At 35.9% G+C, this 72,089-nt stretch overlaps 3 protein-coding genes across 3 annotated transcripts; 1 reads left to right on the top strand and 2 right to left on the bottom strand.

Moving 5' to 3' along the window:
* Positions 1-27,728: 27,728 nt before the first annotated feature.
* LOC145579115 (uncharacterized) lies at positions 27,729-31,967 on the top strand. Its single transcript, XM_081636388.1, has 2 exons — positions 27,729-30,910; positions 31,267-31,967. The coding sequence occupies exons 1-2, from the start codon at positions 27,928-27,930 to the stop codon at positions 31,614-31,616; spliced, it is 3,333 nt and encodes a 1,110-aa protein (XP_081492514.1). The 5' UTR covers positions 27,729-27,927; the 3' UTR covers positions 31,617-31,967.
* Positions 31,968-32,431: 464 nt separating this feature from the next.
* On the bottom strand, positions 32,432-41,826 carry LOC145580184 (D-3-phosphoglycerate dehydrogenase 1, chloroplastic-like). Its single transcript, XM_081637576.1, has 5 exons — positions 41,038-41,826; positions 33,945-34,321; positions 33,730-33,840; positions 33,546-33,641; positions 32,432-33,444 (listed from the first exon to the last, which is right to left on the bottom strand). The coding sequence occupies exons 1-5, from the start codon at positions 41,699-41,701 to the stop codon at positions 32,773-32,775; spliced, it is 1,920 nt and encodes a 639-aa protein (XP_081493702.1). The 5' UTR covers positions 41,702-41,826; the 3' UTR covers positions 32,432-32,772.
* A 3,894-nt stretch (positions 41,827-45,720) lies between these two features.
* On the bottom strand, positions 45,721-49,985 carry LOC145579114 ((R)-mandelonitrile lyase-like). Its single transcript, XM_081636387.1, has 3 exons — positions 48,905-49,985; positions 46,193-47,705; positions 45,721-46,097 (listed from the first exon to the last, which is right to left on the bottom strand). Exons 1-3 carry the CDS (start codon positions 49,014-49,016, stop codon positions 46,058-46,060), a joined length of 1,665 nt encoding a protein of 554 aa, XP_081492513.1. The 5' UTR covers positions 49,017-49,985; the 3' UTR covers positions 45,721-46,057.
* Positions 49,986-72,089: the final 22,104 nt, after the last annotated feature.

Here is a 72,089-nt window from a genome sequence, read left to right as displayed (position 1 = left end):
AGAAAAAGCAAGAGCCGAAAGAGTAGAGGCCTTGGAGAAACTTGTCCTTCGAGCTAGCTCAGGGAAGGGTACTTCAATTATGAGCTTGCACCACAACCTAGTGGCAAGACTCTCCCAGAAAAGTTCTTGATACGGATTTACCAACCTTTGAGGTTACAGACAATCCTAGAACTCACTTAATGAGCTTTATTGGAATTATGGCATTGAAAGGGGTTGAGCATAGCTTATATACATGTACTTTTCCTCTTTCATTGGACCCAACTGCTAGATCATGGTTTTATAACTTTGATGCAAAACAAACTTCAACTTGGAGTGACGTTGTAAAAGCGTTTTTAGTCCAATATGGAGACAACATCGAGCTCACAACTACCTTGCGCGATCTTGAATTGCTTAAGCAAGGGGAAGAAGAAGGCTTTATTGACGTCTTTTCTAGGTGGCGATCAAAGGTTGCTCTTCTTTCATAAAGACTTTCTGATCATGAACTTGTCCCAAAGTTCATAGACAATATGTCTCCACCATACAAGTGCCATTTACAATACCTTGGTTTAGACACATTTCAAAAAGTCTATACTATGGGAACATTAATTGAAAGGGACTGATAAATGAAACCATGAATCATATAGATGAACTAGATTTTTAGAGAGGATTTCACCTACGTTGCAAACGGACAAAGCTCGAAGACGCAATCTCAAGAAGTTGTCAACAATTCAAGATGTAGCACCCTAGGTCTTGTTTTGTTTCTTTTTCTTTTGTTTTCTTTATGATAGACTATGAGATTGATGTTGTCAAATCTACTTATTATGTACTCTCATTGATTAATAAATAAAAATTATATTTTCAAGTATGTCTATCTTGTTCTCTTTTCGATCTCTTTGTTGTTATTAGCTGGAATTAAATGAAATACACCTAGAAACAGGCAATATCAAAAAAGGCATACATACTCAACACTTTAAGAATCTTGATGAATTTTGGCTTACAAGATGTATTGAATGAAAAGAGGCCCCTCTTTTGTCCCACTAAAAAGAGATATGATGATTACACTAACACATGAGGCAACTTGAAACTCGACGTAGATAATCCCATGTTAATAACCTTAGAACAATCCATCTATTTGTTAGCCCTTTTGAGCTTCGTCAATTGAGCCTTACTTATTCAACCTACATTATTCCAAACTTTGGGATGGGAATGGTGCAAAGAGATATGAATGAAACATTAGGGGAACAAAACGTAAGAAGGGGACACAAAGTTAGTCTAAACCCAAAAAAAAAGGAAAGATCCAATGAAAAATCGTTCTAAACCCAAAAACAAACTTGGCAAAAAGAAAAAAAAAGGAAAGAGAGAGAGAGAGAGAGAGAAGACAAGGAAAAGGCACCTAATGTAGGAGTTGTCATACAAAGCAAAAGGATTTAATTTGAGAAGCACCAAAAGTAAGGGATTAAGGGAGTATACTTGAGCCTGTTCATTTTTTCATAATTGAGCCTAGCCACGTTACAACCCTGGAAAGGCCCTCCTTGAGGTAGACCATAATCATTTATCACAAAAATATCATTCTACGAAAATATTTCCCACCTTAGGCCTTTGCACATATGGACCTACTATTGCATAGTTATGCCCATACATACAAGGCATGAAGTGTTGAGTAATGATTAAAATATCATATTTAAAAAAATCAAATAATTTAGATGATTTGATAGCCATTAGCTCGATTACATCATCTTAGTGAAGCAATCGAATCAAACTAAATTCGATGTTTTTCATATCTTTTGCCAAGAAAAATAAGATGTTTATCACTTAAAAAAAATAATCATCTTATTTTCTTTTAATAATAGGGCTATTTATTACCAAGGTGATTTCAAGTTCTATATACATTGCCTAGAAAGAAAACGAGTTAATACAATAAATTGATTTGATATATCGAGAGCCTCGACGTCAACTTTAGATGTCTTTTACGATAACTCTTGAGCATTGGTCTTCTCACTTATCATGAGCAACTAATATGTCCGCATGCATGGGATATCTTCATCCTTTCTAAGAGAGAAACATTGATTGAACATGATCGCTACATGAAAAAATGATCGCTATCGTTATCACACGTATACCTCATTGCCAAATCATCAAGATGATTCAAATATTAAGTCAATAATCCTTGGTTTTTGAAAACATGTCTAATTCTCTTTTTTTATTCTTCTTTGGGAAAGTTGGATCCCCTTCTTTTTTATGAAAATCCGTCTTTTTTGTTCATTTCTTTATTAGGGGGTAAGTCGGGATGATCCCTCCCATTTGGCAACTAAAATACTTGAAAAATAGTACTACCTTTGTTACATATTATTTGCAACGATTTGACATAAAGTAGAGAGGAAAAATGTCTAATAGTTGCAAATAATATGTAACGGAGGTAGTATAATTTTTTCGCTCTTTGCCTCAAATTGGGGGCTAAAAAAGCCAAGACATCCCCACTTCTCTCTATTTACAAATTTGAATACGTTATTTATGCTACGAAATCAATGTCATGCAAAGCTTATTACGAATCATCTTAATAACTTTAAATGACAAAGCGAAGAATACCACTTCCTATTATTTGAACAAGATGATTAATTATGTTACTTGATCAAACAGTTTGTGATAAACATATGCAATATTCCACAAATTGAAAATAAAAATTCTGGGGATTCAAATAGACATGAGAAACATCCCCTAGCATCTGTATACATGAATTTCAAAAGTTACCTAAGTCTACACTTAGGGGCAAATATAGGTCTCACCTTAACTTTCGTTTTGAAATAAAACCCTATTTTGGAAAGTGATTGAATGATTTTACAAATTATTTTAACACTCCATCAAACCTAAGTTTGATAAATATTCATTTTCAAACTACGACGCCTGCTTAATTGGAAGAACTTCAGTTTCAATTAACAAAATATGACAATGATGACAAACACTAAGAGGGAAAGATAACAAGATTATATATACAAAAGTTTGCTCATATTTTCATATCTTTGTTGAAATAAGTTGCAAATTACAACTTACCTTCATCAATCTCGGACGAAAAAAGTCACATTCAATTACAAGCTAGGCTTTTCTATCCATTTTGGGTCTAATTTCGAAAATAACATATTTATGAAATAATAGCTTTACTTTATTTTCAAAAAAAAACTTTCATTAAATTTATTGGACCCTTTCCAAATTTTGAATTCTAATTTGAAATAACATGTTTCTAAAAAAATAGTCTTTAAAATTCCCTTTCTTAAATTTTGTTTCATTTTCTCAAAATAAATGAATTTTCAGATTTTCTATAACCTTTTGGACAATACATGCATATTTCCAAAAGAGTGAACTAAGATTCGACTTCTTTACACTAGTAGAAAAATCTAATTGGGAAGCCCTAAATTGAAAGCGGTTATTCAATTCCGCTTCCAAAAACCCTCCCACAAAAAAACAACCTAAGATTTGAAAAGGGAAGCGGTTTGAACCGAACCGCTTCCATAAATTAAATGGGAAAAGGTTCAAACCGTTTCCTTTTTTAAAAAACAAATGGCGCCATGTCCTAAAACACAAAAACCCTTGAATTTTTTCGGTTCCCTCCTCTCATTTCATTCCAATTTCACTGAACTTGTCCTTCTCAAGCAAAGAACTAATTTGCTTCCTTTAACATGACTTTAGCTAAAAACGCGTAAGCCATGCCATTATCTTACATGTCTCAAAACACAAAACATGGGGTATAAACATAGGCCCATTTCAACATCATGATTATATGAAGAGCCTAAACAATAGCAAGTCATTAGAACTACCCCAAATTAGGGGCTCCAAGACTTGTGAAATAGCAAGAATACACATAACCCGACTCATGGGGGCTCTAATATCCACCATAAACAAAATGAGATATTCATGCCATTCGAGCTACTTTCGAGAATCTCCTAAACTATAAATGGTTTACATAGATCTCGAGTCTTACAAATTTCAATTGTATCACAGTGATTTGACAATCGTTTCGTTCCTTTGAAAATTATGTTTGCAATTGAACTTGACCATTGAACAAGCTACATATTCGAGCCATTTTCAAGTTCAAAAACTAATCTTAGTGCATAATTATATCAATACCTCAAAAATTAGAGAGTACGGCTAGTATAGAGCAAAAGAAACAAAATCATGAGTATCAAAATAAAATTCAAATGCATACAACACACTTGCTCATATGAAAGTTTAATACTCCATCGTTCATCATAAAAATTGTATCAAGACGCTTCAATTTCATGAGTAAAAGACTCCTAAGTTAAAAATTAAGGGGTCTTCATCCTCTATTATTGCACATTGGAATTTCAAAAAGAGGATAATATCTAATTTCTCGAGCTTCAATCAGTAACAAAATTTGAATTCAAGAGAAAAAATTCGAGAGTAGCGAGAATAGAGGAAAAAAATTTGAGGAACATTTCATTTTTCCTTATACTTGTTCCAACGAATGACCAACATTACTAGACTTAGCAAATTTCAATGGTTGAAAACGATTTTGACACACTCATTTAAACGTTTCAAAGATTCTAAACAAAACACAGGATTTCTAGACCCATTTCGAGTAACATGAAAGGGTCTAATTCTTAAAAGCAAACAAGTCATCGAAGCTACCCAATATTGGGGGCTACGACATTTGAAAAAAATAAAATGGGGGCTTAAAAGCTCGAGATATAGCCAAATAACACCAGTTCGATGATGTCTTCAAGAATTTCCTAAATTTACTAGTTTATGCAAATCTTGAAATCATAGTTTTATAAGTGAATAATAATAACTTTCAGTTATTGTTATCATTATTAAAACCAATTTTGCAACTTAGGCATGACAAAAGTAAATGAGTCGCAAGAACAATTTCATGCCATTATCAAACTTCAAAATTTTGATCATAATTTTAGTGCATAATTGTCGTTCTAATAACACTTCAAAAATTTACAAGTATAATCCATGTGAGCGAAAAATAAAAAAGTTTAAACAAAAAAATTCAAAAATTAAATACGTATATACTTGTATATGCTCATACAGGATCAATACTTTACCATTGCACATGAAATTTGTTGTCATATACTCTTTAAAACATGTCCCAGTGACATAGAACAAACAAATTCATAAGAACAAGTCGAATCGAAAACCCCCAACTTCTAAAGTTAGAGTTTTTCATTCGACTTTCTCCATTTTATTGACCAAGTTCGAAGTTTGGTACAATAAAAGGAGCAAGATTTACTTTCCTTCGAACGACAACAAAAAAGGGAAAGAGATCGAAAATGGCGAAAGAGGAGAAGAAGAGAGTGAGTTGCAGATGGCGCTTCTCCACCTCTTTTTACTGATTCAAATGTCGCGCGCAACTCATCAAGTTACTTACGGCACCCCAGCCCAACCCAGTTTCTTACGCGCGCCTAGCCAGCACGACCCACTAAGTTGCGCGCGGATATTGGTCACTTAAAAGATCGGCACTCTGATTTTAATCCATTTTGAATTTTTTCTGACGGTTTTGTGCATTGTTAGACATAATAACGCGCAAATCATCAAAATCCTCTAAATTGCTTTGCATCTAGTAGTTTTTTTTCTTCTTTGATAGTTTTTTGCATCATCTTGCACGCACACCGTGCTTTGTGCCTGCCCTAAGCATACGTTTTGGACGTTTTTCGTGAGCGTGTCTTAAAATGTTCCGTAGTGGTGCTTTAAGTAAAAGCTCCCATAGACTCGTTTGTCATTTTACTGTACTGACTTTAGAAATGTCACGTTCTTTACGTATTTTTTTTGCGTCCACAGGGCGTAGGTGCTGCGTAAAATTACACCCTCTTCCCAGCAACATGATGTATCTCTTGTAACGAAAACTGTAGAATTTCTTTCTTTTTTAGGCGTTCGCTTTACGAGTTGACAGGTGTGCCGAACCATCGAGGATAAGGAGCATTCTCGATTGGAAGCAAATGCGGTAGTTAGTGAGCTTACTGGCTTACCAAACAGTTAGGGTGTTCGTCCACCCCTGTATAAAGAGCGACATGCCAAAGTCGCACCTATTTAGACACGTGCCCCCAGTCCTAAGACGCGTGTGTTTCATCTTGTGGACAAAACTGCTAAGAGAGTTGCTGATTTTATCCTCTCTAACTAGATTAGGATATGTGCCTCCAGTTCTGAGACATGTATTTCTATTTTATGGACCCTGAATACATCGTTTTGGCAAGCGAGTGTCAAAACCTCTATTCACGTGTTAGGCTCCGAACGCCGAAACACCTCTCATTTTATCATCTTTTACTTTGTTAAAATCATGGACTAAAGTTTCAATGACACATTGAGGGACTTTAGATCAACAATGGCATATTAAGAGAGTATCATCCTCTTTAATCTTTTTAAACTGATATCTTCTCACAACATGACATCACCCAGGTCAGCCATTATTTGTAAAAGCATTCTACACTTGCAAACGTAGACACCTAAAAATGTCTCCCCAAAACTAAACCCGATGATGAACAACCTTTCACCGCCATTATTGGTAGGGTTGAGTATTTAAACTTTGGAGTGCTTAATCCATATTTTTATTCAATACATTTTATAAACCAATCCAATTCCTAGCACATTTCCCTAAACCGTAACATACTTTTCACTTTTCGTGTCCACATTACAAAACCGAGAGAAACTGGTTTTGTGGCCCTATAATTTTGATCCAATTATTATTTTTTTGGATAGGCCTTGAAATAAGATTTTCAACAATATATCATAAGCCCAATTCCGATTTAAAACGAAGAAGATATGAGCAAAATACTAAACTCGGCCCAAAACCGACACCCTTTCACTAAAATGGTCATATCTTGAAATATACAAATAATTTTGACCTGATTCTAATTAGGTTGGAAAGTATACTTGATAAGCTTTCCAATGATATATATATGCCTTATTCCAAGTTATGAATATAAAGGAAAATTTGCCAGGAATAATACCACCTTTCACTTGTCTTCCAATAATGGAACAACCTTTAATTTATTTCTAAATGGAACCACCTTTGACCCCTATTTTCTATAAATGGAACAGGTTACGGGTAACCGGCTAATAAATGAGGTTCTAGGTGGAAGTCAAGCCTTGACTTCCATTCCCTCCCTAAGAAGCCAACGTGGCATTAATGACTCCCAACAACCTTTTTTTTCCCTCTTCAATTTCATTTCCCTCCCTTTCACACTCTCTCTCCTCTGTTTACTCCATTAAAGAAGACACTCTCTCTTCAATTTCATTTTTACCACAATTGAACAGCGGAATTGAATGCGGTGAGCCGTCCCTATCAACTGGAGAAGGAAGCTACAATCTATGGAAGTACGAAAGTGACGATTTTTCCCCTAATTGCGTGTTTAAAGGTAAGATTTTTTGCCCAACTTATTGACAAAATGTGAAATTGCAATGACATGTATTGAATTATGAATTGTGGCCTAGTCACGTATGATTTTGAGTGTATTTTGATGCAATTGAAGTGTTGTTTGGTGTTAATTATGAATTTAGAAAGAATTTCATGTGAGTAATTAGTACACATTTTCGAATGATGCTAATTCCTATGAATGTTGTGATAATCTTTTTAGTTGGGTTACTGATGGAGTGTTCTGGTTAATTGATGTATTTAGCTAATGCTGCTGATGTTGTTGCTTGTGATAGTATGCTTGTGATGGTATTAATAGTAGACTTTGATGTTGACTTTGTAATTGTAATTCTAGGTTTGCAATGAGCAGTTTCTTTGATAGTGTTACAATAAGGTTTTGGCATGGTGGTGAGTTCAAACATCAACATAATGGTGAATTGGTGTATGTGGGTGGTAAGGGTAGGAATTTCAAGGTGGACACTGATTTGTTGTGTTATTGGGAATTACTTGAATATGCAAATAAATGTGGGTACATTGCTGTGGCTGGGATATATTACCTAGTTCCTGGGATGAGTTTGGATGATGGCTTGAGGAAAATAGATGGAGATGAAGAAGTGTTGGAGTTGATTAAAATTGCAAATACACATAAGCGTGCTGATGTGTATTTCCTGCACCATGAGGAGCCATCTGAGCGTAGACATGCTGTACAAAGTGAGGAGGGAGCTGTTAGCAATCCTGCTGTACAAAGTGAGGAGGGAGTTATTGTTGGCAATAGGGCAGAATCTTCACCTAAATCTCAAACAACAGTCAAAGATGTTGAGAATCCCACAAGCAAAGTAAACAACAGAAAAAAAATGACCCCAAAGAAGGGACCACAAACAAAGCTGGCCACACCTATTAGGATAAGCCCTAGGAGACAAAAAGATGCTGCCACATCATCACAAAAAGAATCTATTAGAGCACCCTATTCTCTATCTTACCAACAGTTGACTGCCCCAACAACCTCAGTTCCACCCTTGAAACCAAATGTGAAAGAAAAACAAGCAGCTTCCCTCAGCAAACCTCCTTCTGTAGTTCCAGATTTAGATAAAGAAACTGAAAACCCCTTTCCAAACCTTTCTCAATTTCCAAGTTGTGAATTTGTATCCACTGCTGAGCTGCCTAGTGTTAACACAACCTTTCTTGATTATGATTGGGTGGACAACACACCTGTTGGTATTGGTGTGTTGTTTGGTGCTGATGGAAACCCACAAGTATGTTGTCTGACATTGTTTTGTTTTTTAATCTGATTTTTTTTATTAATTTTTCCTGACATCATTTTTTTGGCATGTACACACAATAGGTTTCAAGTTCAAGGGCAAGGACTAGGTCAGCAACTCAGTCAAGCCAGACCTCCACCATTGACCACCAGCCACAATGATGTTGTAACAACTTGAACTACATATGTTTTCAGACTAGGGATATCTTTTGAACTTTGTTAAAGTTGTGTAATTTTGGCAAGCTAAATTGTGATCAAGGTTTTGTAATCTTTTGCAACTTAAAAAACTATATTTACTTCATGGTGGTGCTTAAATATGGGCACCATTTGGATGATAATTAATTAAGTAATGTAAGGTTTTTTAGCTCATTATAGCTTTTTGGTGAAGTTATGCTGCCAAATTTAGAGGTGTTTTTTTTTTTCCAATTGCAATCACATATAGAACTTGTAAAACACTTTGTACAAAATAGACCTTAGTCATTCTCATTCCATTGAAACCATCCCATTACAAACTCAATCATGTCAAGCCAACAGTACATACCTAAGATAAATACACAACAACAAACAAAAGCCATGAAATAAACAAAGCCATGTACAGATTTTTCTCATTCCTTGAACAATCCATTATCTCAGATTTCATTTGAAACACCTCATTCTTCATGTCTTTAAGTTCCTCCTCCAAAATACCTTTCTTTAATTGCAGCTTCTTAATCTTCTCATCTCTGATCTTTTGTTCAACCTCCATCTCTAATATTATAGTATCCTTCTCTAACAATTTCATCTGCTGCTCCTCCAAATCAGTGTGCGCATTCACCCATTTAAAAAATTCACATTGTGTATCCTACACAAAACGCAACACAACACAACAAATCAAATCCAATTAGCCTATCAAATTGTTCAATTAGCCTATCAAATAACTAATTAACCTTAAATTAAGTAAATTACAAAACTTACTGGCCACAGAGGACAACCATAGAACTTCATCCCCATATTAGGCCCATTTCTCACAGTCTTGATAAGGGCTTCCCTTCCACAGTCACATCGAATTTTTGCATTCACAACCCTTTTGTTGGTAGAAGAAGAACCAGAAGTGTATGAATTTCCCTTTCTTGAAGCCATTGTCAAAGGATTTCCTTCGCAAAATGAAAAATGAAGTATGGAAAGAACAGGGGAAGGAGAAGGAGAAGAATAGAGAGAACAGAGATCAAGGGGCCTAATTTATAAGAAAAGGCAACATAACTTAACGGTAATATGCCAACTCACCAATTTAACCTTCAAATTTAAGGCCACGTCACCGGTTTACCTTCACAAACCGGTTAACAATTAACCTGTTCCATTTATAGAAAATAGGGGTCAAAGGTGGTTCCATTTAGAAATAAATTAAAGGTTGTTCCATTATTGGAAGACAAGTGAAAGGTGGTATTATTCCCGGCAAATTTTCCAAAAAGTTATCATAGTTTTAAAAATGCATAAAAAACTAGAATTACCGCACACAGTGTAAAAACGCCGCGTCACGGAAAAATCCAACGTGGCACGGTGCCTGGTGCTAGGTCACGGTAATTTTCAATGTGTTAGGGGGTGCTTTTTCCGTGTTTTTTCTGCGTTTTCTCACGTGCTTATGAATTTGGACGTGATTTGGGCAGATTTCACACCACGACACGACATTGTGTAACATGCCACGGTGGACTAGCACTTGACCATGTCACGGTGCCCAACTTAGGGTTTTTCTGCGGCTCTATCTCTTCTAGGGTTCCGTGCATCCCCCTATTCGTCTCTTCTATAAATACAGACTTAAATTTCTGCAGTTTAGGGGACCAAAAAATCATTCTCTCTCTCTCTCTCTCTCTACACCAAATCATTCTCTCTTCCTCTCTTCTACACCAAAAATCATTCTCTCTCTCTCTACACCAAATTATTCTCTCTTCCTCTCTTCTACACCAAAAATCATTCTCTTCTCTCTCTCTCATATTCTAAGCCTTAAACCTATATTCCTAACTACATATATTAATCCTTCATTAAGCACTCCAAGGAGTCCATATAATACCCGAAGTTCTATACTTAAACCAAGGCATGAAAGGTATAATTAACTGAGGGTTTGAACCAAATCAAATCTACTTTTAATTTAATTTAATTTTCATTTGACTTATATTTTTTATTGAAGTTACTAAAAATTTATTCATGATGTAGCAATTTAAAGGAGCGCGCGAAATGTGAGTAATTAATTGATTTAATTACTTATTTTATTTTAATATTGTTAGTATTATGCTTAGGTTTATTATTATTATTTGATTTGACTAACAATTTATTGTTAAATTGATTCCAATATTAATGTTTATTCTATTATATTTTTTATTGATCACCATATTGCATGTTTAAAGGGAATATGTAATTGAAAATCACGACTAATAAGATAATTTGGACGATCGGTTTAGGTTCCTTTTTAATCTTGTTATTTAATCAAAGTGATCACAAATATTTTAGAATTATGTGTTGCATTAATATTCAACCAATTTAGCATAATAATAGTTTGGAGTGAATTGAATCTTTGTTTGCATGTCTTTGAGATTGCAGGAATCACTTTTCACAATAAGAATCGAGTAGAGGCCAATACAGGCGAATGTGACTCCATGACTCACTTCATACCATCATCCCCGATCCTCCTTTCGTGGTTCCGAACCATATGGAGTTAGTAATCTCATGGATTATGAATGGGTGTAACCTTCACGGGTCAATCGTTGTTGCCTTTCATTGTCCCTTTATCATAGTTGCCTTTTATGATCCGTGAACGATTTACAAGTTCCTTAAAAACTTGTTGGCGGCTCCCTACTTTCCTTGTCCCTAATCTTACTATGTCAATTCTCACTTCCTATGAGTGCCAAGCATATTCACACATGCTTAACGTGGGCGCACTTCAAACGACGCCTACAATTTGGCGACTCCACTGGGGAGGATTCTTGGTTATTTATTGATTTAAGTGATCGGTATTTAATTGAGATGAGTGGATGAGACTTGAAAGATTCTTTAATTGTATTCCCACAATTTAATTGGCATTGTCACATATGCATATGCATTTTAGTTTTCCTATTTTGCCACAATAGTACGTGTTCTACGTATGTGGCTAGCCCGGGGAATTTAAGCTCTATCAACTAACCCGAAAACGCTCATGGCAATAAGGGTTCATCCGAGTTTTTAAATCCACCCAAACCATGGAGTCGAGTTCGATTTCATCACAAACTCGCAAAGTCGCCCATTGGCATACACCCTCAAGGGAGGCTTCCTTGCTAACGCGTCCAAACTCTTAACCATGTGTAGGGAATATTTCAAGCCATTAACCCCAAGCTTTAACCCCACTGTGATCATACACTTAAGTATGGTGGCGTCCAAAGGGAAGGAAGCTAGAGCAAAAGAGTCACCAACAAGTTTTAGGAACTTGTAAACCGTTCACAAGGTGAAGGTTACACCCCTTAACGATCCAGGAGATCGTCAACTCCAAAAGGTCTTGAACCAAATAGGGTTCGGGGATGAGGGTACAAATCCAATCTAAAAGAGATTGAACCTGCCCTAATAATAGGCCTCTACTTCATTCTTCTCGTATTCATGTGCGCTTTCTGACTAACATGCAATCAACAGATTAACCCTAAACCTGTTTATCTATGTTGGTTGAATTTAATGCACAAATAAAACTATTATTGGCGATCACTTGAATTATAATCATATTAGCCTAAACAAGATTATTAATTATCTTATTAAGCGTGGTTACAAGTACAAATTCCCTTTAAACCTGCATAAAAGGCGTGATCAAGCAATAACAATAATATATATATCAACCAACATAATAATCATCATAATCATCATTATAACAATCATAATCATGTTAAAGCACAATATTAATAGCAAGATCCTAAGCATGATACTAACAAGATTAATAACAAACCCTAGCATGTCACTAAGCAATAAAGATCAAAGCTTTAGCCCTAACATGATACTAACATGCTATTAGGAAAGAGAATAGGAAGCATCATAGAAATCATAATTGATATAAGAAACTTATTCATTACCCTAAACATCATACTAAGGAAAGCATCCTAACATGATACTAGGAACCAAAATAACAATCTTAACATGATTTCTATATCATGATATCAATTAAACAATTAAAGTACTTACTTGGATGTCTCGTATCTCTTTCTAATGACAAAATACACGCGTTAGTAACTTCAAGGAAAATATAAAATCAAACAATCAAATTAAATAATTGAAATAGAGATTAGGGACCAAACCCTCAGAAATTATAACTTTTCACGTCTAGGGCGAAGGCAACTTCGAACTTGGCTAGGTGTGTCTAGATCTTGTGAATGCGGAATTTTGTAAGAGGGAAGGTTTAGAAAAAGAATAGAGAGAGAAAGCTTCTAGCTTTAGAGAGAGAGATGATTGATTGTTGTAGATGATGAGAATTGATTGATTGTTGACGAATAAAAACGGAGGTTTAGGACCCTATTTATAAGAAAACAGTCCGGAAATAAGCAGAATTTGATAAGGAATAAAACTCCACTCTGTCGCTGCAAAACCGACCTTGTCGCTTGGCGACAGGGTCTGTCGCGTGGCGACAATCCTGTCGTTTGGCGACAAGCTCTGCAGCGTGGCGACGGGCCTGTCGTTTGGCGACAGCCTGGATTCCTACGCGCTTTCAAACACGGAGTCCACTTATCAATCAAAATCGATTTGTAAAGTCCGTATGAAAACTGAAATCGTATTTTTCATAAAATAATATTTTATTCCAAATAAAACTTTATCAAAATCTAATTATTAATTCTAATCTTATTAGGACTAAAGAGAACCTTCTAGAAAATTCTAGAAGACTATAATTAATTCCAATAACTTTAGGAATAATAATTAATCATTGGGCCCTCCCCTAGATCATTGGGCCGCATGTAAAGATCAAATCAGACCCAGTTTAGTATTTTGGCCATAACTTCCTCATTATTCATCGGAATTGGGCTTATAATATATCGTTGGAAAGATCTTTGCAAGCCCCATCCAACTACAATATTATTGGACCCTTGACGTGGACCAAACTAAACTGGATTGGCTGTTTTCATAAAATAGAGGTGTTTTTCGAAAACAGAAAGAAAGAATTTCAATAAAAATTAACCGCAACACTTGACCTTTCACACTTTCACCTCGTTCGATAATCATTCAAAACAAAAGGTATTCATCACTGGGTTTGGTTTTGGGGAGACACATTTGGGTGTCTACACCATGGTACCCTTTGACACCCAAATAAGCTTGACCATAGTCGAACATAGAACTTGACTTTAGGTTGCAAACTTCATTGCATCATGCGTAACAATGTGCTTATATGTGCTTTTTTTATTGACTTTTTATTTTTTATTTTTATTATTTTCTTATCAAACCTTTTTTTTAGAGTCAAGTCATAGTTTTTTTTTTTTTTTTAGTCAACCCGGTTTTTTTATTCTCGTATACTGCACAAGTGTCAACTTGTTTTGGTCATATCCGGAGTTCTAGAAAGAGTTACGTGTCGTGGCACTTATGGATCTGTAGAACCAAGTTTTATCTTCCATTTGGCGTTGGTTTCGTCACAATCAGAGTCACAGATCAAAAGTTATAACCGATATACTACAGCCTGTCCAGTTTATGTGTCTTTTTAGCGTCAACTTTCTTTTTTAATTTTTTTTTAATATCTTTTCGTGTTAAGTTAGTCTTAGCCAAGTCCTTTAATCCATGTCAACTCGTATAACATAGGATTATAGATTTTTATTTTTATGTATTTATTTATTTATACCCATGAGTCCTAACTCTTCTAGAATTCTAGTCCTCTTCCTAGTTTCTTGTGATTTTTGTGCTACCCTTAACATGTGTTCTTTGTCTTTGATTGTGGTTGATCTTATTTATGACTAACGATTGCCAATTGACCGTTTTCACCTAGTAAATAGCATAAATATTAAAATTGGACAAAATTAATCAAGTTAGTTTGTCTTTTTATTCTTCCGTGCTATTTTTTATCCTTGCGTCAGTCGTTTACATGTCTAGCCATACGATCATACCACGAGTCTTAATAAACTCACCTAATCACACATGTTGAGTCATTGCACACTCTTTGTCTTCGAGTAATTCACTATATTGTTTATGATCGTATAATAGGACCATGCATCGTTTTCCGTCGTAATAGGAATGAGTGGAGTATTTCCCATCGGTTTTCAAAATTGATTCATACACTATTCCTTTCCAATCCGAGTATTGAGTGAATGGATTAAGTGAGTTCATCCTTACACAGTACTTGAGTCTAAAATCACTAGGAAGTAGTTGGAAGAATAAGGGGAACGTCACTCCTTCCTTCTTTCCTTCCAATCAAAGCATTAACAACAAACTTTTTTTAGCCATGAAGACAAAGCACGATGCAAGCTTCTCACCAAGATTTCATGTTTTTTTATTCTTTTGTTTCAAACCCTCCCCCCTAAAAAGTCTAGCATAGTTTCTCCTTATCCATGTGTCTATGTGTCACATTTCTTACCTTCTTCATAAATGAGCATCTTTTTCTTACATTCGATCAAGTGATTAGCCAAAAAAAAAAGGAAAAAATTAATTGCCGAACCGAACACAAGGTATACAAATGATTTGAGGTACCTTTGCAACCCATTCATTCCCCATTAACCATTCAATCACATACCACTTTGAGCCTCGTCGAATGATTGGTCTTATTTATTCAACCCACATTCACCAAGCCCTGGGATGGGAAAGTGTGAAATTTGTGTAACATTCAAAAAGCAAGTAAAAAGAAAAGCAGCAAAGCAACAATAAAAACAATGTATAAAGGCAAGTGTTCCAATGTCTTTGATATGAACGCGTCTCGAATTGCGTCTCTCATCGAGTGCTTGGTACCGTGCCTGAGAAACATGAATGGTAAGTGAGTGATGGAGCGCATGATCCGAGATTGCCTACATTGATTCAACAGAGAAAAAAAAATGAAATTCAAAGCAAAAAAAAAAAAAATGTTGAAAATAAACTTACAAAATTCAAATTTTCAAATTCACAATTACACATCTTGGGGATTTTCTCGGGTCTTGAGCTTTGTACCCTTTTCTTCTTTAAACCATCAACTTAGCCATATTACAACCCTTGAAAGACCTCGTTGAGGTGTACATACACTTGTGCAAAGTTCGGTTAGAGCTACGTTCGGCCTGATTCCTAACGGACACGTAGGCAACCTCACATTGAGGTGTAGCCACATTCATATGCATGATCGAGTCGAAGTATTCCAATGCTTATCCCTATGACCCTATCCATTTAGAGCTAGACTTGGGGGCTTGAACCCACATCATTTAGCCTACCTAGCCTTAAGGGTCACCATTTTGACTTTTCTCATATCTCTTCCCATCACCATAGCCTTTGCAACCTCACCTTAGTATCACTTTCATACACTTCTTTCACACATACATAGGCATATCATCTTTCCCTTAGGAACCCTTTATCATGAAATCTTGTTTCCCTACCGCGCATGCTTCATCATCTTTCAAGACAACATTCATTAAAAGAAACATTGTATACTTGCTTAGCTTCCTGACCTGAGCAATATTCATTGTTTCACGCATCGCATAATGTGCTTAGCAACATTTATATATCAATGATTTGTGATCATACAAAGCACATCGTGCTTAGCTCCTTGACCTAAGCAACGTTCATTATGCAATAATCACTTCATCTATATACGTGCTTAGCTTCCAGACCTAAGTGACATTCAAGATCGTTTCTTTACACCATATATGATGCTTAGCTCCTTGACTTAAGTTCATTCATCTATCGTGTCACATGATGTAATTGTCCTTAGCCTCCTAGCCTAAGAACATGCATCATGCATACATTATTTTCAAGACAAGCAATTCAATCCATGCGATTCATTTGGTCTTGCTCAACGAGGAAGTTCAAAACTTCTTCCCTTTTTTATGTCTTTTCTTTTGAGGAAGTTCAAAAACTTTTTCAAAATTTTTCATCGAGGGAAAGTCAAAAACAAAACTTTTTTTCACGTTTTTCTTTTTCGGGAGAAAATCGGTATCCTCCACTCATGACAAAAATGACGGAAAATTTTTTGCATCTTCGTTTGCTTGTGTCTGCACACACACTCAAATCATACATATACACACTCTCACAAGTCATACACATGTCAAGTCAAACTTGGTCATCAAGTCAGTTGGTCAAGTCAATCACAATATATACGAGTCCCTTGGCAAATTTATTTTTGCAGGTCTCATTTACAGCCCACGTTCGGGGACAAGCGAACCATTTACAGCCCACGTTCGGGGACAATCGAACCAACTACAGCCCACGTTCAGGGACAAGGGAACCATTTACTGCCCACGTTTGGGGACAAGCGAACCATCTACAGCCCCCGTTCGGGGACAAGCGAACCATCTACAGCCCACGTTCGGGGACAAGCGAACCATTTACAGCCCACGTTCGGGGACAAGCGAACCAACTACTTCCCACGTTTGGGGACAAGCGAACCAACTACAGCCCACGTTCGGGGACAATCAAACCAACTACAGCCCACGTTCGGGGACAATCGAACCATCATCTAGTGATCATATCCCAAGCGAAGACTATTCACGGCGCAAGGTTCTCGATACATAGAGACTTGCAATCTCATCATCAGACAAGTTTTTCCTCAAGCAAGGAAAATTGTCGGCCGTTGCCACCTCTCAAGGCGAAGAAGTCAACGATTATATCATCTATCGAATTTCCTCAAGCATGGAAAGTATCACAACAAACATCATCCGGTGGATTTCTTCAAGCATAGAAAACTGCCAAATTCATCTGTCGACTTTCCTCAAGCATGGAAAGTATCTCAACAAACATCATCCGGTGGATTTCTTCAAGCGTAGAAAACTACCAAGCTCGTTTGCCACCGATACACTGGTGACAGATAAGCATTCTATCTTTATTCTTTTATCTGTGGAACTAACATTTTTCTGCAGGTATCGGAGTATACAGAGTGATTTAGTATCGCAGAACATCTTAAATCATTCTCCGTCCCTATCGACTACTTTGACTATCGTTTTCAAAACTGACGTTTCTACAAACTCAGTCAAAGTCGGGGCTTCTGTAGACACCTAAAAATGTCTCCCCAAAACCAAACCCGATGATGAACAACCTTTCACCGCCATTATTGGTCGGGTTGAGTATTTAACCTTTGGAGTGCTTAATCCATATTTCCATTCAATACATTTCATAAACCAATCCAATTTCTAGCTCATTCACAAGTTCTAGACACACCTATCCAAGTTCGAAGTTGCCTTCGCCCTAGACGTGAAAGGTTGATAATTTCTGAGGATTTGGTCCCAAATATTATTTCAATTCTTTGATTAGATTTACTGTTTAATATTTTCATTGAAGTTACTAACATGTGTATTCTTTTGATAGAAAGAGATACGAGGCAACAAAGTAAGTAGTTTCATTATTATATTTCTTTAGAAAGCATGCTTAAATTATTTTAATTCCTAGTATCATGTTAGGATGCTTTTATTGCTTTCTAGTATCATGTTTAGGTTGCTTCCTAATTTCTTATATCTTGTTAGTATCATGTTAGGGTTAAAGATTTGATCTTTATTGTTTAGTGACATGCTAGAATTTGTTATATTTCTTATTAGTATCATGCCTAGGATCTTGCTAATATTATTATGCTTTATTGAGATTATTATGATGATGAATGTTGTTATTATGTTGCTTGATATATTATTATGTTATTGCTTGATCACGCCCTCTCTTGCATGTTTAAAGGGAATTTGTACTTGTAATCACTCTTAATAAGATAATTAATAATCTTGTTTAGGTTAATATGATTATAATTCAAGTGATCACCAATAATATATTTGTTTGTGCATTAATATTCAACCAACATAGATTAAATAGGTTTAGGGTTAACCTATTGATTGTATGTTAGTCAAAAAGCACACATGAATATGAGAAGAATAAAGTAGATGCCTATTTTTAGGGCAGATTCAATCTCTTTTAGGTTGGATTTGTACCTTCATCCCACAATATCAAGTCATGGTTCCAGACCACTATGGAGTTAGCGATCTCATGGATCAAGAAGGGGTGTAACCTTCACCCTGTGAACGGTTTACAAGTTCCTAAAACTTGTTGGCGACTCTTTTGCTCTAGCTTGCTTCCCTTTGGACGCCACCATACTTAAGTATATGATCATAATGGGGCTCAACTTTGGGATGCTTGAAATATTCCCTACAATATCTAACTTCAATCTGCACTACTAGGGGTATATATCTTCACAAGATCGATCTTTGATATCGAATCAACAATCCTCGAGCAAATTTCAACCCAAAAACCAGCGGATATTGTCGCAAAGTATACTCAGAATTTTAAACAAACTTGCCTAAAATTACTTTGAACAATTGTAATTGAAATTGAAAAATACCCAGTGAAGGATTTATGTCTTTTTCATGTACAATTACTAGATATATAAATGGATCAAATTATGGAGATAATTAAGTTCGGACATTTGGGTCGTCGTTTTATCATAGCTAGAGGTACTAATGATCTTTGGACTAGTAAAATAGGCCAAAGCCCACTTGGACGGATCCTATAAGGTCACACAAAGGGCCTAGATCGAGCATTAGAGGATGAGGCCCATCATGGGCCTCATCACTCTAGGTGGTCGGCCATAGGGAGGAATAAGGAGGGTTTTGGGCTTCGTGCCCTAGTCTAATTATAATAAGATTATAAATAGACTAGGTGCCTAGGGTTTGTGGTAAGTAATTCAGTGATCAGTTTGATCAAACCCTAATTAGAAAACACAAACCTAACCCTCTCAAACTCCTCTCTCTCTCACGGCTCTCTCCTTCTCCTCGGCGCCGGTGGTGCTTCGTGGTGGTGGTGGTTCGTGCGGTGGTCAGTTGTCCATAAAGGTGGTGATCGCGATTTTCCTCAATACTCAACCAATCTAGTATTAGTGGACGGCTCGTTCGAATCTCGCGGACTAAGTAGAGGAGCAACGCTTGGGGCTCTATTCTCTCCTTGATTTTTTAATCAATTGCTACGTAGAATTCACGCTTCAAATGTATGATTATGTGTCTTGTGTCTTATGCATGCGATCTTGGGATTAGGTGCTATATAAATATGATTCATGTTTTTCCGCATTATAGTACCTATAAACTCCTACACCCAGACCCAAGAATTTCGTAGCCCCAAATAACCTAGCCCTAATTTTTTCACACACAAATTCAAAAACCCTTTAAACCCTTCATCAAATGCTCTCAATTTCTCTTTGAAATACAAAGGTAGAAGATGTAGAAGGTGAATGGTTTTTAAACCCTTCATCAATTTATTGTGAATAGACATAGTTGGTTGAGGAAATTATTATATAAGTGAGGGCAATTTTGTAATTCTGCAAGTTTTCATTTTGTTTTTTTATGAAAAATTCGTTAACCATGGTTAACCATTAACTCTGATCCATCATTAATGTTACCATTGAGCATAAGTGAATAATTGTAGTTCACCATTGATTATAAGTATTTTTGTATTTTACAACTTAGAAAAATAGAAAGTTTAGTGTTACCATTGAGAATTTCCAAAAATAAAATAGCAAATGACATTGTGACACGTGTCACTGGTAACTTGTTACCAATAGGTCACGTTCCATTTATAGAAGAACCATGTGAAAGGTGGTAGTATTTTGAAATAAACGAAAGGTTGTTCTATTTATGAGATGGCTGAAAGTTTGTATTATGTAGGACAAATTTCCTTTTTCAAATGAACACTATATTTTGGGACATTAAAAAAGAAAGACAAGCACTTAATTTCGTGACAGAGGGAGTAAATCTTGATGTCAGGATTATGAAGTGAAAATAACAAGTGTATTTAATCCACAAAAATCAGCACGAGATTCATAGTTTTGAGCGCAAACTTCATTACTCCCCCCGTTTTATAATAGTCGCAAAATTTTGACATTTATACTATTTATATGTTTTTTTTTTCTTAAACACTATTCTTATGCTTACTATAATTATACTTTTTTTTAGCAAAATTGGCCGCAACATCCTAAAGTATGGCTTAGGTGCATTGAGCACCCTGAACTTTGCGTAGTAGCCAAAACACCACCAACTATGGTGTTAGGGAGCAACGTATGCCATAAATGAAAATTTTCGACAACTTTTTTCACCGGAATGAGGTGAATATTCAATCTCTAGAATAGTTATGTAGTCTTCCATCCACTTAGCACGCATGGGTTCATCTCCTCCGATGAAATAAGTGACCAAAAATTTTCATTTAAGGCACTCGTTGCACCTAACATCATAGTTGGTGGTGTTTTGGCTACTATGCAATTTCAGGGTGCTTAGTGCACCTAAGCCATACTTCAAAGTGTTGCGGCCAATTTTGCCTTTTATTATTTTATCAATATACAAAAAAAACATATATTTCCATGTAAAATATTTTAAGATTAGTCTTTTATATACTTCATTTATTTTTTTAGTTGCTACACTTTTATTTTCACGGATTCCTAGATAATTTTTTAAGAGGTGAGAGATAGAGAGAAAAATAAAAGAGACTCATCACCCATGTGGGTAAGAGAGTGATAGAGAGAAAGAAATGTAAAAAATGAAAAGTGTTGCAACTATAACAATTTCCAATTTTCAATTTCCAATTTCCAATTGCATTAAAATAAAAAAACAATTTTCAAAATAAAAAAGTGTAGCAACTAAAAAGAAACCGATGAAGTATATTTTCTTTAGATCAAGCTTTTATAATACTTTATAATATATAATTATAAATATTAATTTTCAAAACTATAAATCGACATAAGTCAATCAAAGTATTGCGATTAGTTGAAACGAATGGAGTATTAATCCTATCATGATTTGTACAACCATAAAAGTACTCACCAAACAACACACGAATGTAAAATGACCAAAGTAGAATCAAGTCAATTGATGAATAGTCAAATATAAAAATAATAAAATAGTAGAGTTCATACTTGTTCACACCAAACTTTGCTGCAGTAGTAATGCACTAGGACAAAGACCGTGCTTAGTGGTCACTGAATATTGAAACCGCGTGGAATTTATACTAACTCGATATCAGAAACATTCATTATTCTTCCTCTTGTTATAAAATATGTTAATAATGGATGATCATTATAGCTTGTAAATATCACTTTTATGACTATCTTAAGTATGGTGGTAATAGCACCCTTGTAATCCTCCTTTGTCATTAGGTCATATTAACCCTCTAATGAATGGACTCTTCATTGTCCATATAGGTTACAATATTCTATCATGTATATATATATGTGACTCATGAAATGGATGTAGATAGACATAATCTATTACCTCTCTATATATCTCTCTCTCATATTCTCCCTTTTTCCCCTTATTTTATAATACGTTATCAGCACCAATACTAACCAACTGAGCAGGATTATTAAGCGTTTTCCGAGTACCGCATATCATCAATTTTAGTTAACTATTTCGTACAATAAACTATAAGGTAACTTTTACATGAATTAGCAATATTACTATGACACCTTTACGTTTATTTCTTTCAATATTGACTATGAAATTATGCTAATAACACTTCATGAATATTCTATTTAGACTCTGACGTTATCTAATTTGTTGATTATGAAATTATGCCAATAATAATCCACGTTATCTAATTTGTTGATTATGATCCTCCATAATTATGCTAACTGTTTCTTTTTCATCATCTAATTTGTCTTTTTATGCATTCATTCTGTAAAGTACTATATATATTATTGCTACATTTTTAGAATCATGTTCACCGTAGGTTTGTATCATGTTGTTAATTTGGCTAATAACGTTTAGTATATACTTTTGGATGCTATTTATATATACTTATCTTTTAATATTATTTTGTATAGTGAAATATGTCGAATCTTGCCAAGCTTGAATTTGTGGCCCTTGATATTACCGGAAAGAATTATCTATCATGGGTGTTAGATGCTGAAATACACCTAGATGCTAAAGGCCTTGGTGAAACCATTAAGGAGGCTAATGAGGCAACACCTCAAGATAAGGCTAAAGCCATGATTTTCCTTCGTCATCACCTCCATGAAGGGCTCAAAAATGAATATTTAACTGTGAAAGACCCACAAATCCTTTGGAGTAATCTAAAGGAAAGGTATGACCACCAAAAAACAGTGATACTCCCTAGAGCTCGTTATGAATGGTTGAATTTGAGATTACAAGATTTTAAATCTGTTAGTGAATATAACTCAGCTATGTTTAAAATAACTTCTAAATTGATATTATGTGGAGAAAATATTACTGATGCAGAAATGCTTGAAAAGACATACTCCACTTTCCATGCTAATAATATTGTCCTGCAGACACAATATAGAGAAAAAGGTTTTAAAAAATATTCTGAATTAATATCTTGTCTTCTTGTGGCTGAGCAAAATAACGAGCTGCTAATGAAAAATCATGAATCACGTCCTACTGGCTCTACTCCATTCCCTGAAGCGAATGTAACAACCCATAACGAGAAAGAAACTAAGAACAGAGACCATTCCAGTAGTAGTGGTCGAGGTAGAGGTCGCGGTCGCGGTCGTGGCCAATGGCGTGGTCGCGGTCGTGGGCGTGGTTTTAGTGGATATGGTAGAGGCCGTGGAGGTCATTACACAAATTATCATTCCCACCAAAAGTGGGAACGTAGGGATGATAAAGAGAAAAATGAGACCAATATATGTTACCGTTGTGGAGGAAAAGGCCATTGGTCTCGGGTTTGTAGAACTCCAAAGCATCTTATTGAACTTTATCAAGAATCATTGAAGAAAGGAAAGAAAGTTGAGGCAAACCTTGTTCTTGAAGATGGTGAAGGTGATTTTGATTTTGGCAATGCAAATCAATTCGATGTTGCTAATTTCCTTACTTCCCCGGAAGGGAATAATTTTGATTTCGGCAGTACAACTCATTTAGAAGTTGGTGATTTCTTCAATGCACCGGAAGGGAATAATTAAATTTATATTATTTTATGTCAACTTTAAGTATTAGACTTTTTATAGTTATTTACTTATGTTATTTTCTACGGTTGTAATAAGGACTTTATATGCTTTATGAATTTATGAAATATTTGGGTGTTTTTATTGAATTATTTATTTTATTATCTTTATTTTTATGCTTAACATTTTGACATATATTTTATTTCATGAAGAACATGGATATTACTCAAGTTCAGTTTGCTATGAATGGTGAAGAATTATGTCTTGCCGACAGTGCAACTACTCATACAATACTTAGAAATAAAAAATACTTCTCTACATTAATGATGAAAAGGATTAATGTGAGTACCATATCGGGTAGTACAAATATTATTGAGGGTTCCGGAAGAGCCACTATAAAATTGCCTTGGGGAACTGAAATTAAAATAATTGATGCTTTATACTCCCCATTGTCTCAAAGAAATTTATTAAGTTTTAAGGATATTCGCAACAATGGCTATCATATTGAGACAATCAATGAAGAAAATAGCGAATTCCTTCAAATCACAAAAATAACTCAAGGCACAAAACATGTTTTGGAGAAACTCCCTACATTCTCTAGTGGTTTGTACTACACAAAAATCAATACTATTGAAACTCATGCTATAGTAAACCAGAAGTTTACTGATAATTTTGTTGTTTGGCATGACCGGTTAGGCCATCCCGGTTCAATAATGATGCGAAAAATAATTACGAATTCATGTGGACATTCTTTGAAGAGCCAGCAGATTCTTCATAATAATTTTTCATGTGCTGCTTGCTCAGTAGGCAAGTTAATAATTCGCCCATCACCAGCTAAAATTAATTTTGAATCAATTAGTTTTCTGGAACGTATACAAGGAGATATTTGTGGGCCCATACATCCCCCATGTGGACCATTTAGATATTTTATGGTTTTAATTGATGCATCAACTAGATGGTCACATGTGTCCTTGTTATCAACTCGTAACCTGGCGTTTGCGAGATTACTTGCCCAATTGATTAAGTTACGGGCACATTTTCCAGATACTCCTATTAAGACTATTCGGCTTGATAATGCTGGTGAATTTACATCTCAAGCTTTCAATGATTATTGCATGTCCATTGGGATAAATGTTGAACATCCTGTAGCACATGTTCATACACAAAATGGTCTGGCTGAGTCATTAATTAAACGTCTTCAGTTAATTGCTAGACCATTACTTATGAAATCCAATCTCCCAATTTCTGCTTGGGGACATGCAATATTACATGCAGCAGCACTAATTCGCATTAGGCCAACAAGTTATCATAAGTTCTCCCCATTACAATTGGTTTATGGTCAGGAACCAAATATTTCCCATCTAAGAATTTTTGGATGTGCGGTTTATGTTCCAATAGCTCCACCACAACGCTCTAAGATGGGTCCTCAAAGGAGGTTGGGAATATATGTTGGGTTTGAATCCCCGTCAATAATTAAATATCTTGAACCTACAACAGGGGATTTATTTACGGCTCGTTTTGCAGATTGTCATTTTAACGAGTCGCTTTTCCCAACATTAGGGGGAGAAAAAAGAGAGCTGGAAAAGGAAATTAAATGGAATGAATTATCATTATCCCATCTTGATCCTCGAACTAAACAATGTGAACTGGAAGTTCAAAAGATAATTCATTTACAAAGTTTAGCGAATCAATTGCCAGACTCGTTTGCTGACCCAAAAAGAGTGACCAAGTCACATATTCCAGCTGTAAATGCTCCATTTAAAATAGATGTCCCGGAAGGACAAAATAAATTTGCTAATGAGTCTAAACCACGTCAGAAACGTGGAAGACCAATAGGTTCCAAAGGTAAGAATCCTCGGAAAAGAAAAGGAGCATTGATTGATGATGGTCAAATTGAGGAAACAATTTCCGAAGGATCTCCAGAAGAGAATTTAGACATGATACAGGAAGAAATTCAGGTACCTGATAATGAAGAAATTTCAACAAATTATATCATGTCTGGAATTACATGGAACCGAAATCAAATCGACGTCGATGATGTTTTTGCATGCAATGTAGCATTAGATGTCATGGATAATAATGAGGATCATGAACCAAAATCCATTGAAGAATGTAGACAAAGAAATGATTGGCCAAAATGGAAAGAAGCAATTGAAGCAGAATTAAAATCTCTTGAAAAAAGAGAAGTATTCGGACCTGTAGTCCGTACACCTGAAGGTGTAAAGCCAGTGGGATATAAATGGGTCTTTGTGCGAAAAAGAAATGAAAAGGGTGAAGTTGTAAGATATAAGGCACGCTTAGTTGCACAAGGATTCTCACAAAGACCTGGTATTGATTATGAGGAGACATATTCTCCTGTGGTGGATGCAACTACTTTTAGATTTTTGATTAGTCTGACAATAAGAGAAGGACTTGACTTACGTTTGATGGATGTAGTCACAGCTTATTTATATGGCCCACTGGATAATGACATTTACATGAAGCTCCCAGAAGGATTCAAACTGCCAGAAGCAGCAAAATCTAGTTCTCGAGAACATTTCTGTATTAAATTGAACAAATCTCTTTATGGATTGAAACAATCCGGGCGTATGTGGTATAACCGTCTAAGTGAGTATTTGTTAAAAGAAGGTTATAAGAGTGATCCTATCAGCCCATGTATTTTTATAAAGAAATTTGGATCGGGATTTGTTATAATTGCAGTGTATGTTGATGATTTGAATATCATTGGAACTCCTGAAGAGATTTCAGTGACTGTCAATTATTTAAAGAAAGAGTTCGAAATGAAAGATCTTGGAAAGACAAAATTCTGCTTGGGGTTACAAATAGAGCACCTAGAGAATGGAATCCTTGTGCATCAATCAACATACATAGAAAAGGTTCTTAAAAGATTCTCTATGGATAAAGCACATCCATTGAGTAGCCCTATGATTGTAAGATCACTTGAAGTAGATAAAGATCCATTCCGACCTCGGGAAAATGATGAAGAGATTCTTGGTCCTGAAGTACCATATCTTAGTGCAATTGGAGCGCTAATGTACCTTGCAAGTCATACACGACCCGACATATCATTTTCAGTTAATTTATTAGCAAGGTTTAGTTCATGTCCAACTCGGAGGCATTGGAATGGGATCAAACATTTACTTCGTTATCTTCAAGGTACGAAAGATATGGGATTATTTTTCCCAAAGTTGTCCAAAGAAAATTTGATTGGTTTTGCAGATGCAGGTTATTTATCTGATCCTCATAATGGTCGATCACAAACTGGATATGTGTTCACATATGGTGGTACTGCCATTTCTTGGCGTTCTATGAAACAAACCATTGCAGCTACTTCTTCCAATCATTCTGAGATTTTAGCAATTCACGAGGCTAGTCGTGAATGTGTATGGTTAAGGTCGGTAATTCAACACATAAAATAAGTTTGTGGTTTATCATTTGGGAAGGAGGCACCGACAACTTTATATGAGGATAATGCAGCTTGTATTGCTCAACTTAAGGAAGGATACATCAAAGGCGACAGAACAAAGCACATCTTACCCAAATTTTTCTTCACTCATGATCTTCAGAAGAATGGAGATATAAAAGTATTGCAGATTCGTTCAAGTGAGAATTTAGCAGACTTATTCACTAAGGCTCTTCCGACAGCAACATTTAAAAAGTTAGTTTATCGTATTGGATTGCGTCGTCTCAGAGATCTTCAGTGATATAATAATGAGGGGGAGTAATTGCGCGCTGTACTCTTTTTTCCCTTATCCATGGTTTTTTCCCACAGGGTTTTTCCTGGAAAGGTTTTTAATGAGGCAGCATATATGCGCATTATTCTATTTTAAGATAATGACCATCCAAGGGGGAGTGTTATAAAATATGTTAATAATGGATGATCATTATAGCTTGTAAATATCACTTTTATGACTATCTTAAGTATGGTGGTAATAGCACCCTTGTAATCCTCCTTTGTCATTAGGTCATATTAACCCTCTAATGAATGGACTCTTCATTGTCCATATAGGTTACAATATTCTATCATGTATATATATATGTGACTCATGAAATGGATGTAGATAGACATAATCTATTACCTCTCTATCTCTCTCTCATATTCTCCCTTTTTCCCCTTATTTTATAATACCTCTTTAATACTTCGAAATTTTATACTGCCTTTGTTAACTATTCAATTAATTTCTTCTGTACTTGCTATTACCTCGATTAGTAAAAAGGCGTAATTTTTCTGGTGGGTTCTAGTATCATGTTCCAAATGAAGTGATTTCCAAACATTTCACCCTTTAAAGTTGGTATTTTTCTTCTCTATCTTTCAATTTCCTAGTTAGATTAGTAATGGCAGAAGTTAAGAGCTTCATTTACACTGTTTTCTTGTCAATTTTCATGTCTTTTTTGTTTAGAACTGCATTCTCTGTGAGTTCAGATGAAAAGGCTTTAACATCACTTTTAGCTAATTGGGTTGTTCCTAATTCAGTTAAATTTAATTGGGTTTCTTCCAATTTTAGCTCATGTTCATGGGTTGGTGTTCAATGTGACAAAACCCATCATGTAGTTTCTCTCAACTTGTCAAATTTTGGGATTTCTGGGATTTTAGGCTCTGAAATTGGTCAATTACCTCACTTGAATACTATTGATCTTGGTTACAACTCCTTTTCTGGTGAAATTCCTGCTGAGATTTCCAATTGTAGTCTTCTTGAGTATTTGGACCTTTCAAACAACAATTTCACTGGTGAAATTCCTGAAACCTTAGGGAATTTGCATAACTTATTGGCTCTTAGCTTGTTTAGCAACTCTTTAACATCTCGAATTCCGGAATCGTTGTTTCGGATCCCACATTTGCAGTCACTCTTTCTGAATGATAACAAGCTTACTGGTTCAATTCCTTCCAATATTGGCAATGCTTGTGAACTTGTTTCTCTTTATCTGTATGACAATCAGTTATCTGGCATTATACCTTCTTCCCTAGGCAATTGTTCTGCTCTTGAAGTTGTCTATCTGAATGATAATCAGCTGGTGGGTGTTTTGCCTGAGAGTCTAAATAACCTTAATTTGGCCTATCTAGATGTTAGCAAAAACAAGTTGGAAGGTACCATTCCCTTAGGTTCTGGTAGTTGTGAGAATTTGATTGAGCTCGTTTTGTCATTTAATAAATTTCGTGGTGGTATACCTCATGGCTTGGGTAACTGCAGCAACCTGGAGCTTTTTGCTGTAGTAAATAATCTCTTAACGGGAAAGATCCCGGCTTCATTAGGTCAGTTTTCCAAACTTTCTAAACTGTACCTTGCAGAGAACTCTCTGTCAGGGAAGATACCTCCGGAACTTGGGAACTGTAGGTCCTTGACTGAATTACAATTGAAAGAGAACAAACTTGAGGGTGAGATTCCTAGTGAATTGGGGTCTCTAAGTAAATTGAGCAACCTTGAATTGTTTGAAAATCGACTGTCAGGAGAGTTTCCACTTAGTATTTGGAAAATTCAGACCCTTCAGGATGTTATTATTTATAGCAACAACTTATCAGGGGAGCTACCTCAGGAACTGACGAAGATGAAGAATCTCAATAACATCTCCTTACATGAGAACAATTTTTCTGGGGTCATACCACGAGGTTTGGGGATCAATAATAGTTTGGTGCAGATTGAATTTACAAACAACAAATTCACTGGTGAAATTCCTCCTCACCTTTGTTTTGGTAAGCAGCTGAAGGTTCTTAACTTAGGTCAAAATATGTTTAGTGGTAGCATACCTCCTGATATTGGAAGTTGCTCAAGTTTGACGAGGTTAAGACTTGAGCAAAATAACCTGGCAGGGAGGCTTCCTGAATTTACTGAGCATCACAGTCTCATTTTCATGGACTTAAGTGAAAATAATATTCGCGGAAAAGTGCCACCAAGCCTTGGGAATTGTCGTAATATCACCACAATCAATCTGTCATTGAACAAGCTTACTGGATTTTTGCCACCAGAGCTTGGAAACTTGACAAATCTTCAGGCAGCGAATCTATCTCACAATTGTTTAGGAGGATCATTGCCACCTCAGCTAGGGAACTGGAATAAGTTGCTTCAATTTGATGCCGCTTTCAATTCCTTGAATGGGTCAATTCCACCAACTCTAAGAAGCTGGGAAGCCATATCTACCTTGAATTTAAGAGAGAATAGTCTTACTGGAGGAATTCCTCCTTTTCTATCAGAACTTCGAATGCTCTCAGAACTTCAACTTGGTGGCAATTTATTCAGAGGACAAATTCCTTCTTCAATTGGTTTGTTGACAAATTTGAAATACACTTTAAATCTTAGTAACAATAAGCTAACCGGTGAATTACCTTCTTCTCTGGGGGGATTAGCCAATCTACAGCAGCTGGACGTGTCTCACAACAATCTATCGGGATCCTTGGCCACTCTCGGTAATATGCCTTCTTTGGTTGAGGTTAATGTCTCATACAATCTGTTCTCTGGTCCAATACCCTCAACACTATCGAACCTGTTGAACATATCGCCATCATCGTTCTTGGGAAATTCTGCACTTTGTGGTGACTGCTCTCATGCCACTGATTCTAATTGCACAGCACAAAGATACGTGAGGCCATGTGATGATGTGCTAGGGAGGAAAAGCTCTAAAAGCCGATTGGACAGTATTCACATAGCAATTATAGCTCTTGGGTCATTGCTCTTTGTGGTGCTTCTTGCCCTTTTAATCTGTTATATCTGTGTCAGAAGTCAAGGAAGACAGAAAGAAGACATTGAATTATCAAATCAGGAAGGTACGTCCTTTCTGCTCAGCAAAATCATGGAGGCTACTGAAAATCTGAATGACAAATACGCCGTTGGTAGAGGAGCTCATGGAACTGTCTACAAAGCCTCATTGGCTCCAGAAGATGTCTATGCTGTCAAGAAGCTTGATTTTGGTGGTCAGACTGGTGCAAATGAGAGTATGGTTAGAGAAGTGCAGACACTTGGGAAAATCAGGCATCGAAATTTAGTCAAATTGGAAGGTTTTTGGTTGAGGAAGGGTTATGGCTTGATACTGTATAAATACATGGAAAACGGAAGCCTTCGTGATGTTCTCCAGCAGACAGATCCTCTTTTATTGCTATGGGATATAAGATACAAGATAGCTCTTGGAATGGCACATGGATTAGCATACCTTCATTTTGATTGTATTCCTGCTATCATACACCGTGATATCAAGCCTGAAAACATACTTTTGGACTCAGAATTGGAGCCTCACATCTCTGACTTCGGCATTGCTAAGCTTTTAGATCAATCACCAACTTCAATTCAATCTCTTGCAATTTCTGGGACAACCGGCTATATTGCACCAGGTACCACTTCTAGGGTTTTGCTTTTCATCTATTATCTTGCTGATCTTCTATTTTGGACTGTTCCAAAACTCTCAAGTGTTAGTTCTAACTTTGTCTATCAACTTTTGCTATTTTTTTCCTTTCCCTTCCTGAATGTTAAATTATGTATCTACAAGATGACTACAAGGTGTACAACACTATGAATCACCCGTAGAATATTCAATTTATATATATATATATATATATATATATATATACATATATATATATATATATATATATATGTATTTGAGACTTCATATTGATATTAATATAGCCTTTAAGCTAAGAATGCTGAACTGCTGATAACACTATATGTTCCTGTGTTAATTGTACAGAAAATGCTTATGCAACAAAGAGAAGTACAGAGTCAGATGTTTATAGCTATGGGGTTGTATTGCTTGAACTTTTGACCAGGAAGAAAGCAGTTGATGCATCATTCCTTGAGGGAATGGATATAGTCGGATGGGTCAGGTCAGCTTTGGACTGTTCTGAACAGATTGACCATGTGATTGACGAAGCCCTCCGCGAGGAATTTGTGGATTCTGAGATCATGGAACAAGTATATGACGTACTTTCTATAGCTCTTAAGTGCACAGAAAGAGATCCATGCAAACGACCAACCATGAGAGACGTTGTGAAGCAATTAGAAGACACCAATCATACTGCAAGATGGAAGAAATCTTAGTAGCCTTATTCTGGCTCATTATTCTAACTCTCCTTGTTCTGCCAATCTGCATTCTTGCATTTTCGATGGTGGTCTTGGACGACGATGGATGTAACCCTTCTGTGTAAGTGTATATTTCATGCATCATAAGTGGCCCTCTAGTTCTTCTAGCTCTAAATTGTTTCTGTAGCAGTTTTTCCTCTTTCTTACAAATGATGATTACTGCTCTGTATGGTCTGATGGCTTGCTAGTGTAGCATCTTACATCTCTAGTTATTTGTTTAGTGGTGTCAATGGTGTAAAACTAATGGACCCTCCATCGCATTGTATTTGAGCACTTCCTAATTCAATCTTCCCAAATAATTTGGTTCAAAGGAAAACATATTCAACTATATGTCATCTTCAATTGAAAGTACTAGCATATTTCAATGTGAACTCGTTTTATACTTCAATTTCCTTCAATTAAATCCTTTATAGATAAATTAGTGAGAGAAGTACAGAACATGAAGGGAAGAGGATGAAAGAGAGGAAGAAAAATGTGGCATTGCTTTCTTTATGAAGGAGAATATTTTCCACCAAAAACTAATTTCAATGGACCAAAGAAAATATTAATCCCTTTTACAAATGAAACAAAGTAAGATTTGAAGAGCAATAGTCTAATAAAATGATCTTCTCCCAACAAAACACAACCTATGTAGTCACTTCATTCCCTTGTTCTAAGCTTGCTGTTTTTTCTAATTACTATCCGTTTTGAGAGTGAAACTTTAGTGGATGAATATAGTTAGGCTCTTAACTCTTGATACATATTGCACCCCAAACCAACTCGCTGCATATATATTGTAATAAAACAAGGACATTACATTACATAGATATATGAAGCTAATTTAAACTCGAGCTCATATATCAAATATTCAACACACAAAATTCGTTTTTTTTTTTTCTCGGGGTGAGGGAGTTGGGGGGGGGGGGGACTAATGGTACCAAAACATATTATTAGCCCAATAAAGAGTTCAAGTTCCTGAAATATTATTACTAACACACACATATAGGGGGAGATCAGAAACCCTGAGCTGCATATGCAAAGCAGGGTTGATCTGATAAAATTACCCTATCACTTCTGAATGTTATGCAGAAGCTAGCCTTTATTCTATGATCTCTTTCTACACTCTTGAAGCTTCCTACAGTTTAAGGAACACGAACTCTTCGACAGCTGGAACTTGGCCTATCTTCCTGAGAGCATCCTCTTCAGGTTCTTCATCCACACCAATTGCCATTATAGCCTTCTGCTTCTTGCTAGTCCTCCCAACACTCATAAAGTTCACGTTCACATTATGGTCAGCAAGAATAATTCCTACTTTGCCAATCATGCCTGGTTGATCAACTTGCCTGCAAAGGATAATGTTCCCTTCGAGACTTACATCCACTGCGAAAGATCCAACACGGGTCAAATGAGGAATCCCATCCTTAACTTTTCCTTCGATGCTTATATCCCCTTTCTCTGTGATGGTGCTCTCGAATTTTGACTGTACACTTGGAATTTGAATTTGGATAGAGTCGATTGGGTTCTCTGGGGATGAATTAACAGAAACACGCTCCTCACTAATGCGGAGACCCTTCTGCTTGGCAGTGAAATCTGCATTGACAAGGTTGATGTGCATATCAGAGATTGGCTCAATAATACCTTTGGTGATCATTGCTCTGAGGAGTCTAGTATCAAGGTCATCTGGGCCTCTTGCTGTTATGTACGACACTTTGATTGTCTGGATCCCGCTTCCTCCAGCCACCAGCTGTACTGCTAGTCTCCCTAGCTTCTCAGCTAACTGGACGTAAGGAGCTAGTTCTGATAAAATCTGCAGCAAAACTAGTCCTTAGAAGTGCTCAACAAAAAAATGGATTTTTTCCCTTTTCTGTTTCAATCAAGTATGAATACTTTTGTTGGTTCATCAAATACCTCAGCAGGAACCATTGGTGCATTCACTGCAGTTGCAGAGAGTTCCCCATTCAATGCTCCGATAACAGCTTCTGCTATTTCAATAGCCACTCCTTCCTGATTGATATCAGAGGTGTGGATCAATGAAGATATTTTGGCAAAGAAAAGTGTTAAATTGGAATTACATTGGCTCAAAAAGACTAACCTGAGCTTCTTTGGTGCTGGCTCCTAGATGAGGTGTGACAGTAACATTTTCATGCTGCACTAATTTGCTATCCTTGGCAGGGGGCTCCTCTGCGAACACATCAAGTGCTGCCTGTTCCATATCATTTAGTACAACAAAATAATCAGCTGTTAGTCAATCCACAACATAGGTAGACCAGGATCATCTATTCAATAACTGATAAGACAGGTTTTTACCTGAGCAACTATGCCACTGTCAAGAGCCCTAACCAAAGCATCTTCATCAATGACACCACCCCTAGCAACATTAATGAGACGCCCACCTTTCTTCATCTTAGAAAAGGTGGTATCATTGAAGACTTTCTTAGTTGTTGGAGTAAGAGGCATATGGAGGGAGATAAAATCAGCAGTGGAGATGGCCTGGTCGAAGGAAACCAACTCAACACCAACTGCACGTGCTCTGTCTGCCGGAGCATAAGGATCGTGGGCAATAACGTGCATGCCTAGACCTTTTGCTCGTCTTGCAACTTCTGATCCAACCTTACCAAATCCCATCACAGCCAATGTTTTCCCCACCAGAGACACACCTACATACTTGCTCCTTCCCCATATCCCTGGAGATTTTCAAGTGTTAGATTCATGCCTTTATGCTGTATTGGATATATCATAATTTCAGGTTGCATAGTTACTCCAACAAGGCAAGTAACTATGATCTTACACAAATATGACATTGCTAATGTCTTACTAGCAGAGTAGCAGGCTATAATAACAAATGATGATTTAATTTGTTGTATTGTCTTTTAAACTTGAATTTGAGTTGAAATATCATAACTATCTTTCAACCTTTAAAATTTTACAATTGAATCATCAACCATGCATTAGGTTAAACTTTGATAGATTCCATGATTGCAATTATTAATAAAGGTAATAACATACAAAGTAGCATGTCATTTTGAGATGACTCTATGAAGAACAGGATTTTAATGTTGAGATAATCTTATAGAGAGAATTATTTTAATTAAAAACAGATTTAAGTTGCCCTAAAAATGTATATATAAAGTTATCTTTATATAGTATAAAAGTTACCATTTTCTTAACATTAATTTTACTTATAAAGTTTATAATGTATTAAATTAATCATATTAGCTATTATAACATGTATTCATTATAATACACATTAAAATACAATCAAATTCATAACAAATAAAAAATTAACATTAAGGGGTTAACGTTAGTATAAAAACTATTAAAGTTACTCTTAAAATGACCATTTTTCAAAAAAAAATTAATGCAGTTCTATTTTATAGAAGAATTATTGCTCTAGTAATTACTTATTATTGTTTTCTTTTTACTATACTTGATTAGTAATTGTATATTTGAAAATACACCTAACAATATTGTCTTAACAACTTTTTTTTAATACCTTAGTATATACACAGTCAATATCCTTAAACTAATTTAAAAATCAAATCAGATCAAAGTCACCATACCTTATTATAATTAGATCAGTTATCAATCTTATCACATCTTAGTTAAAATGAACAAGTTATAAGATGCAATCAAATGACCAGATACAGAATATGAGTACAATAACTAGAAAAGGACAAGATCTAGTTTTCCTCGGGTGTTGAAAATAAGATCTAACCACCAAATTTAGACATTAAATTTTCCTATACTGTACTGCTTTAATTTCAATGTTAAATTGATGCCTGATCAATAAAAACAAAAGTGGAAAAGTAGTTAATGGGCCACTCGCTCTGGACTCTGGACTGCCCACAAGGCCCACATATTGATGAGCTGCCTTTAGTTTTCGCCGTTTCGGAAAGAGAAATACCAATTTTGAACAGTTTTTAGTGGTGAACAAAATAGGGTGGAGCACTTTCGCAATTTCATATTGTTATTATGGTCTCTGTGACCTCTATTTCTTTTCCTTTTTTAATCCCTCTGTCTCGTATTGTTTGCAGTATATATTAATATGTAAATAGTGCAAAAATTATTCAGATAGTCAGATACGAAGAGAATAATAAACTACACGATTTGACTTTGATATTTTACTAATATATTATTTTTGATTTAAAATATTTACAATAATTTGACATAAAGTGCAAGTGGAAAATATCTAATCATTGCAAATAATTTGAAACGTAGATAGTATGTATTATTAGATAAACTTTCATTATATTGGCCATGCTTTATAGATTCATAGCATCCAAATTTTATAAGATAATTTAAAAATTAAGATGTTAATGATCATTATTTTTCCATTAAGACATATCATTACCTGATTTTATTTAACTGAATTTATTAAACTTATTTTACTTCCTTAGTGTTTTAATAATCGTTATACTTTGATCGACGCATAGTATAGACAATTTAATTAACTTAAATAAAAATAAGAGGTAAGTGCGTTACACGCATACCAGGATGTTGGGAAAATGAAAGTCAAACGCCAGAGACTTGGATTTATGGTCGAAACTCCGTCATTAAAGTGTCAACATAAAATTAAAACAAAAGTTAATTCAAGGTATCAGTTGACAAAAATAATATACTCCGTAGTGAGGTACAAGTTCACAAAATGATTTCAAAATAAGGTATTTTTTTGACAATTTTACCAATAAATTTTGATAAAAAAATTTTAATAATGTAAACTGGTTAGACCATCTCCAATGATAAGACTCAAGTTTTAGTATTGAAATACAAAATGAGTTTTTTTTTTTTTTTTTTTTTTTTTTTTTTTTTTTTTTTTAACCTCCAATTGTGATACCATACCCGCTTCTCAATTTAGCAACTCATGTGAAGTCTAATTTTCCAATTGTGTGACTCTCTTAAAATATACAAATGTTACTTTCAATTTATGGCCCACCAAATGCATGTCTGTTTAAATATCAAATATTATAAGATTAAAAAAAAAAAGGGTAATACTTTGGAAATTTTGTCAACAACTATCAATTAAAGCACGTGTTTTGAAAACAACTATCTATTAAAAACTTTTTTTAAAAGAATTACCACAAAGTTGTAAAATGTTTAAGTAGCACTACCACTCTAACTATTTTGGTTAGAATTTTCGACATTTGAGTCTCACTTTTTATGACTTTTTACCTTTATAAAGGGTAATTTAGTCAATTTAGATGGTGATTATATGAGGAAAAAGTACAAAGTGGAACCTACATGCCGAATATTTTAGTTGGAATTATTAGAGGGGTAGTGGTACTTAAACTTTTTATAATTTTGTGGTAATTATTTTAAAAGAAATTTTTAATTGGTAGTTGTTTTCAAAACACGCGTTTTAATTGATAGTTCTTGACAAAATTTCCTAAAATTTAAATAAATTACAAAATATATTAGAATATTGACAAAGGCCCCACACAATTTTCGACCAATGGGGGAAGGGGTGGGTTAAGCGGTTAAGTATATTTTTCTCTTGATAATAATAATATTAAAATCTTTTCAAAAACTTTTATCAATAAATAAATTATAAATATTTAAAATTAATTTTCAAACCAATAAAACGACACATGTCTCACATTATTGAACAGGTTACCTCTATTAGTCATAACTTGTTTGAAGAGGATCAATAAGTTTTTATGATCTTGTTGTAATGTAAAAAACTCCATAAATCACAAATTATGTTAACAATATTTTATTTTATTGCTTAAGTTTTTAATTATTAATATGTTATTTTTGAAAGATATGTTACATCAAATATTCTATTATACACCATAAGATATTATTACAGTATTATATACGTAAAGATTTGTTTCTTCATTATAATTTTTTTTTTTTTAAAAAAAAACTAAGGACACACCAGGAGATGACACATGTTATTGGTGGTGATGAAACCCGTGCGATGCACGATTTGTTTGAATTTTTAAAATAATTTTTTTATATACATTTAGGTAAAATTCCTGATATCAAAAGATAATATTTTATATTTAATTAATTTAAATTGAAAAATCTCATTCGCCAATTTTGCTTACGTGTCATTTAAATTATTTAATTTGAAAAGAAATTAATAATCTGTATTTAATTGGCTATCACTAAAATTTATCATCCTATATGGCGCGCTGAAAAAATTAAATCCTACGTGGCTCTCTAAAAACTCGGGAAAAAACTCCCCTTTATATATATATATATATATATATATATATATATATATATATATATATATATATTAGATTGGTGTTTCAACTATGTTTTTTTTTCCTTTAAAAGAAATTTTTTGTTCACTTATTCAGTTTTTTTTTTTGAATAGTCACTTATATATTCAGTGTTTAGTTGACTATAAATCTAACAAAATAAAATAACACTGCTTTTAGAAAATATAGCTCCCTCCGCTTTTTTTATATTGGTATTGTTTTAAATCTTCATATTGAGCAGGATTCTTTTTTTTTTTTTTTTTAAATATTTTTTCTTGCTATAAATATTTTTTTAATAAATATGAGCATACTCGTGTGAAATGTTCTTAGGTTAACCTTAATGTGTATTTACAAAATTTTACTTCCTTCGTTACGAATTACTCTCAACAAAGGGGTATTAGTTGTGAAATATAAAATATTCCTTTGTTGCGAGTAATATGTAACGGAGGGAGTATATTCTTATACAGTAATTTCTTATATTGACAAATGAAAATATTAATGTTTACGTATGTAGTAATGAATATCGTATGAAATAACAAATGACGTCATAATTTTCATTGAAAATTCTTAATAAGAGTTGTTATAATTGACTAATTGATGTGGACTGTGGTATGACCAATTTGACCACTTGAAGTCTTGAATAAAGGTTATTGTAAAAGTGAACACCAACTCATTTGTCTTTACTTTTTATTAGAAGTATAATCCTATACATATTTGAAATATTTTTATACAACCTCCATTACCGATTATGTGCAACGATTTGACATAAAGCAGAGAGGGAAAATGTCTAATCGTTACACATAACCTGTAACGGAGGTAGTAGAATGTGTTTAAGAATTACTCCAAAAAAATTGGAGTATATTAAGAAGTATTATACATCAAGTCTAAACTAAGCTCTCTCTGTTATCTATTCTTTAAAAGTGAGATACAGTACTTGAATACAATTAGGTCTGTTTTTTCTCAAAACAAAGATCTAATTTATCAAAATTAAGAAATAGAGGAAATTTACTATCTAAAAAGGGTTTGTTTGCTGGTGACTATATGTCGTGTGACCCAAGAAGATGGCACTCTACTTTTTGCCTCATAATGTATTTCAATTTTAACGTGTTGTTTTTCTTGGTGTTTAGAAAGCCACAAGGGCGAGGGTGAGAATCGATCCTAAAATCTCATGGAACCGGAAGGAAAGTTCTAACCAATTGAACTATCCCTCACTCTCAAGTCTCAATTTTAACGGTTTGTGATTGCCCCTCAATTTAAAAAAAATAATAAATTAAAAAAATTAAAAAAATAAAATCAAAGCAGAAATAATAAACTTGATAATAGACTACCAATTTTGTTAATAAAAAAAAAACAAATTGCTTATTTCCATTGTAAAATCAAAACATAATTTTATATATCAATGGAAAATTTGTAAATTATTGTAAGTTTTTTTTTTATATTTTTCTTTTTTTTTTGGATGGAGGTGTTAATTATTGGGTGACTAAGTCGGTTATGAATTGGCTTTTATTTAGGTAAATTTTGGGTTAGTTTTAAAATCCTACATAAAGTATATAAAATTTATTCAGAAATATTTTATTTGGGTATATATAGAATATGATTGTCAAACATGAATGAAAATATCATAAGGTATAAATAGTTTACTTGTAGATTTTGAACCAAAAAAAAAAAAAAAAAAAAAAAAGCGAAAAAGGCGGGAAAATTTATCACCAGATAATGACAAGTGTTATTGATGGATTCGCTTTTCGTATAGTTTAATAGATATGTACAACTTAAAAGAGTGACCATTGGGCAGGTCGGGCCGGGAAGAGCTTTGGCCGGAAAGTATGTGTCCAAACCCGGCCTAGATTGCCGGACTGTGCGAGCTTTTTAGGTCATTTTCAAGTCGGGCCAATTAAACAACTAAAATTACATAAAAACGCATTTGCAAGATCGAATAGAAAAACCTAAATCGAGTCAGGCCGTGCTGACTTTGATCAACTCTAGTACAACAAATAGCATATTTTCGCCGAAACTTATATATTTGCTACTATATAATAAATCCTTCGTATATACTTGGACACCTTCCATCACTAAAAGTTATACTCCCTCCGTCCCCAAATGATAGTCCCTTATGGACAAATTTCAGTCCCAAAATGTTCACCCCATTTGCTTTTTCCAACAACCATTAATATTAATTTTTTTACTAAAATTCCCTCCAATTTGCAATAATATTTGTGCAAATTTAATTTTCTTATGTACTTTTATTACTTTCTCTCTCTACTTTTTTGCATAATCAATGTCAATTTACTTTTTCAATATACTTTTATTATTCTTACTTGTGTTTATTAATTCCTGTGAAAAATGCCCATGAGGGATTATCAATAGGGAACGGAGGGAGTATTAATCTCTTTTATGGAGTAAGAATCAATTAGTAAATCACCTTAATTTAGCTAAAAATTACCTTTTTTTTTTACGGCAGCTAAGAATTACCTTTAAGCTATTCGATTTAAACTAATATTGTACTCCATCCGCCCCTTTTTTATATTCCTGCTTTTCTTTTTGGGTATTTTAAAATTACATTCCTACTTCCCTTTTTTAGTAAGTAAATTTTTACTAAATATCCCAAATTATCCCTATTTTTCTGTTTTGTAATTAATACTTTCTCTATTTTCTCACTCTTATTTTCTCACTCCATGTGCATCAATTTAGATGAATGTGATTGGTTTTTTTTTTCCCACCAAAAAATGTTATTGGTCTTTTTTCTTTTTAAAGGATTGATGACCTGTTCAAAAAAAAAATATTATTCTATCTTTGTTTTACTCAAAGACATCAATTAATGTCATGTAATTCCCATTCTCCTTAGTTTTATTATTCTTTGTTTTATTCCAAATTTCTTAATTCCCGTATAATTTTACAAATACGAATGTGAAAAAAGGACGGACGGAGTATTATTATAAATCTTTTGCACGCCTGTACGCAAAAGTTTTTGTTTTTTTTATTTTAAAACACTACTATTTCTATAATTATAATAATAATTATAATTTTTATAAAATCTTTTTTTTTTTTTTTTTTTTTTTTTTTTTTTTTTTTTGAATAGTTATAAAATCTACTGTAATTTAGAAAAGACATATGACCAACCCACAAATACAAATAAGGTAAGAAATCAAGAAAAATAAACAGAGAAATAAAGATAAGTCCAATAACAGAATTCATACCAGCTTTCATGGAAGCATCAGCCTGAGCAACATTCCTAGCCATAGAAGTGAGCAAAGCAATCCCATGTTCAGCAGCCGCAATTGTATTAGCCGTCGGTGCATTCACTACTAAACTCCCATGCTCCGTCGCTGCTTGAAGATCCACATTATCAATCCCAACCCCTGCTCTTCCCACCACCTTCAACCCCCCTTTCGCCGCCTCGAACACCGCTCTATTCACCTTCGTCCCACTCCTTACGATCAACGCGTCGTATTTTGATATATTCTTGCATAGATCCTGCGGGGTGAGGTCGTATATACAGTCCACCTCACCATACTCGCGTAGAACCGCGAGTCCTGCTTCTCCGAGTTTCTCGGAGACCAGGATCATGGGACGGGTTCGCTTCTGTAGCAAACCCGTCCTTTTGTTTAGAACTGAAGGTTCTTTAGGTTTCGTCGACACGGGGGATGTTGCATCTAGGGTGTTTGTGTTGAGGGCGTTTTTTGTTACTAGGTTATTATGCTTTGATTTTGTGTAGGAGAACTTAAGAAATTTTTTTGAGGATGAATTATTGAGAAAAGAGAGATTATTAATATTGTTGTTTTCATGAAATAATGAATTTTTTGGTTGTTTTTGGTTTTTGAGAGTTGAAAAGATTGATGAAGTTTTAGCAGATGTAGCCATTTTTTTTTTTTGGGGCAAAAATGTTGATGATTGAATGAAGGAGGAAATGAAAGAAAAATATGAAGGGAAAAGAGGAAGTTTCTGAAAAGTAAAAATGGGGTGAGAGGTGAGATTTAATTTGTTGTTAATTCACCAACTTTTGGGAGATCTAATTTTGGGGCTATATTTGAAGGATGGAGGTGGGGTCCACATGTATGATTAAAGAATGGTGGTGGGTAAAAACTCGATGGAGTGGGAATCTTCTAACTTTAATGAAAGGCATCATCCTCCTATATTTTAAGGTATGAATTGAAGTACTTCGTATCTAATGAAACTAGTGACATAAAATTTGGATATGTTCACTTGCCATGTCTAATGTTCTTGATATAGCGTTTTATTCACTTGAATTAAATTTATTTTCTTCGTATTTTAGTAAGTGTTATATTATAGTTTGTATATAATTTTAGACAATTTAATTGATTTATTCCACTTAGATAAAATAAAAGGTGAGTGTGATAATTCATTGCAGTATGAAAAATTGTAAAAAAAAAAAATATTGGGGTTAATAGTTGTATTAAAAGTAATGAATGTAAAAGGAAGGAAATATATATATATATATATATAGCAAATGGTTGATAATTGAAGTAATTAGCAAGAACAAGAACAATTAAGAAATTTGATAGTAAAAAAGAGACAAGAAATTGGAAGGTGGGAACATCCTTCAAGCAATTACTTGAAGACTATAAAACCCACCCAAGAACAAGGAGAATGTTTGTATTGATAATAATTAGTGTTTACAAGAGTAATCTCTCACTAATTTCCACTCTAAAGTACAAGGGTTTCAAGAACAAGAACCCTAGCTCTAATTGTGTTTCACTCAATTTGGGGATAATGAACAAAATAACCCTTAATGGGTATTTATACCCCCGACGGATTTGGACAAGGTATCAGGTAGGCATGGACGTGCCAAATATGGCACGAACGTGCTAGCCTAGATAAATCATTCCAGTAGCTATTGCTCGTCAACTGGAGCTGCACGGACGTGCCAAATTTGGCACGGACGTGCATCTCCTGTTCGGGTCAGCACAGATAGCTTGTAGTAAAACAGCTATAATTTCCTCGTTTCTCATCGGAATTAAGCTTATGACCTATCATTGGAAAACTCTTGAAACAAACTTTTACCTCCAACTTGAATCACCTCAAAACTCCAATTAGTTTGAGAGATATACCCAGTTGAAGTTGACCCATCCAATGCTTCCTTGCTTAACACAAGTAATTCATCCCCTTAGATTATATGCCAAGCCTCAATTGATTCTCGAGTCACATTCCAACATATATATATATAAATATATATATATATATATATATATATATATATATATATATATATATATATATATATATATATATATATATATATATATATATATATATATATATATATATATATATATATATATATATATATATAAAAGGTAAGAAGAAGGACCCTACTGAGTTGGCACCTCTCACAGGTTTAGCCAGCCCAGCTCCGCAGGTCATCGCTTGAGAGTAGAGGGGGGAGGTAAGGGAATCCCCCTACTCCCAAGCCTTTTGTAGTTGGTGGGGCTCGAACTTGTGACCTCAAAGTCACAAGGCGAGTTCCCCACCAATATATAATATATATATATATATATATATATATATATATATATATATATATATATATATATATATATATATATAATGTAGGTTTTTTTTGTGAAAAAAAAAAAAGAAAGAAAAAGAAAGAAGTGTAACACTTATTAAAACATTGTTGCATTTGATAAATGTAATACTTATTAAACACGAGGGAATATTTTATATGAATGCATGTGATCTTATCTTATTTATTTAAACTTATAATATTGAATTCGCCTTAAAAACCATATATATTATGTGAGATGTTCTTGGATTCATCTTAAAATGAAATTCAAAATATAAATTTTTAAAATTTTTACTCAAGTTATAGTGAATATATACGTGGTTAAAGATGTACATTGTAGACCGTAAAGGTCAAACCGTAACCATAAAACAGACAATGGAGTACTATGTACTAAAGATATCTATAAATGTAACTGAAATAAATGGATATAATAGCATTTATTTAAATCTTTTTATCTGATCTCATTTGTTAGACTTTATGAGAAAAGTAATTATTTTCCAAAATAAGATAAATAACAAAAGTTCTACTATTCTGAGAAAAAATTATAATATTGAAAAAAAAAGAAAAAAAATTATAATAATGGCTTAAAAAAAAAGAAAAGAAAAAAAAATAATGCCATAAATGTTGGAAAATTGAATATGGAAGTCAAATATGATTTAGGTCGTGTTCTTTTCACAAAAAATAAGATTTATTAAACAAATATTTCACTTCAATAAAAATAAGTTCAAATCAATATAAATACGTAGTAGTTTCATTTCAACACAATAATTTTAAATTGGTTAAAATAATTTCAGTTTGGTAAAAATAAGGTGAAAAAAAACAGAGTCTTCTAAGTGTGATTTAGGCATTGTTTAGTTCACCTTATTTTTACTTATTTCAGAAAAAAATAAGTTCATATCAGATCATCGTTTTATATGCAGTTTTTTATCGCTAATTATCTTTAATTTCGTAATGAAAAAAATTATGAAAATCACATAATAATAAAATACACATTATTACAAATCTAACAAGACCCCACTTAATATATTTTTTTCCGTATACATTATCGTATATTTAAAGTCAAAGTTTTGTCAAATTTGACATTAAGATTAGATCAGACCAAAACAGACCAGATCAGATTAGATAAGCAAAAATAAGATGAACCAAACAAGTCTTTAGTGGCAAAAGAGTATCCCTCTAAAAACAAAAGTAAAAGCATAAAATCTTTGTCTAATTTATAATAGTTTCAACATTAATTCTTTTATATTATAAAAGCATTTATTAATTTACACCATATGTTATTGAGGAGGGAAAAATGTAATTTTTTATTTGAAATAATATAATTTCATTTTAAAATAAAATAGCAATTATTTGATTTTGTCTATGGTAACAAAACATTAAGGAAAATGAGGTGACTTTCAACATTAATTAAATGAAAGATTGAAGAATTTTTGAAAAGATATGAATAGAAAGAAGAAATAATAGTAATTAGATGCAAGAATAATGAATGATTATATTACAATAATAATAGAGCTAATTTTTTAAAAAATTGAGGGACCATACATAAAATCCTTGAAAGAATTTTCTCTTTAATTGGCCACCATGCTTTTCAATTAGCATGTATGGACTCTATGGAGTGCATAAATTTTCAGTACTTTTAGGAAGGGTTCTTGTATGTCCCTTTATCAAGTGCTCAAAGTTAGGCCCTACATTAAGCTAAAGTCAAGGTCCTACATCAAAATATGCATGAATAACTTTGTGCCACCTACAATGCTATTATTGCAAGACATCAATATTAGGCCTATAACTCAAGAAAAAAGTAGGTTGAATATTATTATTGTACATAAACATTTTTAGTATCTTGATTCATTTGATGTTTGTCTGAAATTATATTATTTGAACATATTTGAATTATACGGAGTAGTATTTTGTCTGAAGTTAAATGAATTTATCCAACCTAAATTTTACTTGTGAGAAATAACTTGAAGTGGAAATGAAGTAAACAAAACAAGATCTAAATTAGCCCTTTTATGACAATTTTTGTATATCTGAAAACAGGTTTTATCACACAATACATTGGTACTACTACTGCTGCACTTTATTTTCTCTGAAAGCTGGAACTTAAAGACCTTTAACTAGAAACACGATTGCTGATTAAATTTTGCAAATGATGCACGGCTCCAATTCATTTGCTATATAAATTTCCAGAATGTTATATGTTCACTGTTTTCTAACCTTCATCACATAGCTTGACATATATGAATTCAAATCACATCCAGATGCAGCATGTCTGACGGTCGCAGACTGTTAGTTTTGAGATCAAGAAGACATAAAAATCAATGAACAGAAGAGAAGAAATGGGCAAAAGGAAGAAAAGTCAATCGTAAGTTGAAGTTTTAATTCATATGTAATGATCAAAATCTAGATGTATGGATACTTGGATAGTATCCCATAAAACTTTCAGATGACCGAAATCATGGGAACAATGGTGCTCTATATAGAAACAACTCCTATGTATGTACAGCCTCAGTATTCTACTATCGGTGCAGCTAACGAAACAATTCCTCATACATCTACCAACTATGAACAAAAAAATAAGCATAAAAGAATCATACACCAGCACTTTGCTGTGTATATTGAAGGAACAAATGATGTGCATCTACTACTGCTTGGATTGGCTATGGCTACCACAAGTCCACAACGGACATTTACATTTATCTTGTTCGTTCTTGAAGCAACTTCAGTCCCATATATCTGGCAAAGAAATAGACACTATAGTCGTTAAGAACATCACATACTAGTAGAGAATCTATAAGCTTTAATAATTAGTTTACAGCCACTTCACGTACCTGCCAAGCATCAAAAGGGTGGCTTGAGGATTAGTTCCCGGAGACACTGTTAATATTGAGCCATCAATGATTCTGAGCGCATTGACACCAATCACCCGAAGATCAGTGTCCACGACCTTCCCAACGACGCAGCCACCATGGTAATGCCATATAGTGCTCACAGTCCGGCGACAAAATTCACCCATTAGTGTGTCATCTGATTGGTCTGTGGGTAGTGCAGGTCCCAGAAATCTGAAGTCTCTACCTCCAGCCCACGTAAACTTGAAATCTTCCATGGACCTGGTTCTTAGAATATCCCCTATCTTACGCATGCCAACTATGCACAAATCCAGGTCTTTTGGGTCACTAAAATAGTTAAACCTGATGCTTGGATTGAGCCTAACATCAGTGGATGCTAGCCGAAGTGAACCAGATGAAACTGGGCCAGAAATTTTCTCCATGATTGTGGCCACAGTAAGATAAAGAGGAGAAGATGGTGACCGTGCAAAAGCAGGATGGGTAAGGGCAGCAAAGGGGATTACATTTGATGCAGCTTCCAGGTACGCTCCTGATTCAGTGATGCCCACAACTTGAATAAGTGAATGTTCTAAAGGTGTTGGAGGCACAATTGATATTCCATTTCTTGGGTTATCATAGAGAAATTGGCCCACATATGGTGAATGATGGGAAACTGGAATACCCCATGATGACAGGTACGGCCTTGAACCGATTCCGCTGAGTAAAAGAAGCTGAGGACTACCAATGGCTCCAGCTGAAAGAATAACCTCTCCCTGACCACGCACCATTGCATGATGGTAATGCCCCCGTGTATCACGGTACACCACTCCGATTGCTGACAATTTTGAGCTGTCAGCTGGAGAAGATGTGGCAAGTATAATCCTCTCTACATTTGCATGGACAGCTACCTTTATATTTGAAGCTGTTCCATAGTTCAAAAGGTCTGCAGCACTATGCCTTCGGCCAGAGCTATCGAATGTGGATCCACCAATTTTTGTTCCTAAAACATGTTCCAAACTGAAATCATTATATGGACTCACCCCAGCTTCCAACAGACCATCTCTTACAGAAGATTGCCAACTTCTTAAGTCAGGTCTGAACACAATAGCATTCTCCACCCATTCATATGACTGATTCACCATTCTCAAATCCCAAGAAAGGCCAGATTTGGCATAGAACTCTTGATCAGCTCTGCTGTAAAATCCAGCATTTATAACACTGCTTCCACCAAGAACCCGGCCACGAGTATTGGGCACACCCTCCTCTGAAGTAAATGCTTGTGCAGGAGAATCAAATGTATCGATCTCCAAAATAGTGGCCAAGAAGCCTTCTTGGGTCATCAAGTTTGGAATCCCATATGGCACTCCTCCTCTTTCCAGCAGCAGTACCTTATAATTCTGTGACAAGGTAGCTGCCAATGGACATCCAGCTGTTCCACCTCCAACAATGATATAATCATAATAATCTTCCACAGGGAATTCAGTAGCATTTGCAGTAAATCGAAGATAGGCAGGAGCTACAGGGGACGATAAATTTGCATCAGAAAATTATGTACTGGAAGACCACAAAACCCTTTTCCATTGTAAGAATTATGCATACAAGCACTCAAAAATGTTATACGAATCTCTAATGAAACTACTCAAGAAATGTACTAAAAAAGTATAGCATACTACACAAGTACACAGCATAACAAATTGGCTAATTGAATGTCTTCATAATTCAGCTAAATGCAAATTGTTAAGCATTAAGTTTCTCGGTTTCTTTGTACAAGTTGTTGACAGGCAAAGGATGATCATATCTAACTCTATATGCATATCTTTATACATAGCAATGACTACTTAGTCACTCCATTAATCCACCCTCCTAGTCCAGTTATGTTTTAGCATATACTCTAATGGACAGGCCAATTGATAACAGAACAATCGAAAAATGTAAGCTCAGAACATTATCTGATGTAACCGCAATTAAAATTCCACACAACAGACTGTAATTAATCGGTAAATAATTAGATATCTAAATCAAGGAGGAAACTGAGTTAGAAACTAAGATTATGGCCTGTAAGCCCATTCTGCTGCTAGGGTAAGATTTCTGAACCATCCAATAGTTTTTCCCATACATTTTAAAATTGTTAATCAGATCAATTGAAGTAAACTGCAAAAGAAATTGGCTAAAATTGCACAGAAAGTTAAACCTCTGTTAGTATATCAGAACTTTCGTACACTTTTTTCACAATCTTCATGACACTAAAACTTAATATTTTTCCAAAATCAAAAACTACACAATTAGTGATAAATTATAATTGCTGAATAATACGAAGTAATTATTACTTTTCTCCACAATTGTCATGTGGACAAACACTAATCTACCAATAGACCAAAAACCAAAACCTGAATTTTTTTAGAATTATGATTGCCAAGCATATAAATAATAAGCAACATAACAGCTCGTTATAAGTCCTGAATTATACATGTTTCAATGTAATGCATCAACTACAATACTTAAACTAATTATAGCAAGCTAATACAGTAAGAAAATCGACAAAATTACTGAAAAATCTGAAAGCATAACAAGAATACCCAAGAAAAAGGGTACCCAAAATTGAAACCCAGAAATCTTGGAAACAAAAGAGTTCTTTCAGAAGCATTTCATCGAAAAGGTAGGGTGCATAAGCAAAATGGTGAAATTAAGGCATAAGCTGAGAATTTCAAAACATACCCTCTTGAGGTTGTGCACTGCTACACCCAAGCAAAGTAAGGAAGATCAAAATTACGAGCAATCTACTGAAAATTTCGCCATAATACAATCTGGGTATCTCCATTTCCGCCATTTTCTTGTGAAATTCCTCAATTTCTTGGTGTTTTCTTGAAGAAGAGAGAAATGGGTATTAAAGAAAACGAATATGGGTACCCCAAATACGCAGCTATGGAGTTGCAGAGGTCAGTGAGAGAGAGAGAGAGAGAATGGGAAGAAAGAGAGAGAAAGAGGGAGAAGGAGGTAGTGGGTGTCGCTAGAAATTCGGTTAGAAATTGGTTTTGGTGTAAGATTTTATAATGATGATCAAAAGAATTTTGTAATCTTAACCGCCTTTCGTAAACTTGGTTTGTCTGTTTCTGTGCAATTAACCCGCGCTTTATAAGTGTTTTGAACTTCGTAGATTCTCCTTTGTTTTTTTGGTTGTGAATGCCTGAATGGGGGGTCAATGGGTCTTTCACCTAGTGAGGCCAGCATATGGCACGACACATCAACACGACCCAACTCGACATATAATAAAAAGGAGCCTCAAATTCTCAATTTAGAAAGGAAAATTTGTTATTATTAATCCCAACTTTGGCCATTTACTTTAATTAATCCTAACTATCGATTATTTCTGAATAATCCCAACTTTGGGAAATAATTTTTTTAATTAGTCAAATGACCGGTTACCTGATTAAAAAGTTTTTTTTTTCTTTAAATGCCACATGTTGCAACTTTATTAGTAAAAAAAAAAAAAATTTAAACTAAATTAAAAAAAAAAAAATCCCACCGTAGCCCTACCTTTTATCCCACCGCAGCCCCACCTGCTCCCTCCCCAGCCTCCACCGGAAACCACCATCTCCCTTACCAATGCCCTTCCTTACCCTTGGTCCGAATCATCGCCGCACCTTCTTGAATCCGGCAAAGAGCTTCACCCAGATTCCAGGAACCACAAACAAAAGGGATCTCGAATTCAGCGAAGAGCTTAACCCAGATTCATCGACATAATCGACACCAATAGATTCGAGAATCTGGGCTTCGACGAAGTGGCCAATTCAGGCCTTGGCCATGCTTGGTCGGCGTTGACGACATCCATGATAACGTCGCCGTGGAGAATTTGGGCGCCGGATCCGGATCCCGGAGGTTGTTTCTAGCACGAGGAAGGGGAGAGGATCCGTTTTCAGGTAGAGGAAGATAGGGGCGTTTTACGGGATGGGGGAACGGAGGGGAATGTTTTAGATGAAGTGGGAACTCCGGTTGGCGGTTTCTGGAGTCGTGGGAACGGTGGGGCTAGGTTACGACAGGCGGGGAAGGGGAGAGGTGTTTCGGTGGGTAGGCGGTGGGAGTGATTCCGGCGAGGGGAAGGGGAGGAGGGTGGGAGCTGGTGGTTTTTTTTAATTTAATTTTTTTTAAATAAAAAAAAATCATTTTTATTTTTTAATTTCTTAGACAAATCACGTGTTAACACGTGTCCAATAACCTGGTATAACAGATGATTGACTTTCGTTGACCAGTTTCGACCTGATGAAAGAAAACGCCCCTTAAAGTTGGGATTATTAAAAAATAATCGATAGTTGGAATTAATGAAAGTAAATGGTCCAAAGTTGGATTAATAATAACAAATTTTCCATTTAGAAAAGGATCTTTCATATTAGCGACAAATATATAAAGTTTATCTATGTTTTATACTACGTTATTGTTGAAATTAACACCGTTAATTTCCGTGATCTTTCTTTTCCCATCTACCTTCATCTTCTTCACTCTTCTTCCCACAACAACTCCACTAAACGAACTCAGCTTTTGTCCATCTACATCTTCTTTATCCTCACCCGACACTACACACTACCATTTCTATCATTTACGACACCTTTCGTCTCCACCGATATGTCCACCATAATTTTTGGCGGCTAAAGATGAAATAAAGAGCATGATATGGTTAATCCAAAATATAGGGGTGTCAGTGTCATATATTGAAGCAACCCTTGAGCTTCTGAAGTCTATATTTAAGAAGCTCTTTAAAATCTTAGTTATCATTTCACGAAGTTGACTTTTGTTTGCTATTATTACACATTTACCCCCACTTACCTACTCAAAATGACAACAATATCCCTTTGAGATGCTTGTCATGTTAATCAATACGAGAAGCATGAAATTACCCTAAAAACAAGGTAGGGTATGTCCATGAGTAGGCATGACATGGTACGACACGTCGACACACACACGCATGTCAGGCTAGGGCACATTTTTATTTGGGGCCGAGAACTGCGAAAAGGCATGACATAGAATAAACTTGCCATAATACACATAAAATTTAGCGGTTTTTCCACCTAATACACCTGAGTTTTAACTTAATTCACCAATTAATACAACCAATAATTTTCAAATTCATCATATATCATTCAGTTTTATGAAAATGTCACAACATACCCTTAATGACTAACGTAGACATTAGTCATTAAGGTCAAGTGTGCCACGTAGAACACTCTGATTGTTTATTTAATATTTTTTTATTAATTATTTAAATAATTAAGAAAAAAAATTTAAATTATTTTTTTTTAAAAAAAACACCACCAACCACCGCCACTCCCTAGCTCTGTCAGACCCCCACCCCGGATAGCCGCCACCCTTAGCCGACCCAATTTCTAGCCGACGGTGGCACCCATCCCTCCTCTCTCACCGGCGACATTCCCCTCCCCTCTTTCTTCTCCGAACTACCGAACCACATCCCCAATTTTCCTCACCCCGATGCTACCGTTCGATCTCTTATTTTCCCTACCTCGAAAAAAAAAATCTTTCCCTCCCTAAAATGACCCCTCCCCAATTCACCAGATCTCGCCGAAACCCTAACCCCCTCACTGCGCGATCTGGATTGCTCACTGTGTCGGCCTTATTTTCTTAATTTCCCCCAAATTTCTCCTAACATAATCCCTAATTCCCCATTTCACCTTAAACTATTGAATTTCACTCCAATTCTTTATTATTTTGAATGATCAATTCATTGGTTGTAATTAATTTTTCAGGGATGGATAGAGGAAGAAGAGGATTGAATTTAGTGGTGAATGTCGATGAAGAGGTTGTTTGAAACTTCAGAATTTGAGGAGGTGGTGTTTGTGACGTGAGAAAGGGAAAGGGGAGAAGTGGGTTTCGCCGACAGGGGAGGGGGGGAAGTGCGCCTGAAGGGCCGACCAGCTAGGCGGTGACAGCCCGGGATAGGGTCAGGTTGGGTTGGTTGCTGGTGTTAATTTATTTTATTTATTTTATAATTTTGAAAAGGTTAATTAATTTAATTATTATACAAATTATATAAATAAAAACAAATTACAAGTTGCCACGTGGCTTAATTAGCGTTAATAACTAACAAAGTTAATGGAAATGACAATTTGTGAAATTTTCGTAAAATTGAATGGTATGTGGTGAATTTGAAAAATGTTGGTGGTATTTGGTGAATTAAGTTAAAACTCAGGGGTATTTGGTGAAAAAACCCTAAAATTTAGGTAAATTTAATAATAGTTTAATAAAAGGTTTCAATATTTTTAGTTGGGAATCGTTATTGATTAAGTAAATTTAATGTAATGGTGCTTATGGCTTAACTTAAACTTAAACTATAAAATGTCGCACACACAAGCATGAGTCGAAAAATAATATGTCTAGAGGCCATCACACAAGGGCTAGCTGTTGTTTAGACATGTGTGACTGGCCGATCAACTAGGTAGACATAAGAAGAATAATGTTATGTTTGGTTCATCTGATTTTGACTTTATTTTATATAAACCTATTTTATTTGAAATTTTCTAAAGTTATACTTCATATTATCATGTTTGAAATTATTTTATTTTGTTTTAACTTATTTTATTTGAATTTTCTAACCTTAATTTGTAACCTTAGTTTTTTCTTTTTGTATGAACTTATTTTATTTTATTTAAAATTATATTTTTTAATTTTTTTTTTAATTTATATTATCTAAACTTATTTAATTTTATCTAAATTTTTTTTATAAATTAAGATAAAATAAGTTGAAATAAATGGACTAATTGGTTAGATACATATATTGGATATATAAGCAGAGTTCTATTGCACATACGTTATAGAGAGAAAATAAGAGAGTTCCTTCCTGCTCTGTTTGATCTAAGCTATCTATATCTTGCTCAATGATTGTGCAATTGCCTAAAGTTAGTCACTATAACTCAACAATTGGCAGGATTAGACTTATACCCACCAAGAATCTTATATTAGTGTATACATTTAAGAGTAGTCCAATGTAAACCATTTAAGCAAAAAAGAACGCTTGATCATATCCCTAGGTTCTTGGAAATTGGTTTATAGAGTTGACAAGTTGTTTGGGGACATTGACATGTTCTGGAAAATTAAATGTGAATGTTGTTGGATACTATTTGAGTAGTGTTTAGGCAAATCTTAGTTAGTATGATCTAGGAATTTGCTTAGGGATAAGGGGTAATAACAATCAAACTTTAAACATCAAACTGATAGAAATGGTGTCCTTCGGACAAGTGTATAATTCTGGTAGAGGGTCGGAGCTATTGAAAAGCTATTTATTCAGTAAGTTCAAGTGATCGAAATGCCTAGATGGAGGTTGCTTCCAATCAGTAATATTAATGTATAATTAATATTACAGCTTAATCATTACTGAACCCTTCGGGTCACACCTAAGCAACTAACAATCTGACATGACGAATTAACTCGGAAGGAATTAATGAGTCGCTCGAGTAATTAATATTTAAACGTCGGAAATCGAGCTTGGAGCGTCGAAATCGAGCGTCGTAAGTCGAGTCAAATTAATTGAAGACGAGACGGTAAAATCACTAACTAACATCAATTTACCGAAATACCCCTAGCATCGGAATGCCCCGAGCAAACCGAAGCCTAGGGGCATTTGGTATAGCCAAGGTGGCTAGCAAGTGCACCAAGCCGAGCCTAGGCTGGCTGGTGCATGCTAAGCGCACCAAGGCTAGCTTAGCACGCTCATAGCTGCAGCTGCTATGGCGCGCCAACAAGCTAGCAAGGCATGCACATAACAGTAGTAGCTATGGCGCACCATGGTGCTAGCTGTGCTTGCGGGGAAGTGCGGGGCAACTGCTAGTAGCGTATGCGCATGCTGGCACGCAGGCCAGCATAAGTGGTGCGGCATGGCGCGCCAAGCCCAGCAGCAAGCAGCAAGCAAGCTTGCTGAGTTGGCGTGCAAGCATGGTCGTTGCTAGGCCAAGGCAGCAGGCCCAGCAGCGCCACGGCTTGGGCTGCCACATGGCGCGTACTCATTAGAGCTAAGAGTGAGAGGGGCGGTTTTCCTTAAGCCTTGGGGATCATGTTTGGTCCCCCCCTTTCCCTTGTGGTCGTTACCTAACCCCTCCTCTAAATGTGCCACTTGTTGATTAATTAGTTGTTGGCTATTTTCTTTTGTTTTTGATTTAAAAATAAAAGGAGAAAATTTATTTTACCAACTCTCCCACATTGATGGGAGAGTGGATTTCTTACTTGGGTTTCCGTATAAATACCCAACTTGGGATATGGGAAAACTCACTTGAGTAAGAGCTTAATTAGGCATCTCCACTTGAGAGAAAACCTATAAGCTTAATAATTACTCGAGTAGTCTTTTTCGTCGGACTTGGCTAACCTCCAAGTATTAGACCGGTCGGATCGAGTTGTGAGTGGACTTTCGTTGGAGGTCCTTGCCATTTGTGAGGCTCGGCTTTTCTCAAGTAAGAGCTCCGTTCGGGTGAGCAAAGTACGCTACAAGGGTAATTTAGTCTTTTCTCTATTCTTGTTAAATATGCATTTTGTTATATTAATTATGAGTTTGTTCTTGGGCTCGGGTTTTTATTTATGCGGTGAGTTGGACTCATCGAAACCCAACAGCGGTATCGTAGCCTTGCTCATTTATTTTCATAACAAATAATTTTCAAGGTGTTTAATGATTTATTTTTCTGGTTCATGTTGCTAATTAGATTAGTAGCTCGGTTTTATTAATTTTAAACCCGTTTAAAGCTGATTATGGCCCCCGAATCCAGATTTTCGCCCAAAAATAGTGATTTTTGGGTGGAAACAGCGTTCTGGAAATATTTTTACCCTTTTGGACTGTAAAAAAGGCCAAAATCTGACTAGAAATGCCTTTTTTCTAGGGTATTTCATTTTGACGAAAATTTTTAAATCTTTTAACCTTGAATCTTAATGGCATATTTATGGTTATTATGTATATGGTTCTTTCCTTAATGTTTCTGCAATTTTTGACCTCTTTAAGCATGGTTACTTTGTAGTAATTAGTGCTTGAAAGATTGGTTAAATTTTCACATAATTGCAAATCCATTGCATTAAGTGTGAAAAATTTATTCTTTGAGGCTTCTAAGTAGTAAAGATCCAATCTTTAATTGTTTTAAGTGGTTGGAACTTTGAGTTACTAAATTCCATGAATTTTTGGTTGAACTTTTGATTTAATCATGTATTAAGTTGATTGAAATCATAAAGATTTAATCTTGTAGTAAAAATTTCATTTATCTTTAATTCTTCATATTGGAAGATATAATTTTTTCAAGGATTCACAAGTTAAAGTTGGAATCTTTATTTGAATTTTATGTTCATAATTCCATCTCCCCTTTATTTTTTCAAATCTCATGATTACTTTAAATTAATTAAATTAATAGTGAGCATTGCCCTTTTTTATTTTATTGCACCAAGTTGAACCAATTTTATTAAAGAATAAGTCTTGGGAATAATTTTGGTTGTGTTCACTTTGATGAATTTTATTTAAGTTGGACTTGTAATAATTTTTCATTTTGCTCATTAAATTAATTCTAAAATCAATTTGGAATTAATTAATTAATGTCACGCAAAATTCAGGTTTAATCTCGAGAGTATGGCACGTAAACCAAGGCACAACACCGTCGACCAGCCGGGCTGCCAAGCAGCCCACATGTGGTTGCTAAGGGGGTTGGTGTGCTTAGTGCGTGCCACACACCTCAAGCGTGGTTGCTACCTGCTGACCAGCAGCATGGTGCGCCATGGCCAGCCAGCAAGTGCAGCCCAGCACAACAGCTGCTGCTAGCACAGTGTGCTGCTGTGTGCGCATGGTGTGCGTGGCTTAGCTGGGTGCGTGCTGTTGTTGTGTTGTGGGGAGTAAGAGCCGTGTGTGTGTGTTTTTGGTGCGTTGCAAAGGGGGCAAGCAGCCTTGTGCGTATTGCCTTGCACCTTGCAACCCACAGCAAATGCTTCTAGGCTTGGCCTAGCAAGTGCTGCGTGGGGTGGTGCAGGAGCACGCACCAAGCCGCATTGCCCAAGGGGTGCTAGGCACCCTTGGCTAGCAATGGTGCACACCTAGCTAATCTAGGTGCGCGAACCACTTGTGTGCGGTTGGCTACGTGTTTGCTAATTTTGTTGTTTTAATTATTCTAATTAATTATATTTGGTTTTAATTATTTTAATTAAATTTTGAGGCTAGGCCTCGGTTTTGAGCGGCATTGGCAAAATTTTAGGTTTACCGGCTTAATTAATTGGATTAATTAAGATGGATGCGGAATTTAGTGGGAGCTTCAATTTCAATTGCGCTATATTACATAATTGGTTAAACAACTTTGATTAGTTTTAATTAGGCGCGATAATCGGATTAACAACCTAAATTAGTTACTAGTTTACGCGTGTTTGTGCATTGTTACTTGTTTATCGTTGTAAAATGCATGGGCCATTCACCAATAGTGAATGGATGAATGGAATGTATATTCTCCCCCAGGTTTTATAAAAATGGCAACTAGTGGGGCCCGATTAGGATAGAAAATACGGACTGCGTTCCGTCTTGTAGTTTTGTAAATCTTAATACGGTCTGCGAACCGTTGAGTTTTTTTTTGTATCTTAATATTTAGATTAGTCCTAATTGTATATACTAGCATTTGCATTATTTTGGTTATTATGTCTTGAAGACAGAGGTTCTTGGAAGACGAAGCCATGAAGTTGCAAAAGACGACCCTTGAAGACTCAAGGGGTCATGCTAGTTGCCAAATGCATTATTTATTTATGTTTTCGATATATATATTTATGATTATATATATAAAGTATATGTTAGATGCATGTTTAGGATTTCGAATGTTGCGATGATTAATTAAGTTCACTTAAATCAACCATCATAGAAACCCTAGGTCCCTAAAATATTGAGTAAAATTGCCATTCCAAAACAACACTTACTGACCTATTGAGAGTAGTGATGGGCTAAGCCAAAGCGAGACATCACTATTAATCCCTAGGATACGAAAGGCATACTGGGTATGCAAGTTGGTTTTGGTTATACTCAACGATATGAGTGATGGAGTCCTAACATGTAGTGGCAAAGTGGATAAGTTGTTGAGAGAGCATTAGATGCGACGATTTATCTAACCAAGAGTGGCTTGGAGCCATTAGCAAAGAGTTGCTTACCTTAGAATATTGAGTGTTAAGACAAGCCAAAGCATGCTTAACTACTCATTGTTTATTTGGATCTTGGAATCGACTTATTCTCACCAAATGGGGACAATTTAATGTGTGAATAAGATGTTTAAATAAGTTTTATTATATGCATGATTTCAATATTATTTAAATATTATGAATGGTTTTCCATTTCAAATTCTTTCAATTATAGAACAATGTCTGCAAAAAACTCAAACAACCAATTCTCGTTACGCTCAATTCTCGACAAGGAGAAGTTGAGTGGGCCAAATTTTCTTGATTGGAAAAGGAACTTGCGTATAGTTCTTATGCAAGAGCAAAAGGAATATGTCCTTAATGAGGAAATGCCTGAGACTCCCAATGAGGATGTGACTCAGGTTGCCCTAAACCGATGGCAAATTGCCAATCGGGATGTTAAATGCATCATGTTGGCCACGATGTCTCCTGAACTTCAAAAGACTTTCTTTGAGAATGAGACAACTTTTGAGATCATTTATGAGCTACAGAACATGTTCCAAGAGCAGGCGCGAACTGAAAGGTTTGAAACCCACGGGAAAATTCTTGAGAGCAAGCTCAAGAAAGGAGAGCCAGTTAACCCACATGTACTCTAAATGATAGGATTATTTGAGAACATGGGAAGGATTGATGCGGGATATTCAATCGAGATGGCAATTGACATCATTCTCCACTCGCTGCACAAAGGCTATGATCAGTTCAAGATGAACTATAACATGCACATCATAGAGAAAACCCACACTGAGCTTCATGGTATGTTGAAGAAAGCGAGAAAATGCTCAAGGATGAGGGGAAGCATGATATGCTCATAATTAAAAAGGGCAAGCCGTTCAAATTCTCAAGCAAGAAGAAGAAAAGCTTTAAGGGGAAGGGTAAGAAGAAGACCTTTCCGCCTAAGTCAAAGGCTACCAAGGAAAACAAGGAGAAGAAGGTAGCATCTTCTAAATCTGATTCCGAATGCTTCTGTTGCAAGAAGAAGGGACATTGGAAGAGAGATTGCCTCAAATTCAAGGAAGATAAGAAGAACGGAACCGTTGCTTCTGGATTAGGTATATTCGTTATAGACTTAAACTACACTAGCTCAACATCATGGGTATTAGATATCGGATGTGGCTCACACCTTTGTTCCAATTCTCTGGGACTAAGGAACATTAGGAAGCTAGCGAAGGGAGAGGTTGAACTCCTGGTCGGCAATTGAGCCAGAATTGCAGCCGTATCCGTAGGAATTCCCAGTTTGTCTTTGCCCTCGAGGCTAGTTTTGGAACTTGAAAACTGTTTTTATGTTCCCAACATTACCAAAAACATTATTTCAATTTCGACGTTGGACGCCAAAGGTTTTGAGTTTCGAGTAAAGGACAACGAATGTTCGTTTTATCTTGATAATGTTTTACATGGTATTGCACATTTTGAAAATGGTCTTTATGCGCTTTGATTAGACAAACAAGTTTATAATGTAAATAATACCGCTAAGAAAGCTAAGACCATGGAGTCAAATCAAACTTACTTGTGGAATTGTCGTCTTGGCCACATTAACATCAAACACATCAAGAAACTAGTGCAGGAAGGTGTTCTTGATTCATTCGATTTACAATCATTTGAAAATTGCGAAGGATGTATATTGGCAAGATGATTAAACAGCCATTCTCCAAATTGGGAGAAAGAGCAGGTGACTTGTTAGGCCTAATACACGCCGATGTATGTGGACCAATGAGCTCCACCACAAGAAACAGACATCGATATTTTATCACCTTCACAAACGACTATAGTAGATATGGCTATGTCTACCTCATGTCGCATAAATCTGAATCGTTTGAAAAGTTCAAAGAATTTCAGAGTGAAGTTGAAAATCAGCTTGGCAAGAAAATCAAAGCCCTTCGATCGGATCAAGGTGGTGAATACTTTCAGAATGAACACCTCTAGGAACTCCATAATGGAACGGAGTATCTAAAAGGAGAAATCAAACCTTGTTGGACATGGTACGATCAAAAATGGGTCTTAGTGATCTTCCTATCTTCTTCTAGGGACACGCACTTCTAATTACGACACTAACACTGAACCGTGCTCCATCAAAAGCTGTAGAAAAGACTTCATACGAGTTATGGACAAAGAAGCCTCCTAGGTTGTCTTTTCTAAAGATATAGGGATGCAAAGCATATGTCAAGAAATTGAAATCTGACAAACTTCACCCCAAATCTGACAAGGTTTTCTTTGATAAGGGATAAAAATACGTCGTTAAGTGCCTAACCCTAAATCAAATAATTATATTACCTAAACGAACCAAGTACGAGTATAAGGTAAGCAAAGGGTCAAACCGCAGGGAGAAGCTAAACACTATGATCACTACTAATCAATTAAGCTATCTCGGGACAAAGAATGGAATTATCTAAGAGCTTAAACTAAGAGTGAAGTGAATTAAAGACAATATAAAGAAAACACCAAGGGGAATGGGTAGATGTAGGTTTCACTTGAACATGCAATAACATAGGAACAATTCGATAATGAACTAAACATACATGAATATCGATATAAAGGGTCCAATCTAGCCACCTTTCGGGGTCAATTGGCTTTTCCTAACATAGCCTCTATGCTTCCACATTAGAACCATATATTGGAAGGTGCAATCAAGTAACAATCGATACAAATAAACTTGGCTAACTCAAACTATCGTTTCATTTAGCAAAGATTCACCTTCAATCAACTAATAACGTGCACTTTGCAAGAAGATCAAAGAACAATCAAGCATGTAAAGACTTTGATCACAATCAACTTGAATTTCTACTATAAACATGAACAAATTCCAACTACATCATCCCCACACCCTTGGCTAGATAACTACTCACTATCCATGGCAATCATCAAGTCAATCATGATATTAACAAGAAAAAGCATGATTAATGAGTAATTAACAAAGAAAAATCAATCTAAAACAAAATCAAATAGTAAAGTAAAGAGAAAAGAGTAAGGAAATGCTCATTCATTGAATTTGAAGTTCTACAAAGAGGTTGATTAAGCTTCTTCTTCAGAATCCAAGCTTAACAATGGAGTAATCCACACTTTCTCTCTCAAAAATGCCAAAACTAATAGTGTTTCTCTCTCTAGATTAAGTTAAAAATCAGAAAATTAAGCTAAGCTAATCTAATTACATCCAAATGAGAGTACGGATTATATATATGGGTGCCTAGAAAAAGAAGAAATTGAAGCAACAAGGCGAAGTAAAAAGCTGGAACCCAGCGATGCGCGCCCGCACGAAATATTGCACGCCCTCTCCAATTGCTGTGCGCCCGTAACTTCGTGGGTACAGAGAAATGAAGCCCTAAAATACGCGCCCGCACAAAATTCTGCGCGCCCGTGCATGTAGAATGCGCGCGCGCACCATGGTCGCGCAGCAGGCGCGCAAATCTCTCTGATTTTGTTCTTCTCCTCATACTCCGGCTGCGCGGGTTTTGGCAGGGTTGCGCGCCCGTGCAGTATTGGTGCGCGCCTTCTCCAGGGTCGCGCAGTGGTCGCACAAAACATCCTGCTTAGCCCCCTTGAACTCTCCCTTTTGCGCGCCTTCTCACAGGTCTGCGTGCCCGCGCAGCGTCCATGTGCGCTCTCTCAAGTGGCGCGTAGCGCTCTTTTCTTGGCCCAAGGTCTTCTTCTTTCAACACCATGGTTCCTACAAAACACAAATAAGAAAACCAAGGTAGAAAATAGACAAAGGAGGTACAAACTAGGAAAGAAGACGAACAAAAGAAAGGAGAACTAAAGGTAAGAAAAGGGTACAAACAAGGTACAAGTACGGGGAAAACCCATTAGAATGAGCCCTTAATCGTGGCATAAATGCCACTCATCAACTTCCCCACACTTGCCTCTTTCTTGTCCTCAAGCAAAGAAAGCTAGAAGAAGCTAAAGCTAACAAAGTAAAGCCGAATTTGCTTTTAGCGTAAGCAACAAGCCATTTAAACCTCAAGGTCGCCGGTGAGGACGAGTTGTGATATCGTGAGGGTTTCCATTGAGCTTACCCCACAACTCTCACAAAATTGTGTCCAAGGAAAACCATAAAGGAGAAAACAAGAAGATGAATCAACAAGCACATACATATCATAATCAAATCAATCTTTTAGACAACAAGCATAAGTGGATGTCAAACTTTCTAAGTAGTGAATGTAAGCACGCAAGGGGATGCCAATGGTTGATTGAAGGATAAATCATGCTAAACATAGAGAACTCTAACATGCACCACTCCCCAGCATTCCATACAATCTTATCGCGTTCCCTCATCTAGATTCAAATCCACCATTGGAGGTAGCATCTCATGACTCCACGAAGGAGCCGGAACAAAGATAAAATGATACAAAATAGGGAAACCCGACATCTTACCAAGTCATGCTCTCTCCATATGCTTGAAATTTAGCTCCCTCCACCGACTAGTGACTCAACTACCCTAAGTCAAAAGAGCATTAAGAGGGTTGTAATGTTGGCTAGTGGGTAAAGGTGTGGTAAAATTTGGAAATTGGTGCTTAGCCTAATCGTGAAACAAAGGATGATCAAGCCTCTTTTCCAAAATAAAACATCTACCAATTTCAAACTACATTGTCACAAACTTGAATTACATTGCCAAACATTTTTGAACTTTCATCTTCCTCTTTCATCATCATTCAACAACTCTTTATTCTTTCTTGTTTTTTTGGGGTTTTCTAAGCTATGCCCCCCAAGTTTTTCGGTTTTTAAGCTGTACCCATGCTTTTTCAAAGTTATAAGCCGTGTCCTCCACCTTACGATATTTTATCAACAATACCCTTTGACAGTCATATCCATTGACGAAAGTTAAGTTATTTTATCAACAATGGTGTAGTGGCGTTATTAATTTGACACGTGTCTCGTTCTAATTGGTTTAACACTTCAAAAAAATTTAAAAATCAGAAAATAAAATTAAAAAAAAAAGTTATTGTTAACATCAAATGTTATTGTTAATAAAAATTAGTGAGGTTGAGAGCATAGCTTAGACGTTTGAAAAAGCATGGGAACAACTTAGAAACCGAAGAAGTTTGGGGGCATAACTTAGAAAAACCCTTTTTTTTTCATTTTACAATTGCAAAATCTTCTCTTCTTTTTTTTTTTTTTTTTTTTTTTTTTTTTTTTCAATGTCCATGCCTATTTATAACTATGGATGGATTTTTCTAGGATTTGCACTTGCTTTTATTTGAACAAATATTCACAACATCACTATTTCACTTTCCATTTGAATCATTACCTTCCACATTTCAAATTAAAACATCAAAAAGCTTTCGTGGCTTGAGTTTCACGATACTAAGGGTGAAAGTAAAATAAAAGGCCATGGGCTTTGTAATGTGCTATAGTCAAGGAGGGGAAGGCTCAACATGGCAAGGAAAAGGGGCAAATGCAACCAAAAATACAAGAGAATAAAAGCTAATCCTAGAAAACAAAATAGTCACCGAATGAAGAATGCTCTTTGTCATCCCTAAATTAGTTCGGTCACAATCTCGGGAAGCTAGATGCCAAGTTCTAGATCTAAGCATACCTTGGTAAGGATCCTATGCCGCTCATACAAAAATTTGTTGGAGGCTTGAACAATGAAACTCACATCGGGTTACAAAAACTACATCTAGGGCTTCAAATCCCCTAATGAGGGCAACACCTTCTTACCACAAACAAGTGAAATCGGGTTCGATGGGCCTTACGAGTTCTAAATCGACTACCTTAGGATGAACCTATCCTAGAGTCAACCAATGGCAATCCCGAAGCGTGCAAACGTTAACACTTAGGAAGAAAGACATTCAAACACACAAGTTAACTTTTATTATGCTCGAGGTGAAAATGAAACAACTAAAGTTTTCGTGGTTTGTCTTGAACAAAAAGGGAAACTTTTGTTTTTTTTTTTTCATTTTTTCAATTTTTCATTTTTTTTCAAAAAGGAATTGAAGGAGAATAAAAGTAATAAGAGGCAAGTAAACACTTAATTCGTCCCAATCGGCAAACAAAGATCGTTCGGCATCATACCAACGATAACCAGATTCCGTAGAATCAAATGCATATAACCTCAAACAATCAATTCCAACCTAATCTAACTAAATATGCACTCAAGAGAAAATAAAAGAGAGGAAAGGTCTCACCAAATGCCGCTTAAATTGGAAGACAAGAGAATTACGCAATCTCACCAAGGGAGCTCATGCCACTCCTTAGCTTTCCTTTTGTCTTCATTCTTCAAGCTACATGGAAAGTGAGCCAAAACAAAAGAAACTACAACTAAACAAGAAAAATTTAGTAAACAAAGAAAAAGGGGTCAAAGTTATAAACAAAAAGGAAAGTGAAGACACAAAAAGCTATCTAGAAAGTTTGGATCAAGGGAATTTGGATTATCGGGAGTTTGGATTTTTCTCCTTAGGAGTGTCTTCGTCTACACAAATACTCAAAACTTGTCAAATTACCATTGAAAACTCATAATCAAAATCTCATCAAAATCACCATGAAAAATCATCATCAAAATCAAGAAAAACAACAACTAACATCAATACATGCTAGAACCAACCAAACCATGCAAACTCTACCACCCAAAATGAAATCCCCCCACACTAGCATGATACTAAACCTTCCCGCACACCACACAAAACATCCCTTTGCCGTTTACATCCCCCACGCTTAAACAAAGCACCGTCCGTGGTGCGTCATATAAAAACAATGGGAAAGGGGGGCAAAGGGGAAAAACAATCAATAAGGGAGGCTAGTGGCCAGTAGTGTCGGCTCCATCATCACTCCTATCCCCCACTGAATCATAAGAAAACCCGTCTGGTGGAACGCCATGAGGGTCCCAACCACCGGTGAAACTCGGGGGGCCAACCATAGTGACCTCGAAAGAGGTCTTGTTACCATTGAGGCAAGGGTCGAAGGGTGAGGGAAACTGAAGAAGGGCGGGGTGCGAAGGATCAACATATGGGTAGTTGGGGTCACCCCTAAAATCACTCCCTCCTGGGGTACGATAATCGTACCCGGTCTCCGTCGGGTAGTCTACCCGGGGGACGCCTTGGGAGGAAGGCCCTTGCCAAAAGGGCCAAATAGGCCGAGATCCTTGCCGTTAAGGGACCGGGCCTTATTGAGGTGGCCAATAAGAATAATTGACCGGGGGGGTGACCTCACCTCTTTCCACGGCCGCATCATAAAGAGCTTGAGTTTGCATAAACATACCTTGTTGGTTCTCAAGAAAGCTTTGCATGCCAAGTTGCACGCCCATCATTTGTTGCTCAAGGCTACTCATGCCTTGTTAATGTTGATGATGTTGTTGTTGTTGTTGTTGTTTTTGTTCTTGTTCCTCTCCAACTATCATGTTTCTCGCACCTCCCAAGGCGTTAGGCAACACACCATTGTCTTATGGTACCTTCCACACAATCATAGCTTTCCACCCCAAAGATGTGCGGCTGGGGTTAGGCAAGATACAATGGTGCTAGCGCTCGACACACCAATCATGAAAGTTGTTGACATCGGCAGTTGGTTGGATGAATCCCACCCTTCTCATTTGTTGGATGTCATCGAAGAGATCTTTATCGCTCCCAACTTGAGTACAAGCGGAAAAGAAGTGCTCATACCCAAGCTTCTTGGCATTCCTAGTTATCATCCCATCAAGAGCGATTTCACCTGTTTTGTTGCCCGATTTGATGGTTGACAACATAATGCGAACCAATAGCCCATATTGAGCCGCCCTCTCAACTCCTCCCTAGTTGCAACACATAGAGTGAAGAGCTCTTCATGTATGCTAAACACCGCATACCCCAAAAGGCGGTGAAGAATACGGAGAACAGGGTGGTGATTTGGCTCGCTATCGAATACTGAGTACTGAACTTGTCAATATTGGTAATTGTTTGCCACCAACGGAATGCATTATACTTGGAGAAAAGCCTTGTGGACGGGGCAAGAAGATCCGCATCAGGGTGGAAGTCCAACAAGGCATTGAGATCATGAAGCTTCATGATAGGCGGTTATGAATAGTTGGAAAGAAATTTGGAAGTTATTGTTCCCACAAGGTTCTTTTTCGAAGGAAGCGAGGAATTCATAGGTGGGTTCTTTGTATGTTCGAAATTGATGATTGATGAACTCACTCATTCCAAGGTTTTGAAGGAGCAACTTAAGGTCCTCATCTATCCCCAAATCCCTCATAGAACGTTGATAGTAATGCCTTGTGGGGTTTAGCTTGCGTTTTCTAAGGTCTTTGTAGAAGGGTGAATGGTTTTTGTTGTTAAATTTCAAGGTAGGAAGAGCAATGGGTGGTCGTGTTTGATTTTGAGTTTGAGCGAGAGGCTCTTCAACTACCAATTGGGGCTCCTTTCTACTCTTCCTTTTACTCATTTTAACCACACAAATATCCCCAAGGTACACACAAATAACAAAGACCAAAAGAAGGAAACTCAACTCTCCAAACCAACCAAAGTTGAACCACAACAACAACAAAACCGAGCTTCAACTTAACAATCTGCAAATGAGGTTAGTAGCAACAACAAACCTCACAATAATAACTCCAAGAACAAACAATACCAAAAACAATGCACAAAATCACAAAATTTTATCATAAAGACCAAGGCATTTCAACAACAATACCAAATTACTTAAGCAATTCACATGAAAATTGCATCAACACAAACAATTCCAACAACAATACCCCAAAATCACACAATTTTACACCAGAATCCAACAATTACTAACAATAATACCCAAAATCACACTGTAGACACCCAAATGTGTCTCCCCAAAACCAAACCCAGTGATGAATACCTTTCATGTCATTTGATTATCGAACGAAGTGAAAGTGTGAAAAGTCTAGTTATGTGGTTGTTTTTATTAAAATATCTCTCTTTTGGTTTTTGAAAATATTTCTTCTTACACTCTATTTATGGAAATAGCCACTCCAATTTAGTTTGGTCTATGATCATAAGGGTCCAATAATAGTGTAGTTGGATTGGGTTCGAAAAGAGCTTTCCAACGATATATTATGAGCCCAATTCCGATGAATAATGAGGAAGTTATGGCCTAAACTACATTTGGCCCGAAACGAATTTTATATGTGGCCCAATGATCTAGAGGAGGGCCTATTAATTATTATTCCTAAAGTTATTAGGATTGCTTTTAATCTTCTAGAATATCTAGAAGGTTCTTTTAAATTCTAATGGGATTAGGATTAATAATTATATTTTAAAGAGTTTTATTTTGAATAAAATAAGTGATTTATCATAAACTTGATTTTAATCTGATCAATGCGGAATAAGCTGCTTAATTGTATTAAGAAGAGGATTCCGCGTACAAAGCGCGTTTGATTTCTGACTTAGCGCAAGACGATAAGTCTGTTGCCTGGCGCTAACAGCTGTCGCCTGACGCTAAGCTTGTCGTCTGGCGCTAACTCCTGTCATTGGCGACGGGAGGTATTTTATTCCGAATGAGACTTGATCTGTTTTCGGACTATTTTTTCTATAAATAGGGGTCGTATCTCCCCATTTTCATTTATTTAGAACCATCATCTCTCTATATTCTCTCTCTAAAAGCTAGAAGCTTTCTCTCTCTCTATTCTTTTTCTAAACCTTTCTCACAAAATTCCACATACATTAGTTATAGATACACCTAGCCAAGTTCGAAGTTGCCTTCGCCCTAGACGTGAAAGGTTTATAATTTCTGAGGGTTTGGCCCCAAATCGCTATTTCAATTATTTGATTTAATTGTTTTATATTTTCCTTGAAGTTACTAACATGTGTATTTTGTTATTAGAAAGAGATACGAGACATCCAAGTAAGTAATTGCTTTAATTGTAACTTTGATATAGAAATCATGCTTTAAGTATATTAATTCCAAGTATCATGTTAGGATGTCTTTATGATTTCTAGTATCATGTTTAGGTTGCTTCCTATTCTTTCTTTATATCATGTTAGTATCATGTTAGGGCTAAAGATTTGATCTTTATTGTTTAGTGACATGCTAGGGCTTGTTATTAATCTTGTTAGTATCATGCCTAGGATCTTGCTAATATTATTATTCTTTATTGAGCTTATTATTGATATGATGATGATGATTGTTGTGATTTATTGTTGCTTGATATTATTATTGTTGTTATTGCTTGATCACACCTTTTATGCATGATTAAAGAGAATTTGTACTTGTAATCACGCTTAATAAGATAATTAATAATCTTGTCTAGGTTAATATGATTATAATTCAAGTGATCGCCAATAATAGATTTATTTGTGCATTAATATTCAACCAACATAGATTAAACAGGTTTAGGGTTAACCTAATGATTGCATGTTAGTCATAAAACACACATGAATACGAGAAGAATAAAGTAGAGGCCAATTATTAGGGCATGTTCAATCTCTTTTAAGTTGGATTTGTACCTTCATCCCCGAATATCCGGTCATGGTTCCAGACCACTGTGGAGTTAGCAATCTCATGGATCGTGAAGGGGTGTAACCTTCATCCTATGAACGGTTTACAAGTTCCTAAAACTTGTTGGCGACTCTTTTACTCTAGCTTCCTTCCCTTTGGACGCCATCATGCTTAAGTGTATGATCACAGTGGGGCTCAAGTGTAGGATACTTGAAATATTCCATACAGTTTTTTGGCGACTCCACTGGGGAGGATTTCTATTTTAATTCCTAAAAGTTATTTTGGCAATAATTTAGAATGAGTGGATGAGACTCGAAAAGTTCTAAGTATTTCATGTGCGTAATTTTGATTAACATTATTGGCATATGCATAAAAAGGTCCGCGTTGGAAAGACCATCCGTAATGCGTCAAAAACATAGGTTTTTTTACACGTAGGAAATTAGGGAAATATCTTTCACAACTAAAATCGAAATAACGCTGCGAAAAACTGGAAAAGTCAAGGACAGAAAGCTGTCAAGGCATGTAGGAATTAGCACTGAGAAAACAGCGCCATCGCCAAGCGATGGCTCTGTCGCCTGGCGACAGTGCCATCGTTTGGCGATAGGCACTGTTGTCTCGCGCCGAATTCTTCCAATACAGAGCTAGAAATCTACCTTTGTTTCGAATAGTTTTTTGTACTGTTTTCTCGTTTTTACTTCCTGATTGAGTTTTTCCCTTTTTTCTGAAACCCTTATGTGTTCTACATATGGCCATAACCCTTTGGGAATTCACGCTCCATCTACCCAATCGAACACTCCTAGCAACGAAGGGTACATCCGAGTTTGTTGAATTCACCAAACCGTGGAAGCGAGTTTAACTCGCGGGGTCCCATCCACTCGCGGGGTCCCATCCACTCGCGCCAACCCTTCCAAAGGTAAGGCTTCCGCGCGGTGCATCCGGACTCATAACCATGGACCCCCTTTGACTAACCCATATCCAGAACTTTAGAGAACTAGAGCCATGGTTAGGTTGCAAACTCATTGCATCATACTGTGACTATTTGACTACTTGGGTATTATTTGCTTGTGCATAACCTATACGTGTTTCCACTAACCGTTTGTTTGACTTGTGAATGAGTCTAAATTAACTAATTAATGACTAAAGGATTTTGCTAAATTAATTAATTAATTAATATGAATGATTAAAGTCCAAATAAATTGATCGAACTTGACTTAGTACGACTTTAGGCTTGTCCCTTAGAGAGTAAAATACTGGAAACAGTCCCAGACTAATGTTCCAGCAATGGCGCAAAAGTTTGGGCTGTAGCGCCACACGCTAGTGATTAGGGCCAAGCGACAATGTTGTCGTCTGGCGCTGGTCTTTAGCGTCTGGCGACGGTCCTGTTGCTCCGGCGACAGTTCATATTTTTGCTCGAGTCTTCACGACGATTCTAATTAATCAGTTTGCTTAATCGGTTTAATCCGTTTATTAATGACAGTAGTCATGTTTAGTCCTTAATTGAGTCTAAGCACATAGTCCCATGGTCCCACACAAGAGTCAAAGCATGTCACTCACACTCACTATTAAAGCACACACTCAATATGTATGTCACACTTTGACCATGTCTAGAGAGTCTTGTGTGCGCGTGTTTTCCATCATTATTTTAGGGGGGTAAGTCGGATATTTATCCTCCAATTAAACCATACTTGTTTGAACCCTTACTTGATTCCCAAAAATATACACCCTATTTTTTCCTTTTTTTTTTAAAAAAACTAATTAAATCAAAGTCAATTTGAGTCAAGTCATTAAAACAAATAAATGGTTTAATTTACAGCGCTTGGTCAAGAAAGTAAGGGCGATTAATCAAGGACAACACCTTTGTTCAAGTACTACTTTTTGACAAACCAATTAGTCGGAAAAGAAAAGCTAAGAAGATAATGGCAACTCAAGAAGAAGTCAACGAACTTAGGAAGGACGTGGCCAACATAACTGAATTGATGAAGGCTATGGCCTTTCAAATTAATGACCCTATGAAGAAACAACAAATGGAGCTCATGTAAGAAAGTTGAGCAAACTCTCTAATGACTATAGATTTTAGGGCATTAGCTCACAAGGGGTCTCAGTGGAAAAGGAGCTTCTTCCGCAGAAGTTCAATGCCAATGACATCCCTAGGTTCAAAGTGACAGACAATCCTTATTTCCACCTAAGGGCTTTCGAGACCATAATGAATATTAAGGGGATTGATAAGTAAGTTTTTCATTCATTATTTTCTCTATCTCTTGAAACCGTTTGTCAACAATGGTTCTTTTCCCTTGACAAAGAGAAAACTCTACATGGGATGCTATTGTAAACGCTTTCATTGATAGATATAAATGTAATATTAAAGTTGAAACTGATCATAGGGAACTTGAGATACTTAAACAAAAAGAGAATGAAGGTTTTACTTCTTTCTTTAATAAGTGGAGGGAAACTTCCGCTAAGATGATTGAGGTGCCTACTAAGAAAGAGTCTGTGAGGTTATTCATAAAGAATCTCCAAGAAAAATATTCCAAACATCTCAAGTACCAAAGCAACTTGAATACTTTCAAGGCCGTTTAGGACATTGGAATTAATATTGAAGACGACCTTGCAAAGCAAAAAGCTGTTAACAATAACTCCAATAGTGGCTGGAAAGGAAAGAAGAGCGACAATTCTTCTTCTTCCAAAACCACCCACTCAAATAAGTTTACGAGCTCTCTATTGGAGATCTCCGCTTGACCACTCGTTTGAGGGTGGTAAGCAAGCCCTCTCTTTTGAGATACACCATACTTATCGAGAAGTCTATTAAAGCTGTGATGCTTGAAATGCGACCCCCCATCACTAATAATGGCCCTAGGAACACCAAATCTCGGAAAGATCACCTTCTTAAATAGATTGACCACCACTTTTGAATCAGTCATAAGAGAAGCCACGGCTTCCGCCCATTTAGAGACATAGTCAATGGCTACCAAGATATACTTGTTTCCTTGAGAAGAAATGAAAGGGCCCATGAAATCTATAGCCCATACATCAAAGATCTCGAGCTCAAGGATAGGGTTTTGAGGAATTTCGTCCCTTCTAGAGATTTCCCCGTCCTTTGACACCTATCAAAGGTCTTCAAAAATTTCCAAGCATCCTTAAATAGAGAGGGCCAAAAGAGCATAGATTGTAAGATCTTGGAGGCGGTCTTTTGAGCACTCATATGCTCACCACAAGGAGAAGAGTGGCACATATGGAGGACGCTTCGAATCTCATCTTTGGGGACGCATCTTCTCAATAACCATCGACCTCTCTCTTCAACAAAATAGGGTCATCCCATATGTATCTCTTGGCCTCATGCTTGAGTCGTCGACGTTGTTGAGAAGTGAAGTCCGGAGGTATGGCACTATAAGCCAAATAATTCACTATATCCGCATACCACAACTCAGTTTTCACCTCAAGAGCATATAGCACATTATCCCTTAGGGCATCCTCTATTGGCAAACCATCATCATGAAACCTTGCACCACCCAACCTTGAAAGGTGATCCGCCACCACATTTTCGGCCCCCTTCTTATCTCTCATTTCATAATCAAAATCTTGAAGAACTAAAACCCATCTCAACAATCTTGGTTTAGCTTCCTTCTTATTTTTCAAATATTTGAGAGCCGAGTGGTCGGTATACAATATTGTCCTAGAACCAATGAGGTAGGTTCTAAACTTCTCAAATGAGTGGATAATCGCCAAGAATTCCTTCTCCGTAGTTGTATAATTTTGTTTAGCATCATTGAGAGTTTTGGACAAGTAGTGAATGACATGAAGTTTTCCTTTCTTTCGTTGACTAAGGACCGAGCCAATGGCCTCATCGCTTGCATCACACATTAGTTCGAATGGAAGAGACCAATCTAGTCTTTGGACTACGGGAGCGGCGCAAAGAGCTTCCTTCAACCTATAAAACGATTCTTGAAAAGCGTCATCAAACACAAATTCTTTATCTTATTGCAAGAGGGATGTGAGAGGTTTGGCAATTAATGAAAAATCTTTTATGAAACGCCGATAAAACCCGGCATGGCCAAGAAAAGGTCTTACTTCCCTCACATTGGTGGGGGGAGGAAGTTTCTTAATGATCTCTACCTTGGCTTTATCCACCTCGATGCCGTCATGGGATATTTTGGGCCCAAGAACGATCCCACTCTATGTTGGGTTTCGGTGAGTCCGACCCACCGTGGAAAGAAACCCAACCCAAAACCAAACTCATAATAATTATAACCATAAAGCATAATTAACATAAACACAAAACTAAGTAAGAGATTATTACCTTTGTAGCGTGCTTCGCTCACTTAATTGAGCTCTTACATCGAAAGCCCCTTAACTCCGCTCACACGGAGACCTC

Source organism: Chenopodium album, chromosome 14, assembly GCF_948465745.1.
Source record: "Chenopodium album chromosome 14, dcCheAlbu1.1, whole genome shotgun sequence".
Taxonomy (NCBI): Eukaryota; Viridiplantae; Streptophyta; class Magnoliopsida; order Caryophyllales; family Amaranthaceae; genus Chenopodium; species Chenopodium album.
This window is presented reverse-complemented; position numbering and strand designations above follow the sequence as displayed.

Coding starts and splice junctions, on each gene's coding strand:
- LOC145579115 (XM_081636388.1), top strand. CDS start 27,928: ATGGCAGAAGTTAAGAGCTTCATTTACACTGTTTTCTTGTCAATTTTC. Junction 30,911..31,266: donor AACCGGCTATATTGCACCAG/GTACCACTTCTA, acceptor TTAATTGTACAG/AAAATGCTTATGCAACAAAG.
- LOC145580184 (XM_081637576.1), bottom strand. CDS start 41,701: ATGGCTACATCTGCTAAAACTTCATCAATCTTTTCAACTCTCAAAAAC. Junction 34,322..41,037: donor TGATGCTTCCATGAAAGCTG/GTATGAATTCTG, acceptor GAAAATCTCCAG/GGATATGGGGAAGGAGCAAG. Junction 33,841..33,944: donor ACAGTGGCATAGTTGCTCAG/GTAAAAACCTGT, acceptor GATATGGAACAG/GCAGCACTTGATGTGTTCGC.
- LOC145579114 (XM_081636387.1), bottom strand. CDS start 49,016: ATGGCGGAAATGGAGATACCCAGATTGTATTATGGCGAAATTTTCAGT. Junction 47,706..48,904: donor CAGTGCACAACCTCAAGAGG/GTATGTTTTGAA, acceptor CGTCCCCTGTAG/CTCCTGCCTATCTTCGATTT. Junction 46,098..46,192: donor ACCCTTTTGATGCTTGGCAG/GTACGTGAAGTG, acceptor TTTCTTTGCCAG/ATATATGGGACTGAAGTTGC.